General features: G+C 41.2%; 1 protein-coding gene and 1 long non-coding RNA gene across 2 annotated transcripts; both read right to left on the bottom strand.

Moving 5' to 3' along the window:
- Positions 1–12,982: 12,982 nt before the first annotated feature.
- On the bottom strand, positions 12,983–13,851 carry LOC123485078. Its single transcript, XR_006658857.1, has 3 exons — positions 13,723–13,851; positions 13,246–13,340; positions 12,983–13,016 (listed from the first exon to the last, which is right to left on the bottom strand). It is a non-coding gene; the product is annotated as an uncharacterized LOC123485078 (long non-coding RNA).
- Positions 13,852–31,891: 18,040 nt separating this feature from the next.
- Positions 31,892–57,021, bottom strand: LOC121583111 (CMRF35-like molecule 1; the record flags this gene model as incomplete). Its single annotated transcript, XM_045215936.1, has 3 exons — positions 56,967–57,021; positions 44,772–45,077; positions 31,892–32,136 (listed from the first exon to the last, which is right to left on the bottom strand). Coding segments are annotated over exons 1-3 (606 nt in total), but the record flags the coding sequence as incomplete, so codon positions are not given.
- Positions 57,022–72,089: the final 15,068 nt, after the last annotated feature.

The raw sequence follows: 72,089 nt of genomic DNA, 5'->3' as shown, positions 1-72,089 counted from the left end.
CTAAGTTTTCCCAAAAGCTTTTTTATCAACAAAGTCAAGAAAAGCTTTTAATTTTAATTAATTTAATTAATTTGTTTACATCCCTGTTATTGAGCATTTCTCCCTTGCCAATATAATCCATCCACCTTACAGGTGTGGTATATCAAGTACCTGATTAAACAGCATTATCATTACACAGGTGCAACTTGTGCTGGGGACAATAAAATGCCACTCTAAAAGGTGCAGTTTTGTCACACAACACAATGCCACAGACAGATGTCTCAAGTTCTGAGGGAGCGTGCAATTGGCATGTTGACTGTAGGAATGTCCACCACAGCTGTTGCCAGAGAATTGAATGTTACTTTCTCTACCGTAAGCCGCCTCCAACGTCGTTTTAGAGAATTTAGCAGTACGTCCAACCGGCCTCACAACCGCAGACCACGTGTATGCCGTCGTGTTGGCGAGCAGTTTGCTGATGTAAACATTGTGAACAGAGTGCCCCATGATGGCAGTGGGGTTATGGTACGGGCAGGCATAAGCTATGGACAAGGAACACAACTGCATTTTTTCGATGGCAATTTGAATGCACTGAGATACAATGGTGAGATCCTGAGGCCCATTACCGTGCCATTCATCCGCCGCTATCACCTCATGTTTCAGAATGATAATGCACGGCCCCAAGACGCAAGGATCGGTACACAATTCCTGGAATCTGAAAATGTCCCAGTTTTTCCATAGCCTGTATAATCACCAGACATGTCACCCATTGAGCATGTTTGGGATGCTTTGGATTGACGTGTATGACAGTATGTTCCAGTTCCCGCCAATATCCATTAACTTTGCACAGACATTGAAGAGGAGTGGGACAACATTCCACTGGCCACAATCAACAGTCGGATCAACTCTATGCGAAGGAGATGTGTCATGCTGCATGAGGAAAATGGCTGTCACACCAGATACTGACTGGTTTTCTGATCCACACCCCTACCTTTTTGTTAAAGGTATCTGTGACCAACAGATGCATATCTGTATTCCCAGTCATGTGAAATCCATAGATTAGGGCTAATCATTTATTTCAATTGACTGATTTCCTTATAAAGAACTGTAAATCAATAGAATCTTTGAAATTGTTGCATGTTGCATTTATATTCTTGTTCAGTATTTTAACATCATAGTGATCAGAATAGCAGCCTTACCTTGGTCTGTACATTTAGCTGGTTCCTCCTCTTGGGGACAACAGTGCTGTAAGTCACATCATCACCATTGGCAGGAAATGGGTCCTGCTGGTAGAAACACACACAGGGGGTTGATGATAAAAACTCATCATCAGTCTACATGTATGAGATACCTTTGCACATTTACATAATCCACAATATAAGGCATGTATTTGTTTTAACAACATTAAGATATGAGCTTTCTTCCTCTCAAACAGCACAGTGTCAGTCAGGTTAAATAGGAACAGGACAGAGGAGCAACATAGGCCTACTGTGTCTGCAAAGCTGAACAGGAAATCACAACACCTTAACCACTGACCTCACTACAGATCCTATTATTAGCTCTACACTGCAAAACACTTATAGAAACTGAAATCACACTGAATATAGAGTTAACATATATACATTGTACAGTTACAATACAATGGACATTAAGCTGAAGGGCTAATGTGTTGTTTTAAGTGCATCTTATGTCCATGTCCTGCATTTTTCACAGACAGGGTCTTACCCACAAGGCCTTGAGTCAGATGAGAGGAACATGAGTGTAGCCTACCACTGAGGTGTTTGTTGTCTGGTCCATGGTCTTATTGTCCTCTGGAATAAAGAAAGAGAGATGCAGTATTAGAGACCTCTGAGATACACTAGAATAATACTGAATACATTAATCATAGAATAGTTATACTTTTGAGTCTCCTCCTCTTATGTCAAGATACATTGGTTATAACAGGCTAATACAGTTGTCTTCAAGGAAAATATTGATGTCTCATGAAAATATCTCCAAAATCAAACTTATAACTTTTCCAATATAGTCATTATAGAATGAATACTTACTATGCTTTCTCCACATCTTCCATGTGACTAGGACACCAGCTATCACCAACACCAACATGCCCAGAGGAATCAGTAGGACTTTTAGATCTATGGAACTGATGGTGAAAGACTATGTTTATTATAAAATACAGTCCATGAAATATCACAGTTAAATAGAATATTATTATTTGGTTTATGTTTTTTGTGCTAATATGACAACATGGAAACATTTGTTCAGCTTTTCAAACCTTTTATGCATGAAACTTGACCATCCAAGAATAGAATGCTGCTACTTTGACAACCACAGACATATGAGGAAATGGTAAATGTCTCTATGATGGTAAATGTCTCTATAACAGTGTCTTGGCCTTTACTCGGTGTGACATTTTTAAGGAGGGTGTTTTTGTGCCTGAAGCTCTAGTGTGAAAAATGACTGGTGTACCAGAGAGACACAGGGTAGACTGAACTGTAACAAGACATTGTGGCTAAGATATGACCTTCTTGTCCAGCTTATTTCATTTACCCCAACATATGGATTTTAACTTAGTATTAGCACTGTTGAGTTCAAACCAATGGTAGGACCGCTAAGTATTCACAAAAGCTTTGAATCAGGATACAGTTCAATTTGTTTCTGATGATAAGCCAGCAAGACTGGATAAAACCAGGTTAATTCTTAATAATACAGTATCTGATTGCTCTCTACTCACTAGTCATAGTGGTGGTACTTTGTGTGGTGGTTTGTCGTCTGACAGTGATGTGAACAGGCATCATACGGTCTCCAACTTCACAACTGTACCAGCCAGTGTTCTCCATCTTCAGATCACTCATAGTCACCGTTAAGATGTTTCTTCTTGTGGTCTGCTGTAGGGTCACTGATGTTCCATCTAGAGTCCCAGAATTCCCCCACACACAGGAGACACTGCCACCAATCCTGTACCACTTCATATGTCCAATGTCACCATAGTAACATTTTAAAATGACACTCCCTCCTTCAACTCCAGTCACCTCCTGTTGGTCCACATAGAGTTCTGGAGTACCTGAACACAGAGGTACACACACAAAAGAAGGTCCTGAGTGATCAAGTGTTTTTTTGTAACAACTGACCACAAATATCATAATTATGATATGATGGATAGAGAACAGAAAGTAGACATATACCAACATTCCTCATGTCAACTTGAACAATAATAGTGATACCAGTAAATGAAACCAGAACACCAGTTATGTAATAATATGGAAGAGTTGCAGGGATCTTACCTGGAGTGACAGATAGGTCGAACCATCCTGTCTGGACTATTGGTCCACCACTGATCTCTATAACACCAGTAACGTCCAGAGTCCTCTGGCTCCAGATCAATCATTGTAACATTGATTGTTTGCTGGTTGATGTCATCAGAGATTGAGACCTTATTTGTGATTTTAGGAGGGTCAGTGTGTACAACAGGGGAGCAACTATACAAATAGTCTCCTTTACACAAGTATGTCACATGGGTTTTGTATTTCTGATCATAGCGACATGGGATGGTGGAGGAGCCTCCTATCTTCACAGACATACGTTAAGCACCTGTAGACACAACAACAGAAAACACATTAGATTGTAATTCAATAAAATTCTCACAGCAGTAAAATTACATTCCATCTGGACTATAACACACATAATACAGGAAGTGTTATTGATAAGACAAGCTACTGCTCCTGTCTTCAGAGTGTCAGCATGTGTCCAGTCCCAGTCCCTGACCTCAACTTCAGCACTTCATAGAAACATGTTACCCTTACCTGAGAGTCTGGAGAAGATGAGGAGGAGGATGGAGAGGGAGAGATGAGAAGCCATTTCTGGGTATGTGTCTCTGTATGTTATATGGTACCAATGCACAATGTGTGTGTCAAGGACCAAGGCACCAAAGAGAAAGACTGAACTTCCTAATAGCTATAGCTGTCTTTAACTCTCTTCCTCTTATATTATAAATTCCTCACATGTGACTAGTAATAAGACTAAGCAATTAGCCATTTAAAATGTTTATCTGACTCCATAAAGATGATTTAGCAATATGCAAGAACACTATAGTTGAGTTACAGTAATAGGCAGTCAAGAAATGTCTGAGAATGGAATTCAAGTGTCTTTAATTACTTTGAAAAAACATTAACAAGCATCACAAGGCATTATTCTAAGCGTAAACAAAGAGATGCCTAGAAGCCTAGGAAATGAGAATTGATCGTACAACCTTCCTCCATGAACTGGATACAGGATAAGAGAGTGAACAAATGCATTTAATTCCATTTATAACATCTGAAGGTGTCACCTTTCAATCCAAAACCAACCACCATTGACCAATCAAATGATACCACGATTACACTAACCTAAACACTCCCAGGCACAATCTCCACAGGGTGTCACAGCTTTTAAAGGCTTGTGTGGGGAATGAGACCAATGTAAACGAGACAGAATTCCTGAGAAGACAATCAAACACCTTTGCATAATAGAGTAATTCAGAGTTACCACAGAGATAATACATCCAAATAGATGGCATCAGAGTTATCTTCAGTGAACAAGTTTCAGAGAGATACCAAACATGGATACTATAGCATTATTCTGTCACAGTAGTCAGTCCTTTGGATACTGTAACAGAGAGATATATTTTGGCCCCTCAGAGGGGAAGGACTGACTAGTCCTTGGGCATTGTCCTTTGTGCATTCCTTGTGTTCCTGGACAATTTGCCATGCAACTCCAGGTAACAGAGAGAACATAAAGTAGGGCCGAGCCTACAAATCCCCCTGGACAGAAGCTGTACATGGACAGCCTGTGTCCAATATAGGAAGAAATGGCCCGCACCACACGAGAATTCCTTCTTGAGTCTTCAGTCCAACTTATGGAACCTAACTTCTAGTCCTTGGGCCCATGACATCTGGAGGGTCTTCCGGGGAATCGTTGACAATGTGCATTCCTTCAACCAAGCTCAATGAAACATAATTCTTTGTTGAGGGCAGAAAGATTAGTTCAGTCAGTTCTCAACATTTGATGAAACATTATTACAGTCAAGAGTTACTAGTCACTGTTTGGCTTTGTATGTTGGTCAGATTGGTTGGTCTGGTCAATGGTATCCTCAAAGTTTAGCAAGTATGAATCAGATGGATATTAAATGGAATGAAAGGCCATTAAATGCATAATTAAAGTTATACTCTACCAAGTGTTAAATTGCACTTTTCTTTGAGAAAGACAGAAAGTTTAATTGAAAGAGCCTCTCCCCTCTGGAAGTTTGCCTTGAAAATATGAAAACCCTATTGATGAAAACAAATCACCCGAAGATCAATTCTTGAGTTTAGATGAATAGAACCAGAACATAATAATAACACATCATGTTAAAAGCAAAAAACGATGTTCTGTAAAACAGTTAAATAACAACATTAAAGGTAGTATGTCTATGTGTAGTAAGAATTAGCAAATATGAATAATTCAGTCATTTGTTAACCCAATCTGAGCCCCCCTCCCAAGTTGAAACCTGTCCTATGCGTAACCAAGACAACCACAGCATAATAAACTCTCATTGTGTGTAGGCCAGTGACAGAAAATCTCATTTTAATCCATTGTACATTCAGACGGTAACACAACAAAATGTGGAAAAGGTCAAGAGGTCTGAATACTTTCTGAAGGCATTTTAGCTATAGCTGTCTTTAACTCTCTTCCTGCTTCTGTTTGAGTGTATATGCCCCCCTCAGTGGCAGATAGAAACTATTACATTCTATGAACTAGTTGTAGCATAAGGCTCTAAGGCACTACAACTGATTACCTTAATTAATTAGCACATTTGTATATCTTATATCAAATAAAATCACGTATAGTGTTAATAAAGATGGATGAACCAGCAGCCTATTTAGTTGGTGTTGAGAAGGAACAGAAGAGATGGAGTCAGAGGTTCAGGCGCAAAAATATATATATTTTACAGTGAAGGTGATGAAGACTGGATCCAGAGGTTGTATTTACAAAAATTTACAGAGGACAAAAATGATTAATTATTAACTGGCAAAACTACACTTACCTGGCCAATAGCAACATATAACAATATGTAACCTCAAATCGAAACTAAAGCAAAACAGCCTACAGGAAACATTTACACTCCTGAATAGAGTTTTGCACCAGAGTTTTAAACTCACTGAGGGGCACTAGAACATCAAGATGAAGCATAGTTTGCAGACTATTCCATGCCTCTGGTGCACAATAGAAAAAGGCAGTCTTGTCTAACTGGTTAACGGCCCTGGGGACTTTATGTAGCAACCACCTGGTAGACCGTGTCTGGTAACTGCTAGTGGTGAAGGAGAACAGGCTACAGAGGTAGTGGAGGAGTTTACTCAGAAGGGCTTTATATATGAACACATACCAATGTAGTTGTCTGCGCATTTAAAGCAAAGTCCAGGCCATCCTTTGATACAAGGCGCAATGGTGGGTGAGCGACTTGGCATTCGTAACAAAGCACAAGGATGCATGATAGACTGAGTCTAGTCTCTGTAGCACAGAGGAGGCTTAATGCATGTACATTAAGTCACTATAATTAATTACTGAAAGAAAAGTGGCTTGAACAAGGCTTGTTGCGAAAAAATAGAAACCCAATATATGTTTAAGTTTCCTCACAAGATTATCCATATGAACTTTGTAGTACAGCTTATTGTCCAACCATATACCTTGTTATTTGTAGGATGACACCTTTTTTTATGGAGCAAAAATGGAGCCCTGGGGTACACCTCTAGTAATCTAAAAGGAAGCTAGACTTGGATTCTCAGCATAGACGCATTGTGTTCTGTCTGCGAGATAGTTTCTTAACCAGTTGACAGCCCCTTCAATGAGACCAACGTTATTGAGTCTGTCTTGCAACAGTTTGTGGTCAACAAAAGCCAGACTGAACCCCACACAGGATGTTGTTTCAAGTAGGAATTTATTTAGCTGAGAGTTCACTAGAGATTCAGTCTTTTACCATTTATTTCATTTATACTTAATCATTAACAGCAACAATGTATTTGGGCAGAGACACAACTTTCTAAGAATATCTTAATTGATTTGAAAGTTTATTAACAAAGCACAATTTATTTTAACATATAAAACAGACAGAATAGTACAGTAAGGCTATTTTTTTTTAATACCTGTTGTTCCTTGTAGAGAATTCGTTATTAAATGTGTTTCTGTTGGCTAATATCAGTAATTCCAAAATCAATAATAATATGCAATTTTATCAAAGTGACTTACAGTCATGTGTGCATACATTTTTACGTATGGGTGGTTCCGGGGATCGAACCCACTAACCTGGCGTTACAAGCGCCATGCTCAACCAATTGAGCTACAGAGGACCACAATGTTTCATCCAGTAATGTTTGTATATATTTGTTTGATACCTTAAGGGGTCTAGAGGGATAACAGATATGTGGTGATAATCAAAACAAGCACAGCAGACTGTCTTCAGTAGTTTATGGACACAACAAGGAGACATGGGTGAGTTAGGAGGTGTGGGAAGAAGCATACTGGAGGCAGATAGATAGTCATGACTCATGTTGTGACACGGAGGGGGAGTGGGCTGTCCTTCCAGGATAAGGGCTCTTTAGGACCAAGATCTTCACTCAGTCAGACACTGCTGTGTTGCTGCCCTCTGCTGGAAAGAAAGTAGTTTGGTGCACAATACAGGCATGTTCTAGAAATAATGATAACAATGTAGTCAGCTTCTCTGTTTGATAAGGATAAGAAATGTGTGGCTAAAGAGTGATGTATTGTACACATACAATAGTAATGTATGGTCTTGTCTGTTTCTTTGTTGAGAGATTAGCATCATCTGTGTAGGTACATGAGAGAGAAGATAAGTCAACACTGACCTGTGTGGTGTAGGGCTAGTTAGCTGTAGACCACATTATCATCTGTTTCTGCCTAGAAGAGAGGAGGGACACACACAGGTAGAGAGGTGAAGAGGGACAATCTGTGATGATGGAATGTAGACTACAGCTTGGAAACACTTCAACCATTTGTTGCAGAATAGCTGAAATGGGATGGGATACATAAAGACATTAAAACTCAGAAATGTTTACAGCATAACACATTTTCAGTGTCTACACCCTAAACACCAATGACTGCCAAAGCACGGACCACAAAACCCTCCTTTTCAAGTACTCATCCGTTACCCAATTCAACAACTACCTGGATGTCAACGTCTCCAAAACAAAATAATAATAACCATTGACTTTCCCAAAAACCCCACCTGTGACGGCTCTATCCTCATCAACAGAGAGGCCGTTGAAATGATTATTTCATTCAAGTACCTCCAATTTACAATAGACCACGAGCTCACCTTTGATCAAAACACCACAGAAATAACAAAGAAGTCCCAGCAACGTCTGTCTGTCATCAGGCGTCTGATCAACCTGTCTGTCAAACCCAAACTCCTTCTGCTACTCTACCGGAGCATCATCACCACTACACATCTACTGAAGTATCTGCTACCACAACCTGCTCACAGTCTCACACCACAATAAACTATTAAGGATCACCAACACGGCATCTAAGCTGATTGGACTCCCCACTCCAAAGCGGCTCCTTCTTAATGAACGAGCTATCCTGAGTAAAGCCCCCCACATGATCTCCAGCCCAGACCACCCACTTCACCACTGCTTTGATCTTCTCCCATCAGGTCGAAAATATCGGACTCTTAAATGTCTCACTGCAAGCTTCAGGAGGAGTTTCATCCCAGGGACAATGACAATTCTAAACAGTTCCATGTATTTTCCTCCTATGGGCAGGTTGGTGGTACTATTGATGACTGACTGTTGTTTGTTTCCTGATGTTCCTCTTGTAGGATAATAAACCTGATTCTGATATGTGACTTCATCTATAACCCCATGCACCAGTCTGCCACATAGCCAATAGAACAACACAGATACAATTTCATCTATTAACATCATAGTGATCAGAATAGCAGCCTTACCTTGGTCTGTACATTTAGCTGGTTCCTCCTCTTGGGGACAACAGTGCTGTAAGTCACATCATCACCATTGGCAGGAAATGGGTCCAGCTGTAGGGATAGTGAGCTGTAGACCACATTATCATCAGGTTCTGCCTAGAATAGAGGACGGACACACAAACAGGTAGAGAGGTGAAGAGGGACAATCTGTGATGATGGAATGTAGGCTACAGCTTGGAAACACACAGGAATAGGTACATAAAGGCTGGCAAGGCTGCCGGCCCAGAAGGAATCCCTACCCGCATCCTTAGAGAATACTCAGACATATTAGTCATTAAGGAGACACTCTTATCCAGAGTGACTTACAGTAGTGAGTGCATACATTTGTAATAGTTTTTTTCATACTGGTCCCCAGTGGGAATCAAACCCACAACCCTGCAAACACCATGCTGCACCAACTGAGCTACATGGGACTTGCTAGCTGGAGTGTTTAAGGACATATTCAATCTCTCCCTATCCCAGTCTGCTGTCCTGATGTTGCTTTAAGATATCCACCATTGTTCCTGTACCCAAGAAAACAAAGGTAACTGAACTAAATGTCTATCACCCCGTGGCACGGACTTCTGTCATCATGAAGTGCTTTGAGAGGCTAGTTAAGGGTCATACTTGGTATATGGTATTTTCTTAGAATCCCCATTAGCTGTTGCGAAAGCGGCAGCTACTCTTCCTGGGGTCCACACAAAACATGAAACATGAGATAATACAGAACATTAATAGACAAGAACTGCTCAAACACAGAACTACATACATTTTAAAAAGGCACACGGCCTACATATCAATGCATACACATAAACTATCTAGGTGAAATAGGGGAGAGGCGTTGTGCCGTGAGGTGTTGCTTTATCTGTTTTTTGAAAGCAAGTTTGATGTTCATTTGAGCAATATGAGATGGAAGGGAGTTCCATGCAATAATGGCTCTATATAATACTGTAAGCTTTCTTGAATTTGTTCTGGATTTGGGAACTGTGAAAAGACCCCTGGTGGCATTTCTGGTTGGGTAAGTGTGTGTGTCAGTTGACTTTGCAAACAATTTGGAATTTTCAACACATTAATGTTTCTTACCTGACACCCTAGACCCACTTCAATTTGCATACCGCCCCAATAGATCCACAGACGATGCAATCAACACCACACTGCACACTGCTCTATCCCATCTGGACAAGAGGAATACCTACAGTATGTAAGAATGCTGTTCATTGACTACAGCTCAGCCTTCAACACCATAGTCCCCTCCAATTTCATCATTAAGCTCGGGGCCTTGGGTCTGAAGCCCGCCCTGTGCAACTGGGTCCTGGACTTCCTGGCGGGCCGCCCCCAGGTGGTGAAGGTAGGAAACAACACCTCCACTACGCTGATCCTCAACACAGGGGCCCCACAAGGGTTCGTGCTCACTCCCCTCCTGTACTCCCTGTTCACCCATGACTGCGTGGCCACACACACATCCAACTCAATCATCAAGTTTGCAGGCGACACAACAGTAGTAGTCCTGATTACCAACAATGACGAGACAGCCTACAGGGAGACAGCGTACAACGTCAACAAAACGAAGGAGTTGATTGTGGACTTCAGGAGACAGCAGAAGGAGTACTGAAGAAGTACTACAGAAGGAGCTGACATCGGGTGCTGTAGGTGTCCTGGAGGGCAGGCAGTGTGGCCCTTGTGATGCGTTGGGAGACCTCACCACCCTCTGGAGAGCCCTGTGGTTATGTGCTGTGCAGTTGCCATACCAGGAGGTGATACAGCCCGACAGTATGCTCTCAATGGTGTATCTGTACTCAAATCAAATCAAATCAAATCAAATTTTATTGGTCACATGCGCCGAATACAACAGGTGCAGACATTACAGTGAAATGCTTACTTACTGTAATGTCTGCACCTGTTGTATTCGGCGCATGTGACCAATAAAATTTGATTTGATTTGATTTGATTTGATTTGAGTACAGATCCAGAATAACAACTGCTAAATATGTGTATATAAAATAAAAATTGATTTGATTTGATAAAGAAATTCAAACTCAAATTTTTTTACAGCATTTCTCACAAATACACTACATGACCAAAAGTAAGTGGACACCTGCTCTTCGTACATCTCATTCCAAAATCATGGGCATTTATATGGAGATGGTCCCCCCTTTGCTGCTATAACAGCCTCCACTCTTCTGGGATGGCTTTCCACTAGATGTTGGAAAATTGTTGCGGGGACTTGCTTCCATTCAGCCACAAGAGCATTAGTAGGTCGGGCATTGATGTTGGCTGATTAGGCCTTGCTCACAGCTGGCGTTCCAATTCATCCCAAAGGTGTTCTATGGGGTTGAGGTCAGGGCTCTGTGCAGGCCAGTAAAGTTCTTCCACACCGATCTCGACAAACCATTTCTGTATTGACCTCGCTTTGTGCACGGGGGCATTGTCATGCTTTGTGCACGGGGGCATTGTCATGCTGAAACATTGTCATGCCTTCCCCAAACTGTTGCCACAAAGTTGGAAGCACAGAATCGTCTAGAATGTCATTGTCTGCTGTAGCGTTAACATTTCCCTTCACTGGAACTAAGGGGCCTAGCCAGAACCATGAAAAACAACCCCAGACCATTATTCATCTTCCACCAAACCTTACAGTTTTCTGTATTCATTGGGGCAGGTAGCGTTCTACTGGCATCCGTCAAATTCAGATTAGTTCGTTAGACTGTCAAATGGTGACGTGTGATTCATCACTCCAGACAATGCGTTTCCACTGCTCCAGAGTCCAATGACAGCGGGCTTTACACCACTCCAGCCGACGCTTGGCATTGCGCATGGTGATCTTTGGCTTGTGTTCGGCAGCTCGGCCATGGAAACCCATTTCATGATGCTCCCGACGAACAGTTCTTGTGCTGACTTTGCTTCCAGAGGCAGTTTGGAACTCGGTAGTGGGTTTTGCAACCGAGGACAGATTATATTTACGCGCTACTTGGCGGTCCCGTTCTTTGAGCTTGTGTGGCCTACCACTTCACGGCTGAGCCATTGTTGCTCCTACACGTTTCCACTTCACAATAACAGCACTTACAGTGGACCGGGGCAGCTCTAGCAGGGCAGCAATTTGATGAACTGACTTGTAGGAAAGGTGGCAGCCTATGACGGTGCCACGTTGAAAGTCACTGAGCCCTTCAGTACGGGTAATTCTACTGCCAATGTTTTTCTATGGATATTGCATGGCGGTGTGCTCGATTTTATACACCTGTCAGCAACGGGTGTGTCTGAAAAATCCACACATTTGAAGGGGTGTCCACAAACCTATGGCCATGTAGTGTATGTGACTTCATCTATAACCCCCCTAGTCTGCCACATAGCCAATAGAACAACACAGATACAACTTCATCTATTAACATCATAGTGATCAGAATAGCAGCCTTACCTTGGTCTGTACATTTAGCTGGTTCCTCCTCTTGGGGACAACAGTGCTGTAAGTCACATCATCACCATTGGCAGGAAATGGGTCCTGCTGGTAGAAACACACAAAGGGGGTTGATGATAAAAACTCATCATCAGTCTACATGTATGAGATATCTTTGCACATTTACATAATCCACAATATAAGGCATGTATTTGTTTTAACAACATTTAGATATGAGCTTTCTTCCTCTCAAACAGCACAGTGTCAGTCAGGTTAAATAGGAACAGGACAGAGAAGCAGCATAGGCCTACTGTGTCTGCAAAGCTCAACAGGAAATCACAACACCTTAACCACTGACCTCACTACAGATCCTATTATTAGCTCTACACTGCAAAACACTTATAGAAACTGAAATCACACTGTCTCTACAGTCCTGGGTATGTTTCATTGACTGTAAATATAGAATTAACATGTCTAAATTGTACTGTTACAATGGACATGAAGCTGTAGCTGAAGAGCTAATGTGTTATTTAACTCAATCTGATGTATTCTTTCACAGACAGGGTCTTACCCACAAGGCCTTGAGTCAGATGAGAGGAACATGAGTGTAGCCTACCACTGATGTGTTTGTTGTCTGGTCCATGGCCTTATTGTCCTCTGGAATAAAGAAAGAGAGATGCAGTATTAGAGACCTCTGAGATACACTAGAATAATACTGAATCCATTCATCATAGAAGAGTTATACTTTTGAGTCTCCTCCTCTTATGTCAAGATACATTGGTTATAACATAGGCTAATACAGTTGTCTTTAAGGAAAATATTGATGTCTCATGAAAATATCTCCAAATCATACTGATCACTTTTTCATTATAGAATGATTACTTACTATGCTTTCTCCACATCTTCCATGTGACTAGGACACCAGCTATCACCACCACCAACATGCCCAGAGGAATCAGTAGGACTTTTAGATCTATGGAACTGAAGGTGAAAGACTATGTTTACTGTAAAATATTGTCCATAAAACAGAACAGATAAATAGATCATTATTATTTTTTTGCATTATGTTTTTTGTGCTGCTATGACTAAATGGAAATATTTGTTCAGCTCTTCACACCTTTTATGTGTGGAACTTGACCGTCCAAGAATAGAATGCTGCTACTTCTACAACCACAGAGATATGAGGAAGCGGTAAATGTCTCTATGAGAACGGTGTCTTTTTGGTCTATACTTAGTGTGGAAACATTTAAGGAGGGTATTTTTGTGTAGTGTGAAAAACAGAAAAGGTTACATTTCTTCACATTTCTATTGTTATCCATTTGGAAGAGTAATTGTGAAATACAGCTGAATGAGTGATCATTACCTCATGGTGTCCTTCTCCTTGCCCCCCTCAGGTCCTTGGACTGTGTTGTCAGTCTGAACAGGCTCAGCAGTTGGAGAGAAAGAGGATTGTTCAGTGGTTGGAGCTTGGGTTGCTGTGAGGTAAAAACAACAATGGTATTATGACTGGTGTACCAGAGAGACACAAGGTAGACTGAACTGTAACAAGACATTATGGCTAAGATATGACCTTCTTGTCCAGCTTATTTCATTTACCCCAACATATGAATTTTGTTGAGTTCAAACCCATGGTAGGACCTCTAAGTATTCCCAAAAGCTTTGAATCAGGTTACAATCCAATTTGTTTCAGATAATAAGTCAGGAAGACTGGATAAAACCAGGTTTATACTTAATTCTACAATATCTGATTGCTCTCTACTCACTGGTCACAGTGGTGGTACTTTGTGTGGTGGTTTGTCGTCTGACAGTGATGTGAACAGGCATCATAAGGTCTCTCACTCCACACCTGTACCAGCCAGTGTTATCCATCTTCAGACCACTCATAGTCACCGTTAAGACATTTGATCTGGTGGCATCAGCGGTCTGCTGTAGGGTCACTGATGTTCCATCTAGAGTCCCAGAATTCCCCACCATACAGGAGACACTGCCACCAATCCTGCACCACTTCCTATTTCCAGTGTCACTATAGTAACATTTTACAATGACACTCCCTCCTTCAACTCCAGTCACCTCCTGTTGGTCCACATAGAGTTCTGGAGTACCTGAACACAGAGGTACACACACCAAAGAAGGTCCTGAGTGATCAAGTGGTTTTTGTAACAACTGAACACAAATATAAAAAATAAAAATAAAAATATGCCATTTAGCAGACGCTTTTATCCAAAGCGACTTACAGTCATGCGTGCATACTTTTTTGTGTATGGGTGGTCCCGGGGATCGAACCCACTACCTTGGCGTTACAAGCGCCGTGCTCATGATGGATAGAGAACAGAAAGTAGACATATACCAACCTTCCTCATGTCAACTTGAACAATAATAGTGAAACCAGTAAATGAAACCAGAACACCAGTTATGTAATCATATGGAAGAGTTGCAGGGATCTTACGTGGAGTGACAGATAGTCGGAACCATTCTGTCATGACATTTTGTCCAACATTCATCTCTACAGCACACCAGTAACGACCAGAGTCCACTGGCTCCAGATCAGTCATGGTCACAGTGACGGTTAGCTGGTTGATGTCATCAGAGATTGAGGCCTTATCTGTGCTCTTAGGAGGGTAAGTGCGTACAACAGTGGAGCATCTTTGCAAATAATCTATTTTACACAAGTATTTCACATGGGTTTTGTATTTCTGATCATAGCGACATGGGATGGTGATGGAGCCTCCTGTCTTCACAGACACACGATAAGCACCTGTAGACACAACAACAGAAAACACATTAGATTGGAATTCAAGCAAATTCTCACAGCAGAAAATGACATTCCATCTGGACTATAACACACATAATACAGGAAGTGTTATTGATAAGACAAGCTACTGCTCCTGTCTTCAGAGTGTCAGCATGTGTCCAGTCCCAGTCCCTGACCTCAACTTCAGCACTTCATAGATACATGTTACCCTTTTTTATTTTTTGCCCATCCACCACCTCTCTCCTCGGAGGATAAAAATAACTTTGTTTGTTCAGCTTTCTTCCCCGTTACATTTACATTCTACACATATGTTATATACATGGCACCTTTGTTACACAGTAGCTACATAACAAAATGTAGTTATTGGATATACATGACATCTAGATAGATAGTACTTAAACCCATCCAGAATACATTATATATGGTGTTTTCAGTCATAACTATTATAGATAATTGGCTTCTAATCCCACCCCTCAGCTGCTCTCAGTCCATCCCACCTATCTCTGTAAACCACCCTCTTATGATTTCCATGAGACATATATTTTTCAACTGTACTGTGATGTTTCACATCAATTCTAAACCTGTCTAATCACATAGTATCTACAGATTGTATATTAAAGACAAATATTTTAACTAAGAGTATTATTATATTGTTGATTGATTGACTATGGCCTTCCAAATCTCCAAACAGTGCTACCTGTAGGGTTGTAAGTGATCTAATGATTCTGTCTCTTCACAGGAAAATCTGCAGAGCGGATCTGGTTGTATGCAGCATATACATAACATTCTGTAGGTTGCAAGAATTTTGTATAATAATTGTAAGTTTACATTTTGAACCAAGCGTTGTTTTGTGTATCAGTTCACAAGCCATGGAATCAGAATCCCCACCTTCTACCCCTTCCAGTTGCCTCTTCCTTTTCGCGGTAATGCTGCAATCAATTGGTTGTAATTTTGGTTAGAGCAAACATTTCCAAATATTTTTGTTAGCTGCACATTTTACATATCTCCACCTTTCCTATTGATAATGTCAATAACAAAGAGAATTGCTTTTTTATAAAATTTCTTCAGAAAAAAAGTTTTTTAAATTTTTATTAATTAGAATATTTGAGTTCAACAATAATGTTGTTGTTATATTTGTTCTCTCTTTTCTGGAGGATGAATCTGGAATTGCAACCAGCTCTGTATGATTTGTTTTAGAAAGGTCGATATTTTGAAAAGCTTCCATTTTCAGTTAATTGAAAATGTGAGGTTGTAATATAGATAAGGGCAAAAAGGCCATTTTTTACCAAGGGGTGAGCCATACTTACTGATCTACTTGAGAACCAGTTCGGCTTTAAGTATAACTTATGTATGATTGATGCTTTTAGTGAGAGGTTTAATGCTTTAATATTTTATCATTTTTGCCCCCTGAATTCATATTCATTATATAAATAAGCACGTTTAATTTAATCTGTCTTGCCATTCCAAATAAAGTGAAATCTTTTTGATCATATAATTTGAAAAACATATCGCTCGGTGTAGGCAGGGCCATAAGCAAATAGGTAAACTGGGATATGCCTAAACAACTAAAAAGGGTGATTTTTTCACCAATAGACAGGTATTTACCATTCCATGGTAGCAAGATATGATCTATTTTTGGTAACTTTCTATTAAAAAATGTTGTAATGAGTTAATTTATTTACAGAGTATGTCCACTTCATTGTCAGACAATTGTTTTGGTAAACTACACGGTAATCAAAAAGTGGTATTTTTGTTACGATCCAATACGTACAGTGCCTTGCAAAAGTATTCATCCCCCTTGGCGTTTTTCCTATTTTGTTGCATTACAACCTGTAATTTAAATGGATTTTTATTTCGATTTCATGTAATGGACATAGACAAAATATTCCAAATTCGTGAAGTGAAATGAAAAAAATAACTTGTTAAAAAAATTATACAAAATAAATAACGGAAAAGTGGTGCGCGCATATGTATTCACCCCCTTTGCTATGAAGCCCCTAAATAAGATCTGGTGCAACCAATTACCTTCAGAAGTCACATAATTAGTTAAATAAAGTCCACCTGTGTGCAATCTAAGTGTCACATGATCTCAGTATATATACACCTGTTCTGAAAGGCCCCAGAGTCTGCAACACCACTAAGCAAGGGGCACCACCAAGCAAGTGGCATCATGAAGACCAAGGAGCTCTCCAAACAGGTCAGGAACAAAGTTGTGGAGAAGTACAGAATAGGGATGGGTTATAAAAAAATATCAGAAACTTTGAACATCCCATGGCGCACCATTAAAATCCATTATAAAAAAATGGAAAGAATATGGCACCACAACAAACCTGCCAAGAGAGGGCCACCCACCAAAACTCACAGACCAGGAAAGGAGGGCATTAATCAGAGAGGCATGTGGGAGACTCCCCAAACATATGGAAGAAGGTGCTCTGGTCAGATGAGACTAAAATTGAGCTTTTTGGCCATCAAGGAAAACGCTACAGTGGGGAAAAAAAGTATTTAGTCAGCCACCAATTGTGCAAGTTCTCCCACATAAAAAGATGAGAGAGGCCTGTAATTTTCATCATAGGTACACGTCAACTATGACAGACAAAATGAGAAAAAAAAATCCAGAAAATCACATTGTAGGATTTTTAATGAATTTATTTGCAAATTATGGTGGAAAATAAGTATTTGGTCAATAACAAAACTTTCTCAATACTTTGTTGTATACCCTTTGTTGGCAATGACACAGGTCAAACGTTTTCTGTAAGTCTTCACAAGGTTTTCACACACTGTTGCTGGTATTTTGGCCCATTCCTCCATACAGATCTCCTCTAGAGCAGTGATGTTTTGGGGCTGTCGCTGGGCAACACAGACTTTCAACTCCCTCCAAAGATTTTCTACGGGGTTGAGATCTGGAGACTGGCTAGGCCACTCCAGGACCTTGAAATGCTTCTTACGAAGCCACTCCTTCGTTGCCCGGGCGGTGTGTTTGGGATCATTGTCATGCTGAAAGACCCAGCCATGTTTCACCTTCAATGCCCTTGCTGATGGAAGGAGGTTTTCACTCAAAATCTCACGATACATGGCCCCATTCATTCTTTCCTTTACACGGATCAGTCGTCCTGGTCCCTTTGCAGAAAAACAGCCCCAAAGCATGATGTTTCCACCCCCATGCTTCACAGTAGGTATGGTGTTCTTTGGATGCAACTCAGCATTCTTTGTCCTCCAAACACGACGAGTTGAGTTTTTACCAAAAAAGTTATATTTTGGTTTCATCTGACATTCTCCCAATCGTCTTCTGGATCATCCAAATGCACTCTAGCAAACTTCAGACGGGCCTGGACATGTACTGGCTTAAGCAGGGGGACACGTCTTGCACTGCAGGATTTGAGTCCCTGGCGGCGTAGTGTGTTACTGATGGTAGGCTTTGTTACTTTGGTCCCAGCTCTCTGCAGGTCATTCACTAGGTCCCCCCGTGTGGTTCTGGGATTTTTGCTCACCGTTCTTGTGATCATTTTGAACCCACGGGGTGAGATCTTGCGTGGAGCCCCAGATCGAGGGAGATTATCAGTGGTCTTGTATGTCTTCCATTTCCTAATAATTGCTCCCACAGTTGATTTCTTCAAACCAAGCTGCATACCTATTGCAGATTCAGTCTTCCCAGCCTGGTGCAGGTCTACAATGTTGTTTCTGGTGTCCTTTGACAGCTCTTTGGTCTTGGCCATAGTGGAGTTTGGAGTGTGACTGTTTGAGATTGTGGACAGGTGTCTTTTATACTGATAACAAGTTCAAACAGGTGCCATTAATACAGGTAACGAGTGGAGGACAGAGGAGCCTCTTAAAGAAGAAGTTACAGGTCTGTGAGAGCCAGAAATCTTGCTTGTTTGTAGGTGACCAAATACTTATTTTCCACCATAATTTGCAAATACATTCATAAAAAATCCTACAATGTGATTTTCTGGATTTTTTTTCTCAATCTGTCTGTCATAGTTGACGTGTACCTATGATGAAAATTACAGGCCTCTCTCATCTTTTTAAGTGGGAGAACTTGCACAATTGGTGGCTGACTAAATACTTTTTTTCCCCACTGTATATATGGCGCAAACCCAACACCTCTCATCTCCCCGAGAACACCATCCCCACAGTGAAGCATGGTGGTGGCAGCATCATGCTGTGGGGATGTTTTTCATCGGCAGGGACTGGGAAACTGGTCAGAATTGAAGGAATGATGGATGGCGCTAAATACAGTGAAATTCTTGAGGGAAACCTGTTTCAGTCTTCCAGAGATTTGAGACTGGGACTGAGGTTCACCTTCCAGCAGGACAATGACCCTAAGCATACTGCTAAAGCAACACTCGAGTGGTTTAAGGGGAAACATTTAAATGTCTTGGAATGGCATAGTCAAAGCCCAGACCTCAATCCAATTGAGAATCTGTGGTATGACTTAAAGATTGCTGTACACCAGCGGAACCCATCCAACTTGAAGGAGCTGGAGCAGTTTTGCCTTAAATAATGGGCAAAAATCCCAGTGGCTAGATGTGCCAAGCTTATAGAGACATACCCCAAGAGGTGTGCAGCTGTAATTGCTGCAAAAGTGTGTGTGTGGGGGGGGTGAATAGTTATGCACGCTCAAGTTTTTCAGTTTTTTAGTCTTATTTCTTCTTTGTTTCACGATAAAAAGTATTTTGCATCTTCAAAGTGGTAGTCATGTTGTGTAAATCAAATGATACAACCCCCCCCAAAATCCTTTTAATTCCAGGTTGTAAGGCAACAAAACAGGAAAAATGCCAAGAAGGGATTCACATCCGTCAAAAGGGCAACACATTTTTTTACATTTTAGTCATTTAGCAGACGCTCTTATCCAGAGCGACTTACAGTTAGTGAATACATATATATATATTTTTTTATACTGGGCCCCCGTGGGAATCGAACCCACAAACCTGGCGTTGCAAACGCCTTGCTCTATCAACTGAGCTACATCCCTGCCGGCCATTCCCTCCCCTACCCTGGACGACGCTGGGCCAATTGTGCGCCGCCCATGAGTCTCCCGGTCGCGACAGAGCCTGGATTCGAACCAGGATCTCTAGTGGCACAGTTAGCACTGCGATGCAGTGCCTTAGACCACTGCGCCACTCACAGTATAATAGCATTCAAGCCATAATATACCCCAATCTCTACAATTAGCTTGTATCAGATAAAACTCAAATCCCAACGTTGCTTTTTCCAATTTAACGCCTGTGCAGTCTTCAAAATAAATAAACAAAAACGTCCCATAAATCGAAACTTAATTTTAAGTCCACATAGTCCAAGGTTCTGTATTGCATGAGTAAAAAAGGATAAGTCCATCATACATAAATAATAACATAATAATAATTATAATTATAAAGGATTGTAATGTGTAGTGCGGTGCAATGTGTAGGCCTATTGAGGACTACCTCAGGATGAGGTATCATTCACAGCCACGTTGTAATCTTCCAATCCTTGAACAATGACTTGTTTACATACAACTTATCGACCACCAGAAGAACATTCTGTTTCTCTGTTTGGAGCCGTTTGAAAGTGGGGTACAGGGCTCTTCATCTCTCCACAATTTAATTGGGAAATCGCTGATTAACAGAGAATGGTGTTCTTCAGCTCCCTACCCTGTTGTAGAAAGACAATCTTAATTTTGTAGTGAGTGAGCCTAGCTACTATCAGACAGTGCCCACTGGTGTAAAGTTCTTCAGTAAAAAATACTTTGAAATACTATTTAAGTAGTTTTTTTTGGGTATCTGTACTTTACAATTTAACTTTTACTTCACTAGATTCCTCAAGACAATAATGTATTTTTTTACTTTAGCAGGACAGGAAAATTGTACATTTCAAGCACCAGAGATATACAAACTGTAAAATATTTTTTAAATAATGTGCACTTGAACCTCTTACTCCATCTCAACTGTTGCTGCTCAACACCAACTAAAAAGGATCCTGGGTCCTCCATCTTTATTAACACTTTAGGTGATTTTATTTGATATAATATACACAAATGTGCTAATAAAATAAAATAATCAATTGTAGTGCTCTTGTTCACATTGATGTGTACGATTCAGGTTCGAGCATTTCAGAGTGTTGATCAATAAATAGTTGAAGGTTCTCTATATTATCCAGAATGTTTGTTTTACAGTTATCAGATAATTCTCAATTTTACAATTAATTCATGGGTCAAGCTGTGCCTACCATGCTGCCTCTTGCCACATCATTTCCCCCTAAATAACTGTTTTTGTTGTTGTTGTTTTTTAGGGATGTCCACTATCGGCATATCTATTTATTGTGGCCATCGAGATGTTAGCTATTAAAATCAGATCCAATAATAATATCAGAGGATTAGAAATACAGGGCTTAAAAACAAAGGTGTCATTGTACGCTGATGATTCATGTTTTCTTTTAAATCCACAACTAGAATCCCTCCACAGCCTCATAGAGGATCTATATACATTTTCTAACCTCTCTGGATTACAACCAAATTATGACAAATGTACTATATTACGTATTGGATCACTAAAAATACGTAGTAACTCCTAAATAACTGTTTTTTTTGTTGTTGTTTTTTAGGGGGAAATGGATCAGCTTAATATTGCAGATAGATTGTATATTCTATCAATGTAATTGTCTGCATCACTTCCAATCCCCCATGTTTTTTTATTTTTTATATATATACTCCCCTTTATTACTTTTCAACCCCACAATCCTTTCCCTACTTGGAATAAATTAGTGAACAACAATGCCCAGGCCTCTACTTCCGGTCTATACTTACTATCTACACCTTATGGACAGAGTTAATTTTACAATAATTCAATTATATATATATATATATATATTTTTTTTTTTGCTCCTGAACTTCTTCTACTCTCAACCTCTCCGATCATTTTCATGGTGTCCATCCGGTTTGCTTCTATATGCCATATCTTTCTAACTGTGCTCCTTCCCAAAAGCTCCCAACATACAACCTATATACTTATTATGGACACAGTATGCTTACATTATTAGCTATCTTTGTTATTATTTGTTGTTATTTGTAATTAGTCCCATCCTTCAACTATATTCAATACCTCCCATCTATCTCTTAACACCATCCATATAGGATTTCTATTTGCCATATATATTTAGACCGTACTGTGATGTTTTACAAAAATTCTGAACCTTTCTATTCTCATTGCTTCTACAGATTGTGAATTAAAAATAAACATTTTTGCTAAAAGTATTATTATATTATTGATTGATTGACTATGACTTTTCAGATCACCCAGTAATGCTATCTGCAAGGTTAGTTCCAGGTAAATATTGCAATCCTTTAGCCATTCCTGGACCTGTGTCCAAAAACAAGCTACAAATGGACAGAACCAAAACAAATGATCTAATGATTCTGTCTCTTCACAGCAAAACCTGCAGAGCTGGGAAGATTGTATCCCCCATATAAATAACATTCTATTGGTAGCAAGAATTTTATATAATAATTTAAATTGAAAGATTCTAATTTTTGAATCCGTGTCGTTTTTGCGTGTCAGTTCATAAACACTATGCCATGGGATCGGTACGTCAAAGATCTCTTCCCAACTATTTTGCAATCTATATGGGACGGCTGTCAATCCTTTGGTCCTTAAGTGAAACTGATATACTTTTTATTTATCAGTTTTCCTTAACCAATTATGTTCTTTAATGCAAGGCCGACAGACAAGTTCCTTACTTTCTCCCCCCTTCCACTTTCCTCTTCCACTTTGCGGTAAGGCTGCAATTATTTGGTTGTAATTTTGGGTAGAGCAGACATTTCCATATGTTTTTGTTAGCTGCATGTGCGACATAACTCCACCAGTCCTACCGATGATATAATTTACGAAGATTATACCTTTATTAAACATTCTGTCAAAAAATAAAGTTTTTTTGTCAATTAGTATATTTGAATTTAACCACAATATTTGTTGCATTATTTGTTCTGTAGTTTCTGGAGGATTAAATTGAAATTGTTACCAACTTTCTATGGCTTGTTTTAGAAATAGTGACATTTGTGAGATTATTTCCTTTTCAAATAACTGAAAGTGAGAGGTTGTAATCTGAATAAAGGGAAAAAGGCCTTTCTTGAACATTGGGTGAGACAATCTTAATAATTTGCTTGAGAACCAGTTCGGATTTAAGTATAACTTTTGTATGACTGAAGCTTTTAGTGATAGGTCTAATGCTTTAATATTTAATAATTTATGTCCTCCGAATTCATATTCATTATATAAATATGCTCTTTTAATTTTGTCTGGCTTGCCGTTCCAAATAAAATTGAATATTTTTTTTCTCATATAATTTAAAAAACTGTTCGCTAGGGCGTAGGCAAGACCATAAGCAAATAGGTCAACTGGGATAATACTAAAGAGTTAATCAGGGTGATTTTTCCACAAATTGACAGGTATTTTTCCTTTCCATGGTAGTAAGATCTTATCTCTTTTTTTGCTAACTTTCTATTAAAATTTATTGAAGTGAGATCATTTATTTCCTTTGGGATATGTATTCCGAGTATATCCACATCACCATCAGACCATTTTATTGGTAAACTACATGGTAATGTCAAAATTGTATTTTTAGTGATCCAATACGTAATATAGTACATTTGTCATAATTTGGTTGTAATCCAGAGAGGTTAGAAAATGTATCTAGATCCTCTATGAGGCTGTGGAGGGATTCTAGTTGTGGATTTAAAAGAAAACATGAATCATCAGCGTACAATGACACCTTTGTTTTTAAGCCCTGTATTTCTAATCCTCTGATATTATTATTGGATCTGATTTTAATAGCTAACATCTCGATGCCACAATAAATAGATATGCCGATAGTGGACATCCTTGTTTCACTCCTCTTGACAGTTTAAAACTTTCTGAGAAATAGCCATTATTTACTATTTTACACCTAGGGGTTACTATACATGATTTTGACCCATTTTATAAGAGATTCTCCAAAATTGAAATGCTCCAGGCATTTATATATAAACCCCAGTCGAATTTTATCAAATGCCTTTTCGAAGTCTGCTATGAATAGCAGGCCTGGTTTCCCATATTTTCCATAGTGTTCTATTGTTTCCAATACTTGCCTTATATTATCTCCAATGTATCTTCCATGTAAAAAACCTTTCTGATTAGAATGAATAATATCCGACAATACCTTTTTAATTCTATGCGCTATTCATTTTGCTAGGATTTTTGCATCACAACACTGAAGTGTAAGGGGCCTCCAATTTTGTAAATGGACTGGATCTTTATATTTTCCACTTGTATCCTGTTTCAATAATAATGAGATCAGACCTTCTTCTTGAGTGTCAGATAATCTACCATTTACATAGGAGTGGTAAAAACATGCTAATAACGGTCCGCTTAGTATATCAAAAAAGGTTTGGTATACCTCGACTGGTATGCCATCCAACCCTGGAGTTTTCCCGGACTTAAAGTATTTAATTGCATCCAGAAGTTCCTCCTCTGTAATTTCACCTTCACATGAGTCTTTCTGTGTGGCTGTTAATTTGACATTATCAATAGAAAAAACATCTCTACAATTAGCTTCAGTTAGAGGAGATGGAGGCGACTGAAAAGAAAACATATGCTTAAAGTACTTAGTTTCTTCCTTCAAAATATCATTTGGTGAATTATGGGTGACTCCGTCAATTGTAACCAGTTTCATTAAGTTCTTTTGGTAGCATTCCTATGTTGAAGATTAAAAAATAATTTTGTGCATTTTTCCCCATAGTCCATCCAGTTTGCTTTATTTTTATAATATATTACACTTGATCTTTCTTGAATAAGTTTCTCCATTTCTTTTTGTTTTTCCTCTAATTTATTCTGAGCCTCTATGTTACAGTTTTTATTGCCATCTATCTGTTCTGTTAGATTTTCTATTTCCTTTCTTAGTATAAACTCTTTTGACCTAAATTGCTTTTGTTTTCGAGATGAGTACTGAATTGCAGGGCATCTAAAGGCACATTTAAAGGTGTCCCATACAATAAGGGGATTCGCTGTACCTATGTTATGTTGGAAAAAGTCAGTTATAAATTCCTTTGTTCTAATTATGAATAAATTATCATCCAATAGGCTTTGATAAAATTTCCAATATCCTCGCCCACGTGGAAATTCAGTAAGAGTAATGTATATGCCTATTATATGATGGTCCGACCGCATTACTTTTGGTGCCAACGAGAATGAGATAAGAAAGAAGTCAAGACGACTAGCTTGATTCAGTCTCCGCCATGTATATCTCACTAGATCAGTATATTTAAGCCTCCATATATCTACTAGTTCTAATGTATCCATGACATTCACAATTTCCTTAAGAGCATGTGGGTGATTGTTTGTGGTGTGATTTCCTTTACGGTCCATTGAGCTATTTAAAACAGTATTATAATCCCCCACCATAATAATATTGTCTTGAGTTGCTTGCAGGCTTGATAATTTATTATATATATTGTCAAAGAATTGTGGATCATCATTATTTGGTCCGTAAAGGTTAATGAGCCATATCTGTTTATGGTCCAATAACATATTTAAAATAATCCATCTACCTTGCGTATCTATTTGGACAATTTGCACATTCGGATCGAAATTACTATTAATTAATATCATCACCCCTTTTGAATTTCTTTGCCCATGGAGAAGTATATCCCCCCATTCTTTTTCCACGCTACTTCATCTCGAATTGTTGAATGAGTTTCCTGTATACAATAGATATTATATTCCTTCTCTTTGAGCCATGTAAATATTGTTCTTCTTTTGTTATTATCAGCTAAGCCATTACAATTATAACTGGCTATACTTATTTCACCATACACCATAATGAGAGACAAGTTTCAAGTCTATTTATCATTATATATGATTGTAAATCTACCAATAAAAAATAGCGTAATGATTGAGTGTCCATACAGCTGTACCGTGATATTTGCATTGCCATCCACTTTCCCTGACACCCAAAAGTACTTCTTACATTTTGAATGCTTAGCAGGACAGGAACATTTTACATTTCAAGCACCAGAGATATACAAACTGTAAAATATTTTTTTAAATAATGTGCACTTGAACCTCTTACTCCATCTCGACTGTTGCTGCTCAACACCAACTAATCTTTATTAACACTTTAGGTGATTTTATTTGATATAATATACACAAATGTGCTAATTAAATAAAATAATCAATTGTAGTGCTCTTGTTCGCATTGAGGTGTACGATTCAGGTTCGAGCATTTCAAAGTGTTGATCAATAAATAGTTGAAGGTTCTCTATATTATCCAGAATGTTTGTTTTACAGTTATCAGATAATTCTCAATTTTACAATTAATTCATGGGTCAAGCTGCGCCTACCATGCTGCCTCTTGCCACATCATTTCCCTACCTAAATAACTTGTTACCCTTACCTGAGAGTCTGGAGAAGATGAGGAGGAGGATGGAGAGGGAGAGATGAGAAGCCATTTCTGGGTATGTGTCTCCGTATGTTATATGGTACCAATGCACAATGTGTGTGTCAAGGACCAAGGCACCAAAGAGAATGACTGAACTTCCTAATAGCTATAGCTGTCTTTAGCTCTCTTCCTGCTTCTGTTTGAGTGTATATGCCCCCCTCCGTGGCAGATAGAAACTATTACATTCTATGAACTAGTTGTAACATAAGGCTCTAAGGCACTACAACTGATTGATGAATTATTAACTGGCAAAACTACACTTACCTGGCCAATAGCAATATATAACCTCAAATCGAGGACTAAGGAAAAGCGGCCTGAAGGAAACATTTATACTCCTCCTGAATAGAGTTTTGCACCGGAGTTGTAAACTCTCTGAGGGGCACTAGAACCTCAAGGTGACGCATACTTTGCAGACTATTCCATGTCTCTGGTGCACAATAGAAAAAGGCAGTCTTGTCTAACTGGTTAACGGCCCTGGGGACATTAAGTAGCAACCACCTAGTAGACCGTGTCTGGTAACTGCTAGTGGTGAAGGAGAACAGGCTACAGAGGTAGTGGAGGAGTTTACTCAGAAGGGGCTTTATATATGAACACATACCAATGTAGCTGTCTGCCCATGTAAAATGAGGGTCTAGCCCACCATTTGATACAAGGTGCAATGGTGGATGAGCGACTTGGCATTTGTAACAAAACACAAGGATGCGTGTTAGACTGAGTCACAGAGGAGGCTTAATGCATGTACATTAAGTCACTATAATCAATTACTGAAAGAAAAGTAGGTTGAACAAGCCTTGTTGCGATAAAATAAAAAACTCAATTTCAGATTGTTTCCTCACAAGATTATCCATATGAACTTTGTAGTACAGTTTACTGTCCAACCATATACCTAGTTATCTGTAGGATGACGCCTTTTTAATGGAGCTAAAATGGAGCCCTGGTGTACACCTCTAGTAATCTAAAAGGAAGCTAGACTTGGATTCTCAGCATAGACGCATTGTGTTCTGTCTGCAAGATAGATTCTTAACCAGATGACAGCCCCTTCAATGAGACCAACGTTATTGAGTCTGTCTTGCAACAGTTTGTGGTCAACAAAAGCCAGACTTAACCCCACACAGGATGTTGTTTCAAGTAGGAATTTATTTAGCTGAGCGTTCTGTAGAGATTCAAAGACTTTGACCAGGATATGGAGCTTGGAAATAGGTCAATAGTTATTTAAAAATGAAAGGTCTCCACCCTTTAGTAGGGGGGTGAACATATGCTGATTTCACATTTTGGGTATTGAATAGTAAGAAAAAAACAGTTCATGTTCATTAACAGTTCATGCATATATGGTACTTGTCAGCACACAGAACTCAGAAACAATGTATTTGGGCAGAGACACAACTTGGAATATCTTAATACATTTTAAAGTTTAATAACAAAGCATGCATTTATTTTAACATATAAAGCAGACAGAACAGTATGTAAGACTATGATTCAGAAATAAATATCAACTATGAAACAAATCATATGTAGGGCAACAACATACGGACTAAAAAGTCAAATTTGGTCAAAGTTTCTTATTTTGTGTGTTTTATCCCTGAAAAAGCAGGTGCAAGAAGTAAATCTGTCCCTTGGTCTCACCAGAGAGACCTGTCTGGTTTCTACTCATCCTCAGTTTTACCTTGGAGTCAGTTTGCCCTGAACTTCACCTCAGAGTCAGTTTGCCCTGAACTTCACCTCAGAGTCAGTTTGCCCTGAACTTCACCACAGAGTCAGTTTGCCCTGAACTTCACCACAGCAATGATGGTGCACAGGAGGAAGAGCACTGCATTTCCAACTACAGAGATACGAGGAAGTGGTAAATGTCTCTGTCTCTATGATGGTAAATGTCACTATAACAGTGTCTTGGCCTATACTCGGTGTGAAGATGTTTAAGGAAGGTGGTTTTGTACCATACACTCTAGTGTGAAAAACTGAAAATGTTACCTTTCTTCATATTTCTATTGTTATCCATTTGGAAGAGTAAGTGTGAAATACAGCTGAATGAGTGATAATTACCTCATGGTGTCCTTCTCCTTGCTCCCCTCAGGTCCTTGGACTGTGTTGTCAGTCTGAACAGGCTCAGCAGTTGGAGAGAAAGAGGATTGTTCAGTGGTTGGAGCTTGGGTTGCTGTGAGGTAAAAACAACAATGGTATTATGACTGGTGTACCAGAGAGACACAGGGTAGACTGAACTGTAACAAGACATTGTAGCTAAGATTTGACCTTCTTGTCCAGCTTATTTAATTTGCCCCAACATGTGGATTTTGTTGAGTTCAAACCCATGGTAGGACCACTAAGATTTCCCAAAAGCTTTTTATCAACAAAGTCAAGAAAAGCTTTTAATTTTAATTAATATAATTAATTTGTTTACATCCCTGTTATTGAGCATTTCTCCCTTGCCAATATAATCCATCCACCTTACAGGTGTGGTATATCAAGTACCTGATTAAACAGCATTATCATTACACAGGTGTAACTTGTGCTGGGGACAATAAAATGCCACTCTAAAAGGTGCAGTTTTGTCACACAACACAATGCCACAGATGTCTCAAGTTCTGAGGGAGCGTGCTATTGGCATGCTGACTGTAGGAATGTCCACCACAGCTGTTGCCAGAGAATTGAATGTTAATTTCTCTACCGTAAGCCGCCTCCAACGTCGTTTTAGATAATTAAGCAGTACGTCTAACCGGCCTCACAACCGCAGACCACGTGTTTGCCGTCGTGTTGGCGAGCAGTTTGCTGATGTAAACATTGTGAACAGAGTGCCCCATGATGGCAGTGGGGTTATGGTACGGGCAGGCATAAGCTATGGACAAGGAACACAACTGCATTTTTTCGATGGCAATTTGAATGCACTGAGATACAATGGTGAGATCCTGAGGCCCATTACCGTGCCATTCATCCGCCGCCATCACCTCATGTTTCAGAATGATAATGCACGGCCCCAAGAAGCAAGGATCGGTACACAATTCCTGGAATCTGAAAATGTCCCAGTTTTTCCATAGCCTGTATAATCACCAGACATGTCACCCATTGAGCATGTTTGGGATGCTTTGGATTGACGTGTATGACAGTATGTTCCAGTTCCCGCCAATATCCATTAACTTTGCACAGACATTGAAGAGGAGTGGGACAACATTCCACTGGCCACAATCAACAGTCGGATCAACTCTATGCGAAGGAGATGTGTCATGCTGCATGAGGAAAATGGCTGTCACACCAGATACTGACTGGTTTTCTGATCCACGCCCCTACCTTTTTGTTAAAGGTATCTGTGACCAACAGATGCATATCTGTATTCCCAGTCATGTGAAATCCATAGATTAGGGCTAATCATTTATTTCAATTGACTGATTTCCTTATAAAGAACTGTAAATCAATAGAATCTTTGAAATTGTTGCATGTTGCATTTATATTCTTGTTCAGTATATTAACATCATAGTGATCAGAATAGCAGCCTTACCTTGGTCTGTACATTTAGCTGGTTCCTCCTCTTGGGGACAACAGTGCTGTAAGTCACATCATCACCATTGGCAGGAAATGGGTCCTGCTGGTAGAAACACACAAAGGGTGTTGATGATAAAAACTCATCATCAGTCTACATGTATGAGATACCTTTGGATATTTACATAATCCACAATATAAGGTATGTATTTGTTTTAACAACATTAAGATATGAGCGTTCTTCCTCTCAAACAGCACAGTGTCAGTCAGGTTAAATAGGAACAGGACAGAGAAGCAACATAGGCCTACTGTGTCTGCAAAGCTCAACAGGAAATCACAACACCTTAACCACTGACCTCACTACAGATCCTATTATTAGCTCTACACTGCAAAACACTTATAGAAACTGAAATCACACTGAATATAGAGTTAACATATATACATTGTACAGTTACAATACAATGGACATTAAGCTGAAGGGCTAATGTGTTGTTTTAAGTGCATCTTATGTCCATGTCCTGCATTTTTCACAGACAGGGTCTTACCCACAAGGCCTTGAGTCAGATGAGAGGAACATGAGTGTAGCCTACCACTGAGGTGTTTGTTGTCTGGTCCATGGCCTTATTGTCCTCTGGAATAAAGAAAGAGAGATGCAGTATTAGAGACCTCTGAGATACACTAGAATAATACTGAATACATTAATCATAGAATAGTTATACTTTTGAGTCTCCTCCTCTTATGTCAAGATACATTGGTTATAACAGGCTAATACAGTTGCCTTCAAGGAAAATATTGATGTCTCGTGAAAATATCTCCAAAATCAAACTTATAACTTTTCCAATATAGTCATTATAGAATGAATACTTACTATGATTTCTCCACATCTTCCATGTGACTAAGACACCAGCTATCACCACCACCAACATGCCCAGAGGAATCAGTAGGACTTTTAGATCTATGGAACTGATGGTGAAAGACTATGTTTATTATAAAATACATTCCATGAAATATCACAGTTAAATAGATTATTATTATTTGGTTGATGTTTTTTGTGCTAATATGACAACATGGAAACATTTGTTCAGCCCTTCACACCTTTTATGCATGAAACTTGACCATCCAAGAATAGAATGCTGCTACTTTGACAACCACAGAGATATGAGGAAGTGATAAATGTCTCTATGATGGTAAATGTCTCTATAACAGTGTCTTGGCCTTTACTCGGTGTGACATTTTTAAGGAGGGTGTTTTTTTGCCTGAAGCTCTAGTGTGAAAAACAGAAAATGTTCCCTTTCTTCATAATATTTCTATTGTTATCCATTTGGAAGAGTAAGTGTGAAATACAGCTGAATGAGTGATCATTACCTCATGGTGTCTTTCTCCTTGCCCCCCTCAGGTCCTTGGACTGTGTTGTCAGTCTGAACAGGCTCAGCAGTTGGAGAGAAAGAGGATTGTTCAGTGGTTGGAGCTTGGGTTGCTGTGAGGTAAAAACAACAATGGTATTATGACTGGTGTACCAGAGAGACACAGGGTAGACTGAACTGTAACAAGACATTGTGGCTAAGATATGATCTTCTTGTCCAGCTTATTTCATTTACCCCAACATATGGATTTTAACTTAGTATTAGCACTGTTGAGTTCAAACCAATGGTAGGACCGCTAATTATTCACAAAAGCTTTGAATCAGGATACAGTTCAATTTGTTTCTGATGATAAGCCAGCAAGACTGGATAAAACCAGGTTAATACTTAATAATACAGTATCTGATTGCTCTCTACTCACTGGTCATAGTGGTGGTACTTTGTGTGGTGGTTTGTCGTCTGACAGTGATGTGAACAGGCATCATACGGTCTCCAACTTCACAACTGTACCAGCCAGTGTTCTCCATCTTCAGACCACTCATAGTCACCGTTAAGATGTTTCTTCTTGTGGTCTGCTGTAGGGTCACTGATGTTCCATCTAGAGTCCCAGAATTCCCCCACACACAGGAGACACTGCCACCAATCCTGTACCACTTCATATGTCCAATGTCACCATAGTAACATTTTACAATGACACTCCCTCCTTCAACTCCAGTCACCTCCTGTTGGTCCACATAGAGTTCTGGAGTACCTGAACACAGAGGTACACACACCAAAGAAGGTCCTGAGTGATCAAGTGGTTTTTTGTAACAACTGAACACAAATATCATAATTATGATATGATGGATAGAGAACAGAAAGTAGACATATACCAACATTCCTCATGTCAACTTGAACAATAATAGTGAGACCAGTAAATGAAACCAGAACACCAGTTATGTAATCATATGGAAGAGTTGCAGGGTCTTACCTGGAGTGACAGATAGGTCGAACCATCCTGTCTGGACCATTGGTCCACCACTGATCTCTATAACACCAGTAACGTCCAGAGTCATCTGGCTCCAGATCAATCATTGTAACATTGATTGTTTGCTGGTTGATGTCATCAGAGATTGAGACCTTATTTGTGCTTTTAGGAGGGTCAGTGTGTACAACAGGGGGAGCAACTATAAAATAGTCTCCTTTACATAAGTATGTCACATGGGTTTTGTATTCCTGATGATAGGGACATGGGATGGTGGAGGAGCCTCCTGTCTCCACAGACACACGATAAGCACCTGTAGACACAACAACAGAAAACACACTAGATTGGAATTCAATAAAATTCTCACAGCAGTAAAATGACATTCCATGTGGACTATAACACACATAATACAGGAAGTGTTATTGATAAGACAAGCTACTGCTCCTGTCTTCAGAGTGTCAGCATGTGTCCAGTCCCAGTCCCTGACCTCAACTTCAGCACTTCATAGAAACATGTTACCCTTACCTGATAGTCTGGAGAAGATGAGGAGGAGGATGGAGAGGGAGAGATGAGAAGCCATTTCTGGGTATGTGTCTCCGTATGTTATATGGTACCAATGCACAATGTGTGTGTCAAGGACCAAGGCACCAAAGAGAAAGACTGAACTTCCTAATAGCTATAAAACTGTTTTTTTGTAGTCTGCTTGACATTCTGTTGATGCGCCTGGAATAATGATGGACACCCTAAGCAAGACTGTATACTGAGAAAATAGGCATATTTAAGCAAAGCTAGAACAGCAAGAGGGAGGAACTTGCATACTAATTAATAGGCTCCTCCTCTTCTTTGGGCTAAGACTTGACTACACTTCCCATCCCATACACTCTATACTGTAGGGGTACCTGACCTACTAGGGACAGTGAGGCTATACTGTAGGGGTACCTGATGTCCTAGGGACAGTGAGGCTATACTGTAGGGGTACCTGACCTACTAGGGACATGTGTATATACAGTATATATTATATTATACATTCCTCACATGTGACTAGTAATAAGACTAAGCAATTAGCCATTTAAAATGTTTATCTGACTCCATAAAGATGATTTAGCAATATGCAAGAACACTATAGTTGAGTTACATTAATAGGCAGTCAAGAAATGTCTGAGAATGGAATTCAAGTGTCTTTAATTACTTTGAAAAAACATTAACAAGCATCACAAGGCATTATTCTAAGCGTAAACAAAGAGATGCCTAGAAGCCTAGGAAATGAGAATTGATCGTACAACCTTCCTCCATGAACTGGATACAGGATAAGAGAGTGAACAAAGGCATTTAATTCCATTTATAACATCTGAAGGTGTCACCTTTCAATCCAAAACCAACCACCATTGACCAATCAAATGATACCACGATTACACTAACCTAAACACTCCCAGGCAATATCTCCACAGGGTGTCACAGCTTTTAAAGGCTTGTGTGGGGAATGAGACCAATGTAAACGAGACAGAATTCCTGAGAAGACAATCAAACACCTTTGCATAACAGAGTAATTCAGAGTTACCACAGAGATCATACATCCAAATAGATGGCATCAGAGTTATCTTCAGTGAACAAGTTTCAGAGAGATACCAAACATGGATACTATAGCGTTATTCTGTCACAGTAGTCAGTCCTTTGGATACTGTAACAGAGAGATATATTTTGGCCCCTCAGAGGGGGAAGGACTGACTAGTCCTTGGGCATTGTCCTTTGTGCATTCCTTGTGTTCCTGGACAATTTGCCATGCAACTCCAGGTAACAGAGAGAACATAAAGTAGGGCCGAGCCTACAAATCCCCCCTGGACAGAAGTTGTACATTGACAGCCTGTGTCCAATATAGGAAGAAATGGCCCGCACCACACGAGAATTCCTTCTTGAGTCTTCAGTCCAACTTATGGAACCTAACTTCTAGTCCTTGGGTCCATGACATCTGGAGGGTCTTCCGGGGAATCGTTGACAATGTGCATTCCTTCAACCAAGCTCAATGAAACATAATTCTTTGTTGAGGGCAGAAAGATTAGTTCAGTCAGTTCTCAACATTTGATGAAACATTATTACAGTCAAGAGTCACTAGTCACTGTTTGGCTTTGTATGTTGGTCAGATTGGTTGGTCTGGTCAATGGTATCCTCAAAGTTTAGCAAGTATGAATCAGATGGATATTAAATGGAATGAAAGGCCATTAAATGCATAATTAAAGTTATACTCTATCAAGGGTTAAATTGCACTTTTCTTTGAGAAAGACAGAAAGTTTAATTGAAAGAGCCTCTCCCCTCTGAAAGTTTGCCTTGAAAATATGAAAACCCTATTGATGAAAACAAATCACCCCAAGATCAATTCTTGAGTTTAGATGAATAGAACCAGAACATAATAATAACACATCATGTTAAAAGCAAAAAACGATGTTCTGTAAAACAGTTAAATAACAACATTAAAGGTAGTGGCACATATGTCTATGTGTAGTAAGAATTAGCAAATATGAATAATTCAGTCATTTGTTAACCCAATCTTCAATGCCTTTGCTGATGGAAGGAGATTTTCACTCAAAATCTCACGATACATGGCCCCATTCATTCTTTCCTTTACACGGATCAGTCGTCCTGGTTCCTTTGCAGAAAAACAGCCCCAAAGCATGATGTTTCCACCCCCATGCTTCACAGTAGGTATGGTGTTCTTTGGATGCAACTCAGCATTCTTTGTCCTCCAAACACGACGAATTGAGTTTTTACCAAAAAGTTCTATTTTGGTTTCATCTGACCATATGACATTCTCCCAATCCTCTTCTGGATCATCCAAATGCACTCTAGCAAACTTCAGACGGGCCTTGACATGTACTGGCTTAAGGGGGACACGTCTGGCACTGCAGGATTTGAGTCCCTGGCGGCGTAGTGTGTTACTGATGGTAGGCTTTGTTACTTTGGTCCCAGCTCTCTGCAGGTCATTCACTAGGTCCCCCCGTGTGGTTCTGGGATTTTTGCTCACCGTTCTTGTGATCATTTTGACCCCACGGGGTGAGATCTTGCGTGGAGCCCCAGATCGAGGGAGATTATCAGTGGTCTTGTATGTCTTCCATTTCCTAATAATTGCTCCCACAGTTGATTTTTTTCAAACCAAGCTGCTTACCTATTGCAGATTCAGTCTTCCCAGCCTGGTGCAGGTCTACAATTTTGTTTCTGGTGTCCTTTGACAGCTTTTGGTCTTGGCCATAGTGGAGTTTGGAGTGTGACTGTTTGAGGTTGTGGACAGGTGTCTTTTATACTGATAACAAGTTCAAACAGGTGCCATTAATACAGGTAACGAGTGGAGGACAGAGGAGCCTCTTAAAGAAGAAGTTACAGATCTGTGAGAGCAGAAATCTTGCTTGTTTGTAGGTGACCAAATACTTATTTTCCACCATACTCAAAAAACAATGTGATTTTCTGGAATTTTTCTCTCTCAATTTGTCTGTCATAGTTGACATGTACCTATGATGACAATTACAGGCCTCTCTCATCTTTTTAAGTGGGAGAACTTGCACAATTGGTGGCTGACTAAATACTTTCTTTCCCCACTGTATTTTATATCAAATATAATTACGTATAGTGTTAATAAACATGGAGGACCCAGCAGCCTTTTAGTTGGTGTTGAGCAGCAACAGTTGAGATGGAGTCAGAGGTTCAGGTGCAAGAAATATATTTATAAACTGGGTTGTTCGAGAATGGCCTTTACTGAAGAGCTCAGTGACTTTCAACGTGGTACCGTCATAGGACGCCAACTTTCCAAGAAGTTTGTCAAATCTCTGCCCTGCTAGACCTGCCCCGGTCAAATGTAGGTGCTGTTATTGTGTAGTGGAAATGTCTAGGAGCAACAACAGCTTAGCTGTAAAGTGGTAGACCACACAAGCTCACATAATGGGACCGCCGGGTGCTGAAGTGTGTAGTGTGAAAAAATCGTCCTCAGTTGCAACACTCACTACTGAGTTCCAAACTGCTTCTGGAAGCAATGTCAGCACAAGAACTGTTCGTCGGGAGCTTCATGAAATGGGTTTCCATGGCCGAGCAGCCACACACAATTCTAAGATCACCATGCGCAATGCTAAGCGTCGGCTGGAGTGGTGTAAAGCAAGCCGCCATTGGACTCTGGAGCAGTGGAAATGCGTTCTCTGGGGTGATGAATCACGCTTCACCATCTGGCTGTCTGACGGACGTTTCTGGGTTTGGCGGATGCCAGGAGAACACGACCTGCCTAGTGCAAAGTTTGGTGGAGGAGGAATAATGGTCTGGGGCTTTTATTCATGGTTCGGGCTAGGCCCCTTAGTTCCAGTGAAGGGAAATCTTAACGCTACAGCATACAATGACATTCTAGACAATTCTGTGCTTCCAACTTTGTGGCAACAGTTTGGGGAAGGCCTTTTCCTGTCTCAGCTTAACAATTTCCCCGTGTACAAAGCGAGGTCCATACAGAAATGGTTTGTCGAGATCGGTGTGGAAGAACTTGACTGGCCTTCAAAGAACCCTGACCTCAACCCCATCGAACACCTTTGGGATGAATTGGAACGCTGACTGCGAGCCAGGCCTAATCGCCCAACATCAGTGCCCGACCTCACTAATGCCCTTCTGGCTAAATGGAAGCAAGTCCCCGTAGCAATGTTCCAACATCTAGTGGAAAGCCTTCCCAGAATAGTGGAGGCTGTTATAGCAGCAAAGGGTGGACCAACTCCATATTAATGCCCATGATTTTGGAAGGAGATATTCGACAAGCAGGTATCCACATACTTTTGGTCAAGGCTTAGGGCTGTATCCAGGCACACCGCGCTGAGTCGTGCATAAGAACAGCCATTAGCCATAGTATATTGACCATATACCACACCCCCTCTGGCCTTATTGCTTAAATATGTATTTTACAGTTGAGGTGATGAAGACTGGATCCAGAGGTTGTATTTAAAAAAAGCTACAGATGACAAAAATTATGAAAAATAACTAACTTTCAAAAGGAATTCTCTTACTTAGCCAATAGCAATACAAAACCTCAAATCAATGACTTAGGCAAAACAGCCTACATTAAACATTTACACTACTACTGAACAGAGTTTTAACTCGGTAACGGACCTTGGGACTTTAAGTAGCAACCACCTAGTAGAGCGTGTCTAGTAACTGCTAGTGGTGAAGGAGAACAGGCTACAGAGGTAGTAGGGAGTTTACCCAGAAGGGCTTTATATATGAACACATACCAATGTAGCTGTCTGCCCATGTAAAATGAGGTGCAGCCCACCATTTGATACAAGGCGCAATGGTGGGTGAGCGACTTGGCATTTGTAACAAAGCACAAGGATGCATGATGAGGCTTCCATGCATGTACATTGTCACCATAATGAATTACTGAAAGAAAAGGGGCTTGTATAAGCCATGTTGCGAAAAAATAAAACCCAATTTCAGTTTAATCTTCCTCAAAAGATGATCCATATGATATTTGTAGTACAGCTTCTTGTCCAACCATATACCTAGTTATTTGTAGGATGACACCTTTTTAATGGGGCTAAAATGGAGACCTGTTGTACACCTCTAGTAATCTGAAAGGAAGCTAGACTTTGGATTCTCATCATAGACAATTGTGTTCTGTCTGTGATATTCACGGCCCCTTCAATGAGACCAATGTTATTGACTCTTGCTAGCAACAGTTTGTGGTCAACTAAAGCCAGACTGAACCCCACACAGGATGTTATTTCAAGTAGGAATGTATTTAGCTGAGAGTTCACCACAGATTCAAAGACTTTGACCAGGATAGGGAGCTTAGAAATAGGGCAATAGTTATTCACATCTGAAGGGTCTCCAACCTTTAGTAGTGGGTGAACATATGCTGATTTCCAAATTCTGGGTATTGAATAGTTAATTAATATTTTTTAAATACTTTTATTTCATTTCTGCCTAATCATTAACAGTACAAGCTTATATGATGCTTGCAAGCACACACAATTCAGAAACAATGTATTTGGGCAGAGACACAACTTTCTACGAATATCTTCATAGATTTTAAAGTTTAATAACAATGCATGCATTTTTAACATATAAAGCAGACAGAATAGTACAGTAAGACTATGATTCAGTAAATTAGATAAACTATGAAACAAATCATATATGGGCAACAACATATGGACTAAAAAGTCAAATTAGGTCAAAGACATAGGTAAAATGTACCATAAATGAACAGTTTCTTATTTTGTGTGTTTTATCCCTGAAAAAGCAGGTGCAAGAAGTAAATCTGTCCCTTGGTCTCACAAGAGAGACCTGTCTGGTTTCTACTCATCCTCAGTTTTACCTTGGAGTCAGTTTGCCCTGAACTTCACCACAGAGTCAGTTTGCCCTGAACTTCACAACAGCAATGATGGTGCACAGGAGGAAGAGCACTGCATTACCAATTTTTGGCAGGTAGAAGAATGTTCTCCCCCATCTGTAGAGGAATTAAAAGATTTAGAACATGTTACTCTATAAATTGCTGCAATACAATATACAAAAAAAGAAAAAGGGAATTCAGTCAAAGGTTTGGACACACCTACTCATTCCAGGGTTTTTCTACATTGTAGAATAATAGTGAAGACATCAAAACTATGAAATAACACATATAGAATCATGTAGTAACCAAAAAAGTGCTGTGGAATTTCTTTCCTTCTTAATGCGTTTCAGCCTATCAGTTGTGTTGTGACAAGGTAGGGGTGGTATAAGGAGATAGCCCTATTTGGTAAAAGACCAAGTCCATACTATGGCAAGAACAGCTCAAATAAGCAAAGAGAAACAACAGTCCATCACTACTTTAAGACATGAAGGTCAGTCAATCTGGAAAATGTCAAGAACTTGAAAAATGCTTCTTCAAGTGCAGTCACAAAAACCATCAAGCGCTATGATGAAACTGGCTCTCATGAGGACCACCACAGGAAAGGAAGACCCAGAGTTACCTCTGCTGCAGAGGAAAGTTCATTAGCGTTAACTGCACCTCCGATTGCAGCCCAAATAAATGCTTCACGGAATTCAAGTAACAGACACATCTCAACATCAACTGTTCAGAGGAGACTGTGTGAATCAGGCCTTCATGGTCGACTTGCTGCAAAGAAACCACTACTAAAGGACACCAATAAGAAGAGACTTGCTTGGACCAAGAAACACGAGCAATGGACATTAGACCGGTGGAAATCTGTCCTTTGGTCTGATGAGTCCTAATTTGAGATATTTGGTTCCAACCGCTGTGTCTTTGTGAGACGAAGAGTAGGTGAAGGGATGATCTCAGCATCTGTGGTTCCCACCGTGAAGCATGGAGGAGGGGGTGTGATGGTGTGGGGGTGCTTTGCTGGTGACACTATCAGTGATTTATTTAGAATTCAAGGCACACTTAACCAGCATGTGCACCACAGCATTCTGCAGCAATACGCCATCCCATCTGGTTTGCGCTTAATGGGAGTATCATTTGTTTTTCAACAGGACAATGACCCAACACACCTCCAGGCTTTGTAAGGACTATTTGACCAAGAAGGAGAGTGGTGAGTGCTGCATCAGATGACCTGGCCTCCACAATTACCCAACCTCAACCCAATTGAGATGGTTTGGGATGAGTTGGACCGCTGAGTGAAGGAAAAGCAGCCAACAAGTGCTCTGCATATGTGGAACTCCTTCAAGACTGTTGGAAAAGCATTCGAGGTGAAGCTGGTTGAGAGAATGCCAAGAGTGTGCAAAGCTATCATAAAGGAAAAGGGTGGTTATTTGAAGAATGTAAAATCTTAAATATATTTTGATTCGTTTAACACTTTTTTGGTTACTACATGATTCCATATGTGTTATTTCATAGTTTTGATGTCTTCACTATTATTCTACAATGTAGAAAATAGTAAATAAAATAAAGAAAGACCCTTGAATGAGTAGGTGTGTCCAAACTTTTGACTGGTACTGTATTTCTAGAGGCAGTGCCTTTGGGAAGTATTCAGACCCTATTTTTACAGCCTTATTCTAAAATTTATTCAATAAATTTTTTCCTCATCAATCTACACACAATACCCCATAATAACAAAGCAAAAACAGCTTTTTATAAATTTTTGCTGATTTATTACAAATACAAAACTGAAACATTGCATTTAGATAAGTCTTCAGACCCTTTACTTAGTACTTTGTTGAAGCACCTTTGGCAGCGATTACAGCCTCGAGTCTTCTTGGGTATGACGTTACAAGCTTGGCACACTGTACTTGGGGAGTGTCTCCCATTCTTCTCTGCAGATCCTCTCAAGCTCTGTCAGGTTGGATGGGGAGCGTCACCGCTCAGCTATTTTCAGGTCTCTCCAGAGATGTTCGATCGGGTTCAAGTCTGGGCTCTGGCTGGGCCACTCAAGGACATTCAGAAACTTGTCCCGAAGCCACTCCTGCGTTGTCTTGGCTGTGTGCTTAGGGTCATTGTCCTGTTGGAAAGTGAACCTTCGCCCCAGTATGAGGTTGTGAGCGCACTGGAACAGGTTTTCATCAAGGATCTCTCTGTACTTTGCTCCGTTCATCTTTCCCTCGATCCTGACTAGTCTTCCAGTCCCTGCCACTGAAAAACATCCACACACCATGATTCTGCCACCACCATGCTTCACGGTAGGGATGGTGCCAGGTTTCCTCCAGACGTGACGCTTGGCATTCAGGCCAAAGAGTTCAATCTTGGTTTCATCAGACCAGAGAATCTTGTCTCCAAGCGGACTGTCATGTGCCTTTTACTGAGGAGTGGCTTCCGTCTGGGCACTCTACCATAAAGGCCTGATTGGTGGAGTGCTGCAGAGATGGTTGTCCTTCTGGAAGGTTCTCCCATCCCCACAGAGGAACTCCCGAGATCTTTCAGAGTGACCATCGGGTTCTTGGTCACCTCCCTGACCAAGGCCCTTCTCCCCCGATTGCTCAGTTTGGCCGGGTGGCCAGCTCTAGGAAGCGTCTTGGTAGTTCCAAACTTCTTCCATTTAAGAATGATGGAGGCCCCTGTGTTCTTGGGGACCTTCAATGCTGCAGACATTTTTTGGTACCCTTCCCCAGATCTGTGTCTCGACAATCCTATCTCGGAGCTCTATATCTCGGAGCTCTAAGGACAATTCCTTCGACCTCATGGCTTGGTTTTTGCTCTGACATGCACTGTCAATTGTGGGACCTTATATAGACAGGTGTGTGCCTTTCCAAATCATGTCCAATCAATTGAATTTACCACAGGTGGAATCCAATCAAGTTGTAGAAACATCTCAAGGATGATCAATGGAAACAGGATGCACCTGAGCTCAATTTCGAGTCTCAGAGCAAAGGGTTTGAATAGTAATGTAAATAAGGTATTTCTGTTTTGTATTTTTTATACATTTGCAAAAGTTTCTAAAAACCTGTTTTTGCTTCATCATTATAGTGTATTGTGTTTAGATTGCTGAGGATTTTTTACAAATGTAATCCATTTTAAAATAATACTATAACGTAACAAAATGTGGAAATATTCAAAGGGTCCGAATACTTTCCGAAGGCACTGTATATTTAACAGTTTGCAGCAGCAGTGATGACTGACTGCACAAGGTATTTAATGACTGCGGATCATTGAAGATGGCAGTGTAGGCATCTTCCATGGGACTAGGGCACCAGCTATCACCACCACCAACATGCCAACAGGATTCAGTAGGACTTTTAGATCTATAGACCTGATGGTAAAGACTGTTCATTGTAAAATATAGTCCATAAAACATCACAGATACAGTAAATATATATTTTTTATGATATTACTTGTTCTGCTACGACAAAATGGACATATTTGTTCAGCTCTTCACACCTTTAATGTGTGAAACTTGGCCATGAATGCTGCTACTTCTACAACCACAGAGGTATGAGGAAGTGGTAAATGTCTCTGTCTCTATGATGGTAAATGTCTCTATAACAGAGTCTGAGGAAGTGTTGACCTATACTCGGTGTGAAAACGTTTAAGGAGGGTGTTTTTGTGACCTAAACTTGTGTGAAAAACATTGATCTTCATCTTCAGACCACTCAGAGTCAATGTTAAGACTTTTCTTCTGGTGGCATCAGTGGTCTTTTGTAATGTCACTGATGTTCCATCTATATTCCCAGAATTCCTCTTCACACAGGATATACTGCCACCAATCCTGGACCACTCCATATGTCCAATGTCACTATAGTAACCATTTACAATGACACACCCTCCTTCAACTCCATTCACCTCCTGTTGGTCCACATAGAGTTCTGGAGTATCTGACACCAAAGAAGCTCCTGAGTGATCAAGTGGGAGGTCCGAAACCCGAGGCAAGACTGAGACCAGAAAAATGCAAGTCCACTTCAAGACCATGATTGTAATTTTGTCAAATCGCCATCATAATAAGAGTTAAAAATATCCAGTATTTTTGTTTTCATATTTCAGAAGAACATATGGATTCTTTAGACATTCAGAATGGTGAAAAAATGCATGTTGAGGGCAAATAGAAGTACTCTACAAATTATTACTAACCCAAACACTGTGGGGAACATTGAGGGCCTTGTCCGCCTTCAGAGAAGGGCTAAAGATTTATATAATCATAATAATAATAATATTTTCAACAGGGGTGAAAGTATATATATATTTTTTTAAGCCTAGGTGTAATCATAGAATTACATATACAATCCTTATTATTTTAATATATTATCTCTGTGGCCTAGTAGTCTAGGACTAGTAAAGATTAGTCATATCACCTTTATCATGCATTACCTTTTAATGTGGCATTAATACAACCAGTCATCTGGTTGTCAAACAATCACTTCAAAAAGGGGCTCCTGTAGGTTACCCGCGAACGTTCCTGCAATCACAAAATAATTCCAGCATCCAAACAGTGCACTGTGCACCTGCAATTTGATGAATGAAAACAGACATCGGTTTCAAAACCCCTACGTTTATTGTAATGAAAATCTGCTATTGTCATTAGGTCTACACTCGTAGACTGAATTGATGCGTCCACATTTTCATGTGACTAGGACACCAGATATCACCACCACCAACATGCCCATAGGAATCTGTAGGACTGTTAGATCTATGGTACTGATGGTGAAAGACTATGTTTATTGTAAAATATTGTCCATAACACATATGAGATATTAAGATTTTTTTATGATCCTTTTTGTGCTGCTATGACTAAATGGAAATATTTGTTCAGCTCTTCACACCTTTAATGTGTGAAACTTGACCATCCAAGAATAGAATGCTGCTACTTCTACAACCACAGAGATAGGAGGAAGCGGTAAATGTCTCTATGAGAACGGTGTCTTTTTGGTCTATACTTAGTGTGGAAACATTTAAGGAGGGTATTTTTGTGTAGTGTGAAAAACAGAAAAGGTTACGTTTCTTCATATTTCTATTGCCATCCATTTTTAAGAGTAAGTGTGAGAGTAAGTGTACAGCTGAATGAGTGATCATTACCTCATGGTGTCCTTCTCCTTGACCTCCTCAGGTCCTTGGACTGTGTTGTCAGTCTGAACAGGCTCAGCAGTTGGAGAGAAAGAGGATTGTTCAGTGGTTGGAGCTTGGGTTGCTGTGAGGTAAAAACAACAATGGTATTATGACTGGTGTACCAGAGAGACACAGGGTAGACTGAACTGTAACAAGACATTGGGGCTAAACTATGACCTTCTTGTCCAGCTTATTTCATTTACCCCAACATGTGGATTTTCACTTAGTATTAGCACTGTTGAGTTCAAACCAATGGTATTCACAAAAGCTTTGAATCAGGATACAGTTCAATTTGATTTAGATGATAAGCCAGCAAGACTGGATAAAACCAGGTTAATACTTAATAATACAGTATCTGATTGCTCTCTACTCACTAGTCATAGTGGTGGTACTTTGTGTGGTGGTTTGTGTGGTGGTTTGGAGGGTGATGTGAACAGGCATTATAAAGTATCCCACTCCACAACTGTACCAGCCAGTGTTTTCCATCTTCAGATCACTCATAGTCACCGTTAAGATGTTTCCTCTGGTGGCATCAGTGGTCTGCTGTAGGGTCACTGATGTTCCATCTATAGTCCCAGAATTCCCCCACACACAGGAGTCACTGCCCCCAATCCTGCACCACCACTTCCAATTTCCAGTGTCATTATAGTAACAATTTACAATGACACTCCCTCCTTCAACTCCAGCCACCTCCTGTTGGTCCACATAGAGTTCTGGAGTACCTGAACACAGAGGTACACACACCAAATAAGGTCCTGAGTGATCAAGTGTTTTTTTTGTAACAACTGACAACAAATATCATAATTATGATATGATGGATAGAGAACAGAAAGTAGACATATACCAACTTTCCTCATGTCAACTTGAACAATAATAGTGATACCAGTAAATGAAACCAGAACACCAGTCATGTAATCATATGGAAGAGTTGCAGGGATCTTACCTGGAGTCACAGATAGGTGGAATCCTTCTATCCTGACGTCTGCACCAACAATCTCTACAGCACACCAGTACCATTCAGAGTCCTCACTCCCCAGATCAGTCATGGTCACAGTGAAGGTTAGCTGGTTGATGTCATCAGAGATTGAGGCCTTAGCTGTGCTCTTAGGAAGGTAAGTGCGTACAACAGGAGAGCAACTATTGAAATAATATCCTTTACACCAATATTTCACATGGGTTTTGTATTCCTGATGATAGGGACATGGGATGGTGATGGAGCCTCCTGTCTTCACAGACACACGATAAGCACCTGTAGACACAACAACAGAAAACACATTAGATTGGAATTCAAGCAAATTCTCACAGCAGAAAATGACATTCCATCTGGACTATAACACACATAATACAGGAAGTGTTATTGATAAGACAAGCTACTGCTCCTGTCTTCAGAGTGTCAGCATGTGTCCAGTCCCAGTCCCTGACCTCAACTTCAGCACTTCATAGATACATGTTAACCCTTTTGTTATTTTTATTGGCCCATCCACCGCCCCAAAATATATTTGTTTGTACAGCGTTTTTCCTGTTACATTCACATTCTACACATATCTTATATACATGGCACTTTTGTTACACAGTAGTTACATAACAACATATAGTTATTAGATATACATTATATCTGTATAGATAGTACTTAAACCCATCCAGTATACAGTTGTAGGTCCTCTCCTATTCTCGCTATACACCAAGTCACTTGGCTCTGTCATATCCTCACATGGCCTCTCCTATCATTGCTACGCAGACGACACACAACTAATATTCTCCTTTCCCCCTTCTGATAACCAGGTGGCGAATCGCATCTCTGCATGTCTGGCAGACATATCAGTGTGGATGACGGAGCACCACCTCAAGCTGAACCTCGGCAAGACGGAGCTGCTCTTCCTCCCGGGGAAGGACTGCCCGTTCCATGATCTCGCCATCACGGTTGACAACTCCGTTGTGTCCTCCTCCCAGAGTGCGAAGAGCCTTGGCGTGACCCTGGACAACACCCTGTCGTTCTCCGCTAACATCAAGGCGGTGACCCGATCCTGTAGGTTCATGCTCTACAACATTCGGAGAGTACGACCCTGCCTTACACAGGAAGCGGCACAGGTCCTAATCCAGGCACTTGTTATCTCCCGTCTGGATTACTGCAACTCGCTGTTGGCTGGGCTCCCTGCCTGTGCCATTAAAAATTTCTCTCATTAAAATGCAAATCAATTTATAACATTTTTAGCATGCGTTTTTCTGGATTTTTTTGTTGTTATTCTGTCTCTCACTGTTCAAATAAACCTACCATTAAAATTATAGACTGATCATTTCTTTGTCAGTGGGCAAACTTACAAAATCAGCAGGGGATCAAATACTTTTTTCCCTCACTGTAATTCCACTTTGACATGATGGGGTATTGTGTGTAGGCCAGTGACACACAAAATTTCAATTTAATAAATGTTGAATTCAGGCTGTAACACAACAACATTTAGAAAAAGTCAAGGGGTGTGAATACTTTCTGAAGGCACTGTAGATCATGGGCTTCTATTTCCACCCCTCAGCTGCTCTCAGCCCATCCCACCTACAGTGGGGGAAAAAAGTATTTAGTCAGCCACCAATTGTGCAAGTTCTCCTACTTAAAAAGATGAGAGAGGCCTGTAATTCTCATCATAGGTACACGTCAACTATGACAGACAATATGAGAAAAAAATATCCAGAAAATCACATTGTAGGATTTTTAATGAATTTATTTGCAAATTATGGTGGAAAATAAGTATTTGGTCAATAACAAAAGTTTCTCAATACTTTGTTATATACCCTTTGTTGGCAATGACACATGTGAATCGTTTTCTGTAAGTCTTCACAAGGTTTTCACACACTGTTGCTGGTATTTTGGCCCATTCCTCCATGCAGATCTCCTCTAGAGCAGTGATGTTTTGGGGCTGTCGCTGGGCAACACGGACTTTCAACTCCCTCCAAAGATTTTCTATGGGGTTGAGATCTGGAGACTGGCTAGGTCACTCCAGGACCTTGAAAATCTTTTTACGAAGCCACTCCTTCGTTGCCCGGGCGGTGTCTTTGGGATCATTGTCATGCTGAAAGACCCAGCCACGTTTCATCTTCAATGCCCTTGCTGATGGAAGGAGGTTTTCACTCAAAATCTCATGATACATGGCCCCATTCATTCTTTCCTTTACACGGATCAGTCGTCCCTGGTCCCTTTGCAGAAAAACAGCCCCAAAGCATGATGTTTCCACCCCCATGCTTCACAGTAGGTATGGTGTTCTTTGGATGCAACTCAGCATTCTTTGTCCTCCAAACACGACGAGTTGAGTTTTTACCAAAAATATCTATTTTGGTTTCATCTGACCATATGACATTCTCCCAATCCTCTTCTGGATCATCCAAATGCACTCTAGCAAACTTCAGACGGGCCTGGACATGTACTGGCTTAAGCAGGGGGACACGTCTGGCACTGCAGGATTTGAGTCCCTGGCGGCGTAGTGTGTTACTGATGGTAGGCTTTGTTACTTTGGTCCCAGCTCTCTGCAGGTCATTCACTAGGTCCCCCCGTGTGGTTCTGGGATTTTTGCTCACCGTTCTTGTGATCATTTTGACCCCACGGGTGAGATCTTTCGTGGAGCCCCAGATCGAGGGATATTATCAGTGGTCTTGTATGTCTTCCATTTCCTAATAATTGCTCCCACAGTTGATTTCTTCAAACCAAGCTGCTTACCTATTGCAGATTCAGTCTTCCCAGCCTGGTGCAGGTCTACAATTTTGTTTCTGGTGTCCTTTGACAGCTCTTTGGTCTTGGCCATAGTGGAGTTTGGAGTGTGACTGTTTGAGGTTGTGGACAGGTTTCTTTTATACTGATAACAAGTTCAAACAGGTGCCATTAATACAGGTAACGAGTGGAGGACAGAGGAGCCTCTTAAAGAAGAAGTTACAGGTCTGTGAGAGCCAGAAATCTTGCTTGTTTGTAGGTGACCAAATACTTATTTTCCACCATAATTTGCAAATAAATTCATTAACAATCCTACAATGTGATTTTCTGGATTTTTTTTCCCTCAATTTGTCTGTCATAGTTGACGTGTACCTATGATGAAAATTACAGGCCTCTCTCATCTTTTTAAGTGGGAGAACTTGCACAATTGGTGGCTGACTAAATACTTTTTTCCCCACTGTAATACAGGAAGTGTTATTGATAAGACAAGCTACTGCTCCTGTCTTCAGAGTGTCAGCATGTGTCCAGTCCCAGTCCCTGACCTCAACTTCAGCACTTCATAGAAACATGTTAACCCTTTTGTTATTTTTATTGGCTCAAAAATATATTTTTGTTTTACAGCTTTTTTCCCGTTACATTTACATTCTACACATATGTTATATACATGGCACTTTTGTTACACAGTAGTTACATGACAAAGTATAGTTATTAGATATACATTACATCTGGATAGATAGTACTTAAACACATCCAGAATACATTATATATAGTGTTTTCAGTCATAACTATTATACAGTGCCTTCAGAAAATATTAATACCCCGTGACTTATTCCACATTTTGTTGTTATAGTCTGAATTCAAAATATATTCAATATTTTAAAAAATCTCACCCATCTATAAACAATACCCCATAATGACAAAGTGTAAACATGTTTTTAGAAAATGTTGCACATGTATTCAAAATGAAATATAGAAATACCTAATGTACATAAGTATTTACACCCCTGAGTCAATACATGTTAGAATCACCTTTGGCAGCGATTACAGCTGTGAGTATTTCTGGGTAAGTCTCTAAGAGCTTTCCATACCTGGATTATGCAACATTTGCCCATTATTATTTTCAAAATTCTTCAAGCTCTGTCAAATTGTTGATCATTGCTATACAACCATTTTCAGGTCTTGCTATAGATTTTAAAGTAGATTTACGTCAAAACTGTAACTCGGCCACTCAGGAACATTCAATGTCTTCTTGTAAAGCAACTCCAATGTACACTACATGGCCAAAGGTATGTGGACACCCCTTCAAATTAGTGGATTTGGCTATTTCAGCCACACCCGTTGCTTACAGGTGTATAAAATCGAGCCGACAGCCATGCAATCTCCATAGAAAATATTGGCAGTAGAATGGCCCATACTGAAGAGCTCAGGGACTTTCAACGTGGCACCGTCATAGGATGCCACCTTTCCAACAAGTCAGTTCGTCAAACTTCTTCGAGATCGGTGTGGAAGAACTTGACTGGCCTGCACAGAGCCCTGACCTCAACATCAGTGCCCGACCTCACTAATGCTCTTTTGGCTGAATAGAAGCAAGTCCCCGTTGCAATGTTCCAACATCTAGTGGAAAGCCTTCCCAGTGAGTGTTATAGCAGCAAAGGGGGGACCAACTCTATATTAATGACCATGATTTTGGAATGAGATGTTCAAGTAGTGTAGATTTGTCCTTGGGTTTTAGGTTATTGTCCTGGTGAAAGGTGAATTCATCTCCCAGTGTCTGGTGGAAAGCAGACTGAACAAGATTTTCCTCTAGGACTTTGACTGTGCTTGGCTCCATTCTGTTTCTTTTTATCCTGAAAAACTCCACAGTCCTTAATGATTACAAGCATACCTATAACATGAAGCAGCCACCACTATGCTTGAACATATCGAGAGTGGTACTCAGTAATGTGTTGCATTGTATTTGCCCCAAACATAAAACTTTATGTTCTAGACAAAGAAAGAATTGCTTTGCCTAATTTTTTGCAGTATTATTTTTGTGCTTTGTTGTAAATAGGATGCATGTTTTGGAATATTTAAATTCTGTACAAGCTTCCTTATTTTCATTCTGTCAATTAGGTTAGTATTGTGGAGTAATTACAAAGTTGTTGATCCATCCTCAGTTTTCTCCAATCACAGCCATTAAACTCAAACTGTTTTAAAGTCACCGTTGGCCTCATGGTGAAATCCCTTGAGTGGTTTCCTTCCTCTCCGGCAACTGATTTAGGAAGGACGCCTGTATCTATGTAGTGACTGGGTGTATTGATACACCATCCGAAGTGTAATTCATACTTTCACCATGCTCAAAAGGAAATTCAATGTCTGCTTTTGAAAAACATTTCTACCAATAGGTGCCCTTCTTTGCGAGGCATTGGAATATCCTCCTGGTCTTTGTGGTTGAATCTGTGTTTGAAATTCACTGCTTGACTGAGGGACCTTTCAGATAATTGTGTAGGGTACAGAGATGAGGTAGTCTTGCAAAAATCATGTTAAACACAATTATTACTCACAGAGTCCATAAAATGTTTTATGTGACTTGTTAAGCAAATGTTTACTCCTGGATTTACATAGAAGTGCCATAACAAAGCGGTTGAATACTTATTGAATGAAGACATTTCAGTTTTTCATTTTTAATTAATTTGCAAACATTTCTAAAAACATAATTCCACTTTGACATTATGGGGTATTGTGTAGGCCAGTGACCAACAAAATCTCAATTTAATAAATTTTGAATTCAGGCTGTAACACAAAAACATTTGGAAAAGGTCAAGGGGTGTGAATACTTTCTGAAGGCACTGTAGATCATGGGCTTCTTATCCCAACCCTCAGCTGCTCTTAGCCCACCCATCTCTGTAAACCACCCTCTTATGATTTCATGTGCCATATCTATTGAGCAAAAATGTAAACGAAACATGCAACAATTTCAACGATTTTACTGAGTTACAGTTCATATAAGCAATCCACCCACTAGGGAGCCAGGTCCAGTCAATCAGAATGAGTTTTCCCCACAAAAGGGCTTTATTACAGACAGAAATACTCAGTTTCATCAGCTGTCCAGGTGGCTGGTCTCAGACGATCCCGCAGGTGAAGAAGTCGGATGTTGAGGTCCTGTGCTGGCGTGTTTACACGTGGTCTGCGGTTGTGAGGCCGGTTGGACGTACTACTAAATTCTCTAAAACGGCGTTGGAGGCGGCTTATGGTAGAGTAATTAACATTGAATTATCTGGCAACAGCTCTGGTGGACATTCCTGCAGTCAGCATGCCAATTGCACACTCCCTCAAAACTTGAGGCATCTGTGGCATTGTGTTGTGTGACAAAACTGCACATTGTAGAGTGGCCTTGTATTGTCCCCAACACAAGGTGCACCTGTGTAATGATCATGCTGTTTAATCAGCTTCTTTATATGCCTATCAGCAGCCTGTTATAATCCTATCAGCAGAGAGACATATTTCATGTAGTTCTTATTATATCCTGTTATATTTCCGCAAAAACGAAGAAAGAAGAAGGAAGATACAATTTAACAGCCACTGATGACTGAGAGTAAATATTTGTCTTCCGCATCACACTACCCATAAAGGGATACATACGTTTAACTTATAATCGACCCTGACACAGCCAGGGCAAGATAGCAATAACGTACATGCAGTTCTGTCAATCTAGAGAGAGTAAACCTGTAAACCAACCTTCTCTCCACACACACACACTTATAGTTGCTCTGTCACTTCGACTGTTTGTCACGCCCTGGCTCGGGGGACTCTCGTATGTTGAGCCAGGGTGTTAGTTTCTATGTTTTGTGTTGTAGGTTGTGGGTCTAGTTTTGCTTTTCTATGTTGGCCAGGGTGGCTCCCAATCAGAGATGGCTGTATCTCGTTGTCTCTGATTGGGAGTCATACTTAGGTAGCCGTTTGGCACTCATTCATTGTGGTTTCTTGTTCTTATTTGGTTTGTGTTAAACCGTAGACATCACGTTATCGTCTGTTGTTTTGATCGTGTGATCATTCTCTAAATAAATATGTTCACCTTCAACGCTGCGCATTGGTCCTCCTCCTTAGACGATCGTGACAGAAGAAACCACCACAACTGGACCAAGCAGCGAGTCGAGGGAGCCATCGCCAGGGAAATCCCTAGCAGATCTCACGTGGCAGCCTCGACTGGGTCAAGCCGAGTGAAGAGCAGAGAGAGTGGACTTGGGAACAATGGAGGAAGAGCTTCGACTGGGTCAAGCCCATTGAGGAGCTGAATAGCGGGAGTTGGAGACAGAAGAGCGAGAGTTGGGCGAGAACTATAGAGGCCTGGCCCACGGGGAGGAGAGACCCCCAGAAATTTTTTAGGGGGGGGCTCACGACGTCGGGGCAGCAGGAGGCCGCGATAGAGCGGTCCAGCGGGTTGGCAGAGGAGGCCGCCAGGTTACGGGGGCCACTGGTCGAAGAGGGGATGGAAGGCGGAGAGGCACGGCGAGAGGTACTGGGGTGTGTTACCAGTCCGGTCCGGCCCGTTCCAGATCCCGGTGTAGGGCCAGTGGTGTGTGTCCCCAGTACGGTCCGGTCTGTTCCTGCTCCCCGCACCAAGTCAGTGGTGCACTTCGTCAGCCCGGCTCGGCCCGTTCCTGCTCCCCGCACCAAGTCGGTGGTGCGTTTCGTCAGCCCGGTTTGGCCCGCTCCTGCTCCCCGCACCAAGCCAGGGGTGCGTTTCGTCAGCCCGGCTCGGGCCGTACCTGCTCCCCACACCAAGCCAGTGGTGTGCGTCATCAGTCCGGCACAGCCCGTGCCTGTTCCACTGGTGCCTGGTTCGGCACGGGTCAGCTGCTTCACGCCGGAGCTAGAGCAATCCGCTCCACCAGTGTGCAGTCCAGCTCCGGTCAGCAGGGCCAGACCGGACCAGGGGTACTTTGGGGGTTAGAGAGCGAGTGGGGATCATGCCCGGAGCCGGATCCGCTGCCTAGGCGGAGTGCCCACCCGGTCCCTCCCTGTTGTGTTTGGTTGGCGCGGTCGAGTCCGCGCGCTGGGGGGTACTGTCACGCCCTGGCTCGGGGGGACTCTCGTATGTTGAGCCAGGGTGTTAGTTTCTATGTTTTGTGTTGTAGGTTGTGGGTCTAGTTTTGCTTTTCTATGTTGGCCAGGGTGGCTCCCAATCAGAGACGGCTGTAGCTCGTTGTCTCTGATTGGGAGTCATACTTAGGTAGCCGTTTGGCACTCATTCATTGTGGTTTCTTGTTATTTTTTGGTTTGTGTTAAACCGTAGACATCACGTTATCGTCTGTTGTTTTGATCGTGTGATCATTCTCTAAATAAATATGTTCACCTTCAACGCTGCGCATTGGTCCTCCTCCTTAGACGATCGTGACACTGTTTTACACATAGGCCTATAGCATTGGGGACAAATGATAAGGGTAGCGTATATAGATTGTGTAAAAAAAAAACATACTTCTCGCTTAGAGAATGGCTTCCATAAGCCAGCTATTGTTTTGACTCTACTGATTAATTTTAGCTATAATTGTTTAAATCCAGTGTTAACCAGCCAGCTGCACGCTAGCAGAGTTAACAGACCCTGTTGACAACACCCAACCCATTTTCCGGTGTATATTTAGATTGAGATTTATTGTTTACATGGTGTTAAAAAGATAGTGATACCAATTGTTCTAGATTGTATAGTCCTACTCCAGTAGAGAACCTAGACAGGTTATTAACCCTCCTCCTATATCAATAGCGTATCCTGTAGCCCCACAGAGCTGTCAATATATATTGTCTTAAATTCTATTCGTTCCGATTCACATCCGGCAAAAGGGCAACACAGTATAACAGCATTCAAGTCATAATATACCCCAATCTCTACAATTAGCTTGTATCAGATCAAACTCAAAATTTAATGTCTGTGCAGTCTTCAAAATAAATAAACCAAAAACGTCCCATGAAAATGAACTTCATTTTAAGTCCACATAGTCCAAGGTTCTGTATTGCATGAGTAAAAAAGGATGAGTCTGAGGACCAAGCAGCGAGTCCAGGAGCAGACAGCCTGGACCTGGGAGGAGATCCTGGACGGTAAGGGATCCTGGACTTGGGAGGAGATTCAGGCCGGGATGGATCGCCGTCCTTGGGAGGAGACAGTGGAGGCGCGGTATAGAGAGGAGCAGCGGCAACGCAGAAGGCGCCGGCCGAGGAAGAAGCCCGAGAGACAGCCCCAAGAAAAAATTTTTGGGGGGCTAAAAGGGTGGTTGGCGGAGCCTAGTGTTAGAGCAGAGCCAACTCCTCATACTCACGCGAGGAGGCGTGTGACTGGGCAGGCTCCGTGTTATGCGGAGCTACGTACTGTGTCGCCAGTGCGCCGGCACAATCCTGTACGTCCTGTGCTTGCACCACGCACGTGTCGTGCGAAGATGGGCATCCAGCCAGGACGGGGTGTGCCGGCTCAACGCTCCTGGTCTCCAGGACGCCTCCTCGGTCCCGCATATCCTGCGCCGGTTCGACGTACTGTATCACCAGTGCACAGCCCAGTACGTCCTGTGCCAGCGCCCCGCACGTGTAGTGCGAAAGTGGGTAGCCAGCCAGGACGGGTTGTGCCAGCTCTCCGCTCCAGACCTCCAGTCTGCCTTCGCAGTCCGGTTCGGCCCGTCCCTGCTCCCCGCACTAAGCCAGTGGTGCGCGTCGCCAGCCCGGTCCGGCCTGTTCCTGTCCCTCGCACCAAGCCAGTGGTGCGCGTCGCCAGCCCGGCCCGGCCTGTTCCTGCCCCTCGCACCAAGCCAGTGGTGCGCGTCGCCAGCCCGGCCCGGCCTGTTCCTGCTCCTCGCACCAAGCCAGTGGTGCACGTCGCCAGCCCGGCCCGGCCTGTTCCTGCCCCTCGCATCAAGCCAGTGGTGCGCTGTCGCTAGCCCGGCCCGGCCTGTTCCTGACCCTCGCACCAAGCCAGCGGTGCGTGTGTCCCAGTCGGCACGGCCGTGTCTGTTCCACCGGTGCCTGGTCGGGCACCAGTCAGCTGCTCCACTCTGGAGCCAGAGCAGTCCGCTCCTCCGGTGCCCAGTTCAGCTCCGGTCAGCTGCTCCACTCCGAGCCAGAGCAATCCGCTTCACCGGGGTCCAGTCCAGCTCCGGTCAGCGGCTCTACTCCGGAGCCAGAGCAGTCCGCTCCACCGGTGCCTGATCCAGCTCCGGTCAGATGCTCCACTCCGGAGCCAGAGCAGTCCGCTCCACCGGGGTCCAGTCCAGCTCCGGTCAGCGGCTCCACTCCGGTAGGAAAACCTGCAAAATCGGCAGTGTATCAAATACTTGTTCTCCCCACTGTACATGCCCGTCTGAAGTTTGCCAATGAACATCTGAATGATTCAGAGGAGAACTGGGTGAAAGTGTTGTGGTCAGATGAGACCAAAATCGAGCTCTTTGGCATCAACTCAACTCGCCGTGTTTGGAGGAGGAGGAATGCTGTCTATGACCCCAAGAACACCATTCCCACCGACAAACATGGAGGTGGAAACATTATGCTTTGGGGGTGTTTTTCTGCTAAGGGGACAGGACAACTTCACCGCATCTAAGGGACGATGGACGGGGCCATGTACTGTCAAATCTTGGGTGAGAACCTCCTTCCCTCAGCCAGGGCATTGAAAATGGGTCGTGGATGGGTATTCCAGCATGACAATGACCCAAAACACACAACACTACTGAGCCTCATTTTGACTTGTTTTAAGGACATTACATCAACGTTGGATCAGCCTGTAGTGTGGTTTTCCACTTTAATTTTGAGGGTGACTCGAAATCCAGACCTCCATGGGTTGATAAATTTGATTTCCATTGATAATTTTTGTGTGATTTTGTTGTCAGCACATTCAACTATGTAAAGAAAAAGTATTTAATAAGATTATTTCATTCATTCAGATCTAGGATGTGTTATTTTAGTGTTCCCTTTATTTTTTTGAGCAGTGTACTTATTTCCCTCATTAAAATGCAAATCAATTCATAACATTTTTGCCATGCGTGTTTCTGGATTTTTGTTGTTGTTATTCTGTCTCTCACTGTACAAATAAACCTAACATAAAAATTATAGACGGATCATGTCTTTGTAAGTGAGCAAACGTACAAAATCAGCAGGGGATCAAATACTTTTTTCCCTCACTGTAAATGGAAGCTAGACTTGGGATTCTCGGCATAGACGCATTGTGTTCTGTCTGCGAGATAGTTTCTTAATCAGTTGACAGCCCCTTCAATGAGACCAACGTTATTGAGTCTGGTTAGCAACAGTTTGTGGTCAACAAAAGCCAGACTGAACCCCAGCAGGGGATCAAATACTTTTTTCCCTCACTGTATATATTTTAAAATACTTTTAGACTTTTACTCAAGTAGTACAGTATTTTACTGGGTAACTTTCACTTTTACTTGAGTATTATTATTTTAAGGTATCTTTACTTTTACTCAAGTATCACAATTGGGTACTTTATCCACCACTGACATTGTCATCGCTCCACACTGCCATCAAAACGCTGAGCCCTTTGACAATTAATTGTGTCCACCTTTTCCTTGAGATTACGTTTCATGACAACCTTGACTTTATCCTCAGTTGTCTGATAGTTTTCATCCTCCTTTATTCCCATTATGACAATATTATTATTCATACTTCTGCACTTCAGACCAAGTAATTCTGTTTTCATTGTGTTATCATACTATAGCCTCTCAGTAGTGTAGGGTTCCCGAACTGGCGACACGCGCCCCGAATTTCGTCCAAGTGGGATTTAATTTTGGCTCCCAAAACTTTCAGAGCAAAATAAAGTATAATATATTTTTCAATTGTTGGACATAAAATACTGTAAAATGACCAGCAAATCAGCTCCAAGTTATTTACATTTTGGAAGTCTGTTCCATAGCATAACCACGCATAATAGAAATATATATGTAATTCTATACAAATGTAAGCAAGGTTTGAAGTGATTATGTTTTAGCAATCTTTTTGGGCTTCTTGCGGTCAATTTGCGGTCAATGAATTATTTGTAATTATATTCTGGCCCCCTGACCATCCGCTTGAGAAAAAATCGTCCCACATCTGAATCTAGTTTCTGATCCTTGACTTAAACTTTAAAATATATTTTAAAAATCTAAACTGTTGCTTCTCAACACCAACTAAAAGGGCTGCTGGGTCCTCCATCTTTATTAACACTATACGTGATTTTATATGATATAAGATTTACAAATGTGCTAATTAAATAAAATAATCAATTGTAGTGATCTTGTTCGCTTCGATGTGTATGATTCTGGTTCGAGCATTTCAAGGTGTTGATGAATAAATAGTTGAAGGTTCTCTATATTATCCAGAATGTTTGTTTTACAGTTATCATCTAATCCTCAATTTTACGATTAATTTATGTAACAAGCTGTGCCTACCACGCTTCCTCTTGCCAAGTCATTTCCCCCCTAAATAACGTGTTACCCTTACCTGAGAGTCTGGAGAAGATAAGGAGGAGGATGGAGAGGGAGAGATGAGAAGTCATTTCTGCACCAAAGAGAATGACTGCACTTCCTAATAGCTATAGCTGTCTTTAACTCTCTTCCTGCTTCTGTTTCAGTGTATATGCCCCCCTCAGTGGCAGATAGAAACTATTACATTCTAGTTGAAACATAAGGCTCTAAGGCACTACAACTGATTACCTTAATTAATTAGCACATTTGTATATCTTATGTCAAATAAAATCACGTATAGTGTTAATAAAGATGGATGAACCAGCAGCCTATTTAGTTGGTGTTGAGAAGCAACAGAAGAGATGGAGTCAGAGGTTCAGGCGCAAAAATATATATATTTTACAGTGAAGGTGATGAAGACTGGATCCAGAGGTTGTATTTACAAAAATTTACAGATGACAAAAATGATAAATTATTAACTGGCAAAACTACACTTACCTGGCCAATAGCAACATATAACAATATGTAACCTCAAATCGAAACTAAAGCAAAACAGCCTACAGGAAACATTTACACTCCTGAATAGAGTTTTGCACCAGAGTTTTAAACTCACTGAGGGGCACTAGAACATCAAGATGAAGCATAGTTTGCAGACTATTCCATGCCTCTGGTGCACAATAGAAAAAGGCAGTCTTGTCTAACTGGGTAACGGCCCTGGGGACTTTATGTAGCAACCACCTGGTAGACCGTGTCTGGTAACTGCTAGTGGTGAAGTTTGGCGCGGTGGTCGGGAGAGGTTGTGTTTTCTCTAGCAGGAGGTAAGCTTGGCTTCTTATATGATGTTGAGTAAAGCTTAAACCATGTATTTAGATTGTAGGTAGGTATTGTAGTCAGGTATTAGGTAGTAGGTAGTTTACTTAGGTAGCTATTGTAGGTTATTGTAGGTTATTGTAGGTAATTATTGTAGGTAAGTATTGTATTCGGCGGACCCCGGCGAAGCACGAGTGCTAGTGTAGTGTCTGTTGTCGGTGGGTATTGCTGTCAATCAAGGAGTCCGCTTAAGCTGCACCGTGTTTTAGAGGCTTTTATTAAAATCACGAGTTTACAGCATAAGTTACAGACCCGCGAAGTCTGGAGAAGCCCCGTCCCAAATTAATCTGAATGCTTCTGCCTTTCCCTTTGTCTAACCCATACTTATAAACAATGGCAATAAATGGGTCGCTCCCTTTTCCATCCAATCACCGGTCTCCCCTGGGGCGTCACCCTCCAACTGCTACATTCAAACTTAAGATAAACAGTTCTTCTTTGTCCCTCAAGACTAGTCATAATCGTCTGCCCCAGGCAACCACCTAGATACTCCAAATAAACTCATAAACCATGTAAATGCATTTGAAACTATGATGCAATTAAATACACATGTAAGCCCCTGCAAACAAAATCCTATACAAAAAATATCCACTCTAAGGCTGGTCAACCCATTGGACCCTACAGTGGACCTCTCCCTGCCTAGACTCCCTGTCCCTAAGCATTCACGAAATAAACAAAAACATCTAAGTTCCTCACATGTATCCAATAACATCAAACATCACTCTACAAAACTTAATACCTAAGAATATGACACAATTATGTATTACACATCAAATATGTCTATATTTCATTGCAGACACTGGAATGTAGTCCACTACACTTCATCTCCCCGTAGTCTCGACTTCCAATGGATTGTTGATGATGGAATCGGCCACACCCTCCTTGTTTCATCTCCTCCAGTCATATTGTCCCTTCATATTGTCCTTGTTTGAGTATTTCAATCTCCACATGTTCCCCCAAATGCTTCTGGAAGAAAAGAAAAAACCAAACAGTATCTTTTGCAAAACAACACTTTCAAATTAAACATCAATATCAACTAAGAATATAAAAATGCTATATAAATGATATCAACTAAGAATATAAAAATGATATATAAATGATGTATGAATCACATTATCCTCTTCCCCCCCTTTGATTCATAAAATCATACTCAAAATCACACTAATATTGAAAAAATTGAAAAATGATCAAATAATCAAAAAGGATATTTATCCATTAGTAGTCCATCCAGACCCCCTTGTCCATCTTCATCCAGATCAGGAACAGTCAACAACGGCATCTGAGTGTTGTCTCCAGGCATCACAACACCAACCCATCTTAATATCATAGCTTTTGCAAAGGTCAGTAACAAAGTACAAAAGCAAAACATGACACACAACGCTTTCAGAGCTGCAACTAAAATCTGAACCATCACTGCTCCTATTGGGCCTAACTGATCTTGCAACCAAGACTTCGCTGACCATCCAGCTCCCTCAGATTTCCCAAATGCATCCCTTATATTCTTCAACGCATCTATAACACTCGTGATATTATCGGAACTATCTGGGATCAAAGTATAACAATCATCCCCCGTCAGATTCATAGCCAAACATAAGCCACCTTGTTTTGCCAAAATATAATCAAGAGCCATGTCATGTTTCAACAGCGTCAGTCTGTGACTTCTTTGAGTATTTGACAGAAGGTGAAACCCTCTTATTGTTTCATTCGCAAACCCCTGCAACGTATATGTAATATTATCAATATGATCTGCTAAAATGTTACACCATACCATGGAAAAGACCAAGTCCCCACTTCTCTCCCAAACTTATTCTCCAATGGTAGGCTTCAAGATTATTAAATGTAGCCATGTCTCTTTTCACCCTATTTTCAACAGTAGTTTCCAGATTGATCTGTGTTCGGTTCTCCTCTTCTAATGGTAAAAACCTCATATGGAAGCTTCAACGTCGACATGTAACAACATCCTTTCCATCCATAGGGTAAGAATATATTGCTTTATCACCACAAACCCACCAAATATCTCTAAAATTCCCAATAGTTACATTGACAGGCAAAAGCTGATCTTTCACCATCAAAGTCCTGCTCTTCTTACTACCTGGTACATAAAAAGTTACATTATATTTGTCCTCTCTAAACTTATGTCCGTGCTTATCCAAAGTCATCATATAATCATCACAATCTGATATTCCCATGAACATACCATTTACATCATCTGTTTTATTAGAACAAAAACAACTTTTAGCCCTCACTGCTTTCACCTCAAATGATTCAGGGTTCGCTGTTACCTGACTTTCTTTACCATCCAACATATTCACATAGGGTAATTCATTTAACCAAGAACACTTATACCTAGGCTTAAACAAATGTTGTGACAACGACATTACTTTATCTGTCAAGGCTCGTTGCTGATACAACAGCCATCTCAACGCATAGGACTGACACATACTTGATCAGCGGTTGAGCGACCGTCTCTAAATGGAACCCCACGTCTCTGGTGCTGGAATTCTCAAGCAGACATGGACCCTCAAGATTCCTCACTGATCTTACAGAATGAGTTAACTGCTGGAACCAAAGATTTCTCCCTGCCCATTGATCTTTAATTTTCAAAACAGACAGAATCAAATCCATATGCTTTCCATTTAGCTTCTCTTTTCCCCTAACGAGGCGGTATTGATCAGATGTATCTTCTGATGTTAGGTTGAACCCAAAAGAACTCATCCTGTACTTCCATGATATTATCTTGTATTATTTCAGATGAACCTATATTGTTCTCTACCACTATTTGCTGAGTCATTTCTGTTACATCGTTTAATTTCAGAAAAGTTGTTGTCGGTGTCGGTGTCATACTTCCTACATTTGTTATTGCAGTCGTACCATTAAATCCTTCCAAAGTTACCATTAAAGTAGTTGATTTAGTTGATGTATTAACCTTAATCATTTCCAGTGGGAAAGTTACCGATTTTCTCTGTGTATTATTCATTGTTGGAGTGACTACTGTGATAAACTTATCCTGAACTCCTTTGATGACCTTGGAGGCTTCATTAGATTTCAAATCTTCCATTATAAGCGTAACTTTACGAATTACATAGCCTTTTAACCAATAATTCTTAACCGGAACAAATTTTAACGCTTGCACTAGATAAGTACACATATATTCTCCCTGATCTTTCTCTGTAACATTACGCAACAAAAGTGAACAATCATTCACAACCCTCTTATTGTTGTACAAACTATACTTTCTTTCACTAGGGGGCACCGCTTCTACATCTGGTCCTGATAACAATACTTCTTCTCCATAATTATCTCTCCATGTGGGAGGAACATCCCCTCCCCCACTCCATCTCTCACAGCTACACGGAAGATGAGCTGTCTCACCCCTCCTAACCTTAATAACAGTCTTTTGTTCTAAAATTGGTGCTGGAGCTATTGGTTCCCTTGTAATCGAATGCAATATATTTATGGCTTTAACAACTGTCAATGTTGAAAGAGTTAAATTGCTTCCCACTGTTGTTATAACAGACTGAAGTGTTGGTGTTATTGTTGTTACTTCATCTCTAGTTTTCGTAACGTTTTGGTCTGACTTTTCTCCTAACTGGTCTAGGCCTACTTTGTCTGACTGAATCACTAGCTTCTCCTGTAACAGAGTTGCCCTTGGTGGTCTCTGCTGCTTCACATCCCACTGAAATATTCCCTGTTGTTTCTGGGACGTATTGAAAATCAATTTCCCAAATCCCCTTTCCTTTCCATCCCCTGCATAGTCATCTCTGGCATCATCAGAAGTGTCACCATTATCAACGTTAACCCCAACATTGACAATCTCTCCCTCTTCCTGTTCTCCCCTATCCCATCCTCTCTCTCTCTGCGTGGCACCTCTTCTGTAGGTGCTTTCAACACAATGTGACAAATGATACCACGTGAGGAGACCCCTTAACCTGGACAGCTGTTCCAGTACTACGAACCACTTCAAATGGTCCTTCACGACGCTCGTTATACCACTTCCTTCTGAATACCTTACGAATAATTTGTCTCCGGTTGTACTGTATTCCTCTTATCCTCCTCAAGCGCCTTCTGCACCTCTTCTTGTCTTTGCCTGTCAGAAACACATGTGGACAACTTTTTATGAAAATTGGCCATATATGTAACGTGACGCTCTCATTTCATCTTCCAACAGGGCCAAGCTTGGACCCTTTCCGCTTGTTCGCAAACAAGGCGTAGGCATCCTTCTTCCTGTTACCAACTCATGGGGTGTCATACGTAGATCACGTAACTCACTTGAGCGACACACCATTAGTGCTAAAGGAAGCGCCGCTATCCAGTTTAGACCTGTATGTTGACAAATTTTCACAATGCGATTTTTCAAGACACCGTTCATTCTTTCACACATCCCTTGACTTTGTGGGTGATAAACTGCTCCAAGACGTTGCCTAATTCCCAATTTTTGCAACATCAATTTAACTGATTTATCCACAAATTCCCTTCCATTGTCCGAGGATATTCGATCGGGTAATCCCCACCTGCTTATGACTTCTTTACACAAGAACTTGGCAACCGACTGAGCATCCTTACGCTTGGTTGGACAAGCTTCCGTCCATCGTGAAAATCAATCTACAACCACCAACATGTATATTTTCCCATCAACTGGTTGTATCATATCAACAAAGTCAATGACCAACTCACGCATAGGACCCCTTGGTGTAGGAATGTAACCTGGATGAACAGGTATCCCTCTTCGAACATTATTTTTAAGACAGATAGTGCACCTTCCTATCATATAATCAATTTGTTCAAACAAATATGGAGCCCAAAAACCATATTCCTTTGTGATCTTTCTGTTAACCTCCCCCCTCGCAACATGAGCTAACCCATGTGCTTCTTGAATCATCAGACCTAAGAGGTCTAGAGGCGCTACTATCAACCCCTCATGGTTTCTCCACAGACCAGTAGCATCTTTGACCGCTCCTCGGTCTAGCCATAGCTGTTTGTCGATCATAGAAGCAGCTTCTTGCATCAAAATTACATCCCGAAGCGTAATTTTGTCTTCCAAGTCCACTACATGAGTGACCAGCAAAACTTTTCCCAATTTATCCGCTCCTGCGACGGCTTTTGCAGCTTCATCAGAAGCTATGTTCCCTTGTGTCACTCTTGACATATCTGTCTTGTGAGCTGCACACTTAGCTATCGTTATCTCTTTAGGCTTCATCATAGCATGCAACAGTTTCATTATTTGCACATGATGTTGTATCGGAGAACCATCCGTTTTCTTAAACCCTCGACCTTTCCATACCGCCCCAAACAAATATACACTATGTGCATATGCTGAATCAGTGTATATGGTTACTCGCTTTCCTTCTGCTAACAAACATGCTTCTGTTAGCCCCACAAGTTCAGCAAGTTGTGCAGATGCAGGCTGTGGTATTACTTCAGCCTTTTCCACAACAAATCCCGTCCCTCTGCCTCTAACTACTGCATAACCAGCACATAATTTATCTCCCACCCGATAGCAAGACCCATCAGTCCAATACTCCAGGTCTGCCTCACGTAATGGAAAGGCTTGTAAATCTGATCTAAGCCTCGAATATCTCTCTGCTTCTTGGACACAATCATGTGGCTCACCATCCTCTGAAGTTGGTAAACTCTCGGCTGGATTTACTGTATCACATCTCACTAGGGTGACATCCTCCTGCTCTAAGAGCCTATGATAGTCTCTGAGCCTAGGCATAGTCAATGTATATTTCCCATAGTTCAGAAGATTTCTGAGACTATGATGGGTAAGAATTGTCACTGGGTAGCCCATCGTGACCGATGATGCTTTGTCATACATTGAATATACTCCCACCATTGCTCTGTAGCACAGTGGTAACCCTAGTTCTACCTCTGAATAAGCAGTAGAGTAGTAGGAAATAGGCTGAGGATTCGTCCCCGTGCCTGTCGGTTGACAAAGAACCGCACACGCATATCTACCTCCAGTAGAAGTAGACACATATAGCAAAAAGTTCTTCGAGTAATCTGGTAGTGCAAGTGCAGGTGCCTCCTGCAACCTCTGTTTGATCGTTTCAAATGCCACATGGCCTTCCTGTGTCCAGGAAAGATTGCTATGGAGTTGACCACTCTCAGTACCCCTAACCATAGCTCTCAAAGGTGCCATCAAACTAGTATAATCCTCTACCCAAGCTGAGGAATAACCAGCAATACCCAGAAACGTCATCATTTCTCTGACTGTTCTAGGTTTTGGAGCCTTACGAATAGTTTCCACTTGCCTGTCCGAAATGTTTCTGTGGCCATGAGTTATGTTTTGACCTAAATATACAACTTTCTCCTGGCAATATTGCAGCTTTTTCTGTGAAACCTTATGCCCCTTTTCTGCCAATACCTGTAGTAATTTAATTGAGTCCCTATGACATGTTTCCTTATTTTGTGAGCAAACCATTATATCATCCACGTACTGAATGACAGTGCTCTGCAATATCTGATCTATCCCTACCAAATCTTCCTTCAGTACTTTATTGAAGATATGCGGCGAATGCCGGTACCCCTGTGGCATTCTACTGTACTCATAGAACTGTCCCTTATATGTGAACCCAAATAAATTCTGACTCTCTACACTAAGTGGAACACTGAAAAATGCTCCACATAAGTCTAGTACTGTAAAATGTGTCGCCTCAGGAGGAACTTGGGCTAACAAGGTATGAGGGTCTGGCACTTCTGCTGGAAAGTCAGTCACTACCTCATTTACTGCTCTCAAATCATGAACTACACGATAAGTTCCATCTGGTTTTTCCACAGGCCACAAAGGCGTGTTACTCCGAGGGTTTTTTGTTGTCCTTAAAACACCTGCTTTCGAAAGTCCTTCAATTTGTGGTTCAATCCCTTGGATTGCTTCATCTTTCAATGGATACTGATTTTTCCATGGAGGTCTGGCTCCTGGTCGAAGTTCAACTTTCACAGGTTGGGCTGATTTCACAAGTCCAATATCAGTACTATGTTGAGACCACAACCCTTCTGGAACTTGTTGCAACATCTCCTCTTTCATAGGGTCTGAATCCATCTTCATATTGCAAATAGATTAATGTGTCATTCCTACAGCCTGTGGCTCTCCTTGTCCTTGAGCCGAAATCATTATTTTAAGAAATCGTTGATCTTCACTTCTCCAGATCGCCAAATTCTCTTTCATTGGTCTGAAAATAAGTTTCTCTGCTTCTGTCATCATTTCTCCTATTTGCTTTTGCTCATAGCCTTGCGAAACCAACAGGGTAACATGTGGCACACTTTTCTCAATATCAAATTCTTTATTCAGATAGTCGTCTGTGTTTATCTTCATAGCTGCTCCTTGTGGTCCTAAAATAATGCAACTTGAGCTAAGTTGAACATTCTTCGGTTGATGACTCAACCATTCCTCTGAGTGTGGTTGGGCAGCCTTCTTGAAATACTTGAGCGTACAATGGAATGGATATTCCGGAAGCTTCGCATCCGGCATATTTGCAACAATAAATCTTTCCCATATCTTAGCCTGCTTCATAAAATCTTCACTGAGATTTCCAATCCAGAATACTGAAGACGAATCCATCTCTGTCATCATCGACAATTGGTAAACCTTTTCCTTTGGCATTTCTATCAGACAGCCGTCTTGTGTACATCTTATTGTACAGTTCAACTTACACAATGCATCTCTTCCCAACAATGCAACAGGTGTATGTTCTGATACTAGTATGGGTATTGTAATTTTCTGATCTTTATAGCAGAGCTCAATTGGTTCCGTAAGAGGAATCAGCTGTTTTACTCCCTCAAATCCGATTGTCCTAACGAGTTGATTGGACATAGGGAGATGTGTAGCATCTTCAGGTCGAACACAGGTGAACGCAGCTCCGCTATCCGCCATCACTTCCAATGGTCGGTTGTTTATTTTCACCTCAATTGTTGGATCTTTTTCCGGTCCTGATGCTACCAGCTGACACCCCCCTTTCGGATCATCTAGGCACCTCTAGAATCCTTGCTCCGGACCCCTGTAGGGGTTCACCGGTCCTCCAGATGATCTTGACTGGCCCCTGTATCCTCCTCTGAAATTCCCTCTGATGTTTCCTCCTGACCAATTGCAGTCACGGCCATAGTGACCAACCTGTCCACAATTATAACACACCTCTGGAGACTGCGAGAAGTATGGCTTAAATCTTCCTCTTCCTTCGAAGCCTTCTCGTCCTCTTCCTCTCCAATTCTGTGTCTGTCCAGAACTTGGCTGTGGATATGAAACTGGTACCGCCATTGGTGGCTGGTACAATTGCGGTTGGACCTGTTCTGGTTGAAGCTGTGGCAGTGATTGTTGATTTGGTGCACACTGACTCTGCATAACCAAAGCTTGTTTCTTATCCTTTTTATTCTCCCCCAGTTGTATTTGATTGAGTTTTCTGAGAGTTTCTTCGTCCTGTTCTTTCTGGTTGAGTTCCTTTTTCCTGTACAGATCCACTTGATGAGCTATGTGATCTGTATAGACACCTTTTGTCATACTTCCAAGTCCAACCACTTCTGCCAGTTTGCTCCTTACTGGTGAGGGCAGTCCCATTTGCAGTTTGGCTCTCAAAATTGACTGCTCAATTTGACTCACATCTGGATCATTTCCAGTAATATTTCTCCACACTTGATGAACTCTTGACACATAGGCTCTCGGATTTTCTTGTTGTCCTAGCGGGTCAATCAGAATATTATCAGGATGCACATTTGTTGGAAATGTATCTTTCAATGCTCTCCACAGACGATTCCTACTTGCAGCCAACAATTCAGGATCGTTCACTGCATCCCTACATATCTAATGAGTCCAGCTCTCTGAAAGACTTCTTCCATATTTGGAATCCCAATGAGATTAGCCAACAGTCTCTTAACGTCTCCTATGGCTGACTGTGTTCCCACCGTAATTTCTTCCAATTTCGAAATCCAAGGATAGGCCCCATTTTGAAGAATAGGCAGCTTCTCAAGTATATTTGACATATCGGTATTTTGCAACGGCTTATATTCAAAGTTTTGACCTCGAATGGTAACTGGTATCATTTTGCTCGTGGTCTCTTTCCTTGGCCTTAATGCATATTTTGTCTCACCTTTTTTGGATTCTCTTTTCAGCTGTTTCTCCTTCTGTATGGTCAGCGTCTGGAGTTCTTCCTCTAGCTCTCTTACCTCTCCTGCAGTCCTTGCATTCTCCAGTTCTGATAAGCATCGGTCTATATCTCCTTCTATTTCGTCTGTGCCAGTCTTTGCAGGATAAACTCCTTTCGAATACACAGCACCTTTAGTCTCCTCTTTATCGCTGTCTTCATCTTTGCTTTCCTCAGAACTCGAATATATTGTATCCTTCTTCTTCCAACCTTCCTCACCCCTTCTCTCCGTTCTGGCCAACCTCCGTTTGATCACAGGATCATATCCACCCATGATCCCCTCTAAATCACTCTGATCATCATCGTCCTCATCCAGTTCCATCCTACTTAACCTCATTCCACCCTTAGATTTCAGACTTCTCATTTTCTTTTTGCCTTTGGAGCTTGGATGCATTTTTATGGTCGTTTCTGCTTGTCCTCTCTCTATTATTTGTTCATCTTCATCTCTGATGTAATAATCACCCTGCTGGAGGATCACTGGAAGCTGAGGATAAGCATCCCTAAGCTCTACTTCCTTCTCATAAGGTGGGGGTCTTTTCGCCGAATCCGTATGTGAGAAAGGTATACCGACTTCTACCCTTAGTTTCTCTGTCGACTTCTCTTCCTTTAGCCTTTTCTCCATACCTTTGCTTCCCTTATCGTTGGTATCTTTCATCAGTTTTTGTCCTTCATCTTCAAACAGTTTAAGAACTTTTTTTTTTAAATAAATCAATAAAAATATGAATATCAAAAATTTAATTAAAAATTTCAATTCAAAAAATATTTTTAATCAAAATAAAAAAATCAATTAAAAAATCAATTAAAAATTTTATTATAAAATTATTTTTAATAAAAAAATAACAAAAATATCAATTAAAAAATCAATTAAAAATCAATTATGAATAATTAACACCAATCTTTTATTTCTACACCTATCTTACCAATTTATCAATTAGTGGCCCACTTACCTTAACCCATCCGGAAAGTGAATACCAGTAGTCAACTTCACAGCAATCCCAAAAACAACGACTTCCAATCTACAACTTTACCACACCAATAAATTCCATTGTTTAATATGCACCCAAGTATCTTAATTCCACAGAATAATGTCAGTACCTGCTTTCCAACCGACCCCCCAATCAAGCCAATTAATGCACAGAGACTCCAAAATGCAAATTTTATTCAAATGATCAGTCTGTTGCCAAGCGTCTGAGAAATTGTCATTACATCCAACATCCTGTAGGGAAGATTTGTAGACAAAAAAGCACTGGCCTGATTTTGAATGATCCTCTGCCTGCGTCACACCTTGTCACGTCACGCACACGTTAGCCCCTCCTCTCTCTCTCCTTTGCTCTCGTCCTATCGCCTCCCATATGACAAGGGAACAAAACGGTACAGACAAGCATTTAAAGTTTATACACTTAACCAAGTTATCCACATTCAATATTCCCCCACTCATATTTGCTATAAGACTGAACCCAGGACTAAATAGATCGCTCAAAACATTTTTATTTTATTTTAATCCGTCATTTAATTCAATTCATTATACTCCGTCAACATATATTTACTTTATAAATTCACTACATCTCAACAAATAGTTTCATGTTCGAACAACAGTCACTTTAACGATTTAGAAGATTCGTGTCCAAATTCCCTTTGTCTGTGGCTATTTCTCCCCCTGCAGGGTAACCCCACAGACCTATGACCCTTACCCACAATGCCGTGTTTGTAGTTTTAGCAAATAACCTAATGTCGTAGTTTTAGCGCCGTAAAATCAAGCGCATGCGCACATCCACTTAACCCTATGATTGCCACACCATAGAACGCCAGCGTTCTACCTCAGTTCTCTATTTTACACTTATAGTCAGACAATTACACATAACAGAACTCACATTTGCGTAGAACTCTGAATTCCACCCACATACAAACAAGTTTAAGAGGCTTTAATCCATCGCAATGGCCCTCTAAGGACACGTTAGCATGTAGCACGCAACACAATTAGCATTTAGCCTTAGCATTTAGCATTAGCCGCTATGTACAATGTGGCATGACCCACACTCCAGCATTTAGCATTAACATTAGCCTTAGCCTTTAGCTAACTGCGGCCTACCACACAAATAAGCATCCTGCACTGCCCTTATTCCTTTTAACATATTTCCCTACCATTTTGTGCTACCGTGGACTTAATGACAATTCACCGAGAAATCACACCCATGCAAACCCCCCGTCGGACGAAAGTCGAGCAATAATCACGATCAGATACATTTCATTAATCCGAGTTTTTCTTTAAAAAACACACCGAATTGCACATTCTATCGTACAAACGGATTTGTCGGCCCATTATCTAAAATGGCCCCCCTGGGGTCTTTAAGCGGTACAGTGCCCTAATGTATGCGCATATCTGCCTTAATTGTACACTGCCAATACTTAATTCCTACCGTTTTATGCTCTAAAATTCCAATTATCTGCCGTTTACCAATGGAATATATTTTAGAATATTCTTTCAGACTCCTAATCGACCGCAACACCCCACATCAACAACGACCCAAGTACTTTTAACTGTACACCTTCAAAGCCCTCTCATGAATCAGCGGGATAACCAATGCCCAAATTTTGTGAGTAATCTCACCTTTAAAGCCGGCTTGGGCAGTAGTCAACTCGCGAGTCCAGGAAAGGAACCAAGAACGATGAAATCAATATCTCAGCGGAGCCTCCATTTGTAGTGTCTGTTGTCGGTGGGTATTGCTGTCAATCAAGGAGTCCGCTTAAGCTGCACCGTGTTTTAGAGGCTTTTATTAAAATCACGAGGTTACAGCATAAGTTACAGACCCGCGAAGTCTGGAGAAGCCCGTCCCAAATTAATCTGAATGCTTCTGCCTTTTCCTTTGTCTAACCCATACTTATAAACAATGGCAATAAATGGGTCGCTCCCTTTTCCATCCAATCACCGGTCTCCCCTGGGGCGTCACCCTCCAACTGCTACATTCAAACTTAAGATAAACAGTTCTTCTTTGTCCCTCAAGACTAGTCATAATCGTCATACACGACACTAGCTAACCCACTACTTGGACCAACAAAGCTAGCTAGCTAGCGGGTAGCTACTGGTAACTTTTAGCAACTGTGGTTAGTTGTTTCCAATGTTATTTCACGCTTAAGAGTACCTGTAATTGAGCCAGCTAGCTACCTACCATTCAGCTGTTTTTCTAACCTCATTATCCGAGGCATTAACGTTAGGTGGTTGGTGGCTGCTATACTTAATTACAGCTACTGATTGCAGTCTGCCACCCAGTTAGCTGGCGTTGGGTAAGTTTGGCTTTATACATAGCTTGGGCTTTGTCGAGTAAGGCTTAAACTATGTATTTAGATTGTAGTCAGGTATTATAGGTAGGCATCGTGGGCTGTATATTATTAGGTATTATAGGTAGGCATCGTGGGCTGTTGGGGGTAGTTGTTGTATGTAGTTATTGTAGGTTACTTTTGTATTCGGCGGTGCCGGGTGTAGCACGAAGCTAGCTAGCTAACTCACCTCCTGGACTAGCTGGCTAGTAGCTATTAGCAACGGTAGCAACTAAATACAATATCCTTTTAGCCAGCTACATTCGTTCGCAGCGACGCCGTTTTTCAAACAAAGTCAGCACAGCAGCCATTGCTAGCTAGCCAACACTACCAGCTGGCTGTACTGTGGTAGCTAAATACAATATCTTTGTGCTAGCTAGCCAACGTTTAATCATTGTTGCGTTATGAAAGAACTAGACACGCACACGAATCATCTGTTTAGTGTGTTAACACACTATTGGTAGTTTGTTGTAACCAAGTATTGGTGCTAAACTGTGTGTTATTGGATGCTAGCATGCTAGTTAGCTATGGCGTCATAGTTAGCTAGCTGAATAAAGTAAGTTGAGTCTAGTCCTTGAAACATTGAACCGCTGTAGTTTACAACAATTCTAATTTCTAAAGTGGAAGTTGGGAGTTTTATTCGGGTGGTTCAGTGAAACAATTATAGTTTCTGAGGTGGAAGTTGGGAGAGTTATATTTTTTTTGGTGAGGGAGGCCTTGCTCTCTCCTTTCCCAGATGTTTAGCTCATTTCATTCCGATCTCCTCTGCATTATTGTAGCCATCTGCTACAGCCTGTCAACTATGCCTCTGCCTATCCCTGTTCTCTCCTCTCCGCACAGGCTACACAAACGCCTCACACCGCGTGGCTGCTGCCTCTCTAACCTGGTGGTCCCTGCACGCACCACACACCTGGAGTTCCAGGTCTCAGGCAGCCTCTGGAACTGCCGTTCTGCTGCCAACAAGGCTGACTTCATCCCAGCCTATGCTACCCTCCAGTCCCTCGACTTCCTGGCGCTGACGGAAACATGGATTACCACTGAAAACACTGCTACTCCTACTGCTCTCTCCTCGTCTGACCATGTGTTCTCGCATACCCCGAGAGCATCTGGTCAGAGGGGTGGTGGCACAGGAATCCTCATCTCTCCCAAGTGGTCATTCTCAATTTTTCCCCCTAACCCATCTGTCTATCTCCTCATTTGAATTCCACGCTGTCACAGTCACTAGCCCATTTAAGCTTAATATCCTTGTCATCTATCGCCCTCCAGGTTCCCTTTGGAGAGTTCATCAATGAGCTTGACGCCTTGATAAGTTCCTTTCCTGAGGATGGCTCACCCTTCACAGTTTTGGGGGATTTCAACCTCCCCTACGTCTACATTTGACTAATTTCTCTCTGCCTCCTTCTTTCCACTCCTCTCCTCTTTTGACCTCACCCTCTCACCGTCCCCCCTACTCACAAGGCAGGCAATACGCTTGACTTCATCTTTACTAGATGTTGCTCTTCTACTAATCTCACTGCAACTCCCCTCCATGTCTCCGACCACTACTTTGTATCCTTTTCTCTCTCGCTCTCCTCCAACACTACTCACTCTGCCCCTACACAGATGGTAACGCGCCGCCGCAACCTTCGCTCTCTCTCTCCCACTACTCTCTCCTCTTCCATCCTATCATCTCTTCCCTCTGCTCAATCCTTCTCCCTCCAATCTCCTGATTCTGCCTCCTCAACCCTCCTCCTCCTCCCTTTCTGCATCCTTTGACTCCCTGTGTCCCCTATCCTCCCGGCCGGCTCGGTCCTCCCCTCCAGCTCCGTGGCTTGACGACTCATTGCGAGCTCACAGAACAGAGC

The sequence above is a fragment of the Coregonus clupeaformis genome, unplaced genomic scaffold, assembly GCF_020615455.1.
Source record: "Coregonus clupeaformis isolate EN_2021a unplaced genomic scaffold, ASM2061545v1 scaf0560, whole genome shotgun sequence".
Classification (NCBI taxonomy): Eukaryota; Metazoa; Chordata; class Actinopteri; order Salmoniformes; family Salmonidae; genus Coregonus; species Coregonus clupeaformis.
The sequence above is the reverse complement of the archived record's forward strand: the minus strand, read 5'-3'. Positions and strand labels throughout refer to the sequence as shown.